Genomic DNA, 72,089 nt, shown 5'->3' on the forward strand with positions numbered 1-72,089 from the left:
GGTACCAAGTATATTTGCATGGTTACTTCACACCTTGTTTTGTGATCCTCGGCATCCCAGTCACAAAACCTGAAGGGCACACTCGAGATTGAAACATGCCATTGAAAAGTTCAATGAATCTCAAAAGAATCTAGGAGTTTCAAAACCAATTAAAACCTAATAATACATTTCATTTATCTTGGTGGAAATTGGTGAATCGTCATTCACCTACCTTCAAATATTTTATAGCTTGGATTACGGCATCCCTCTTCCAAGTTATAAAATAGTTTGTTGGGTCCTAGCCTTAATATATCATATTGGGTGTTATATTAAGGACTTAAATCAACTTTACGTGAATTTCTCCTATTGTTGATGTCTGGTTTAGACAACAATGATCTTCCCAAACCAAGCTTTCCTAATGAATATTACTTCCCGAGTTTGGCTCATGGAAGTCATACTTCTCTTCCTCCACCTCCTCCAATTATTCTCCCTAACCCACAAGTTCAAGGTCACTCAAGCCCTAATTACAAGCAAGGTCTATGTGTGATCACATCTTAGAGATGAAGTCACATATTGACAAGCCGGGAGAGTTGGGTGTCAAAGTCTTGAGAAAGTTGGATGTTCAATCACTTTCTAAGTCACATAGTGAGTTCCTTTGGGACTACTATGAAACAGACTATGACATGAACCTTAATGATCATATCTATTTGCTTGGTGCTGCTGAATCAGCAATGATTTGGAACGATAGTAAAGCAAATTTGATTAGAAGATCAACTTCCCAAAAACTTTATGGACAGTGACAATGGTGACACTGGAAATCCAGAAAAAGCATTCTCTTCCCAATGGAAAGGGATTGGCCATAGTCAACCCGGTTGACCAAATGGTAAAGAGAAAGGCTAAGTCTGAGATAGTCCCATTACCAAAGGGTCCATATGTTTATTTTGCCAAAGGAAGGGGCGTTGATTGCAAAGCTGCCAAATTTACCTAAGGATGTTAAAGTCAATAAGTTTGACTCTACATCAGGTAGAGCCCATTATCTAACTTTGTTAAGTTCTATTCTGAGATCATCATTACATGATGTGACTGGGTCACATGTTGATGTTTTAAGAATCAAAGAATAGAGAGAAATCTTAAAGGAAGTATATGCTGATTCTGATCGCGAAGGTGGATTTCGATCGCATCAAAATTTTGAGCAGTTGCTTAAGAAGTTATGATATATTGCTAAGGAATAGATAACAACAATTTTCCATGTGGATTGTAAGGATAAGTTTTTCCGCAAAGTTTTAAAATAAAAGAAAATTGTTTAATTTTATTTATTTGAAGTATCCTTACAATGGCATTTGTGTAAAATTGTTGCTTATATGATTCCACTGACAGCAATATTGGAAAATGGATTTGATTCTTTCATTTGTGGTAGTGTCTAAATTTACCAAATCAGGAAAGTTCCTCATCACCCAAGTTTCAATTGGATCGAAACTTGGAATCATGCAAGTTGAATAGTATGATGAATGAGAACTTTCAAGCATTGGAAAATCAAGACTAATTACTTGTTCACATGGATGTGTGAGTCAAGTGAAGGACTAAAGGGATCGAGTACACATTCTTGTGCACTGGTCATGTCCACCACAAAGCTCGTTAAGACTATTTGATTTACTAAAGTTTAGTAAATATGGTTATACTTACAAGTTTAAGTATAATTCTGAAACATTGGAAAAGTCTCAATGTATGGCAGAACGAATGGGAAGAATCAAATTAGGCAGAAAGATAAAAGTTTCTCAAATCTAAAAAGATGGGAGAGTACTTTATTATCATGTTTGTGGTCATCTTAATGATTTAGAAATCATATCACAATTAGTCCTCTAAAGGTCATCTTAGTGCATTCTTATGACTAAGAAGAGGAGTCATGAATTGTTGAAATGGTTAGATCAGGAAGATGAGTCATACTTCATTCCAAAACAATTCTTAGAGTCATACTCCAAGATTGTAACTTGAGTGACATATCTTAAAGAAAGGTTTAAAACACTTGTCAAATGTAAGAGTAAAAGTGTCCTACTCTTGTACATTTGAAATTGGTAAGTTGTGATGTTTTGGATAAAACAAAGACCAACTAAGGCCAATTGTGTGAAGTGTTTGTCTTGATAAAGAATCTGCACTATCTCTTGAATATTTGGCAAGATAGTCTTATATGTCAAGAGGATAGTGGGAGTCTTAAAGATCCTAAAAAGAATTTCAAGAACTAATCAAGAATAAAACCTGAGGTTCTTCACTAGCACACGACTTGAGGTTTATAACCTATCGTGTTGACATATTCTGTGCCCATTCCAGTTAAAGTTGGCTTTGCATAGGAGTTCTGAAAGTTCTCAATTGGATGCATAACAACTTGGAAGCAATGGCAGACCCTGTACTGCCAGGTGGCAAGAAGTTAAGATTGCATAAGTTCAGTCCATATGAGTTTGGATTTGTCATTATCCTTGTCTTGTGACTATGGTTTTGACGATTCACATGGATAAGAACACATACACCATAAAATCAAAGGGTCATAAGGGGTCTCTCCGATTCATGAAAATGATGGTGAGGAAACACTTCCACCAAGTAGATTTGAAGCAGATGGCAAAAGGTCTAAACAATTGAGACTATGATTACGGCATCCCTTTTCATAGTTCTGAAATTGTTTAGACACACATGCATGCTATCTAAGGAAAGGTGTATGATTTTGATAAAGTTTTATCAAAGCATCTCGTATCAGAAATCTGAACTTTGGTAAGAAAGTCAATAAAGTATTGATTTCTAGAAGTCCAGCTGATTTCTGAGTACATGTCAAAGCTAGTGGGAGCATAAGTGTTATGCTAATAATCATCATGTTAGTGGGAGCATGATAATTATTGTTAGTGTTGCAAGTTAGCAATGTTAATTATAGAAAACAAAAGTTTCAATTCGTGAGGCTGCAGGGATTGAAAAAGTTGTTTTGCTATAGTTAAGGGAGAGGATATACTTCATTTCAGTTCTAAAGGCTTAGATTGAGACCTTAATCATCTTTAGTCAAGAATATATATATGAATTTCATGTTGGATTGGTTCAACTTAAGGAAATTCTATATATTGCGTTCTCAAAATTCGATTATGATTATGGCATCCCTCTTCATAGTCAAATTTTGAAAACATGGCAAATAAAAATATTGTAGCAAAAGACTGGTCTAGAATCATGTCTTTATGTGAGACATCATGAATCGTGTACCATTTGCTTTGGGTACAGGATCGATTGCATGTGCTATAATATTTGTCATTTCTAAATTTTTTCAAATGCCCAGAGGCATTAAGAAGGGAAAAGGTCTAGAATTGGATATGACTAAAATGATTAAGCAATTGTCGAGGACAATCTGAGGTTTACCAAAGATTGGTTGCTCAGGGACAGTTGGAAGTATAGTGCTAATTTTGGAAGGACCATATTGACATATTCTGAAAAGAGACATCTCTTATTCAGAAGTGATAGTCAAAATGAGAATATGGAGTTGTCTCCATAGGTGGAAGTTATCCGTGTAAGATTAGAAAACTTAATGCAAGAAGCATGTCCAAAGCAATGTACTTTGAATATGAGACTTAGTTTCCATGGAGTTGATCTCTATTGGAATACCTTATAATGACTGTTGACAAGTCTTTGTGACTTTGTACATATTCATTACAGGAGGGTCAGTGCATATAAGTTTAAAATCTAAACAGATTTCGATAAATGATAGGAATTTGAAATTCTCACATTTTTCGATAAGGATTTGGGAGTGTGAAATTAGAATCATTGAAATTATGTTCAATTGGTTTATTTCACAAAGTAAGGATCATAGACAAACATAGAGTGCATACTTGGTGTATGGCAAAGCTATTGTTTAAGAAAAACATAGTGTACATGCTTGGAGCATGGGACAACTAGTGTTTTTAATTCAAGTATAAAGTTGATAAAACCGAAACAATGAATAATGAGTAATCAGTATGGTGATAAATAAAAGTGTTTATTTATATTCATAGGGTTTGATACCATATTTGATTCATTTATTCTTGTGTTTCACTTTGCATGTTTTGACTTCCAGAATAACTAAGTCGCTCTTCCTAAATGATTAAGTTATTCAAACCATCCACAGTCGGTCATATGTTGGAAGTAGATATGAATCAAGACTGTCATGGATTGGTTTGTAGAGGTCCAAGTTGGTGGACAAAGTGGTGCTACAACACTCATGAGTGCTCATAAGTTCTGAGTATTGGATTCAACCCGCGCTCATTTGAATCACTTCATGGATTTTATCACAAGTGATCATGAGACGATAATATCTTATATTCTTCAAACCTAGAGATATGAGTTGTTACTATGAGTTGGTTATACATTGATTGCACGAAAACGCATTTGGTAACTCGATGTTATAAAACGTGCCTTTGTGTATGATTCAACAAGTAGTAGAACAAGCCATATGAGTCGAAGTTTATCCATTCCTTTTACCTTCGGGATAAAAGCGATATCTGTGGGCCCCTTGATGATTTAGCGATGACACATGTGAGTGCTTGGCCAAGCCAAGACTGATTTGATTTGTTCAATCAGTCAGTCATCATAAATCGAAAATCGAGAAACAACAAATGGACAGAGAGAATGATTATAATCCATGTCTTAGTCCATATGATATCTAGAATGGAGGAATATATGATCCCTTATCTAATGGACAAGTCATTGACAAGGTCAGAGTTCGACAGCGGCTTTAAGAGCTACGATTGCCAGTTAGGTTTTGAAGTCATACTCAATAATAGTTTTAGACTTATCCAAGTGGGAGACTGTTGGATTAATGTCTAAGTCCATAACTATATTTGGTATGTACTTGACCCGACCCGTCATGGTCCATTTGGGTTGCACTTCACCGGCACAATTTATATGGATAGTCTTTTGAGAATAGTATATTTATGATTTATATTAATATATTATAAGTTCTAATATATTAATATGGAATCATATTATTTAATTAGTATTGATCAAGAATTAATTTAGAATTAATTAAGTGATCAAAAAGAACTAATTAAATATGGACTCTTATATCTATGGAATGGGTCAAGTTCATTTAGGTTGGGCTAAGCTTTCATGGATGGTCCATGGAGCTTTTAACCCATGGATCCTATGTAAATGAAAGGTCATGGGTATTAGGGTTTACATGGATGTAACCCTAATCCTCCATAATATATAAAGGGGTCCTTGGCTCACAAAATTGGCAGAAGTGTGTGAAAATAAGAGTGGGCCAATTTTAGTGTGCATACATATTCTCTCAAGTTCTTCCAAGGTGTTTTGGTGATTTGTGATTCCATTTGAGGCTTCCACATTATTGGGGCTAATCTCTTAAAGCTTGAAGACATCAAGCTACATCAAAAGGTATGTCATCTAACTAGAACTTTGTAGTATAGGTGCTTCATAATATGCTATTTAGGATGAAACCTTGGAATAGTTAATATTTGCATGTATAATAGAGAAAACATAGATCCAAGGTTTATAGGGTTGCATGTACACCATAGGAGTGTTAGAATGCTCAAAACCCAACAACCTTGAGGAGGGAGAGCATGTACGCCAAGGTCTCCAAGTGTGAGTTCTGGTAGCGCGCGATGCAGTTTCTTGGGCACCTTGTCAACCAGAACGGTATTTTGGTTGACCCGGCCAAAGTAGAGGTTGTGATGAGATGGGAGGTTCCGAAGTCTCCACCTGAGATTCGGAGTTTCCTGGGATTGGCGGGCTATTACCGGAGATTCATTCAAGATTTCTCCAAGATAGCCGTACCCCCAACCCAGCTGACGAAGAAAGTCGTTGTTTTTCGTTGGGGGCCTGAGCAGCAGACAGCGTTTGAGACATTGAGACAGAGACTATGCGAGGCACCGATCCTCGCCCTGTTAGAGGGCACGGAGGATTTTGTGGTATATTGTGATGTGTCCATCTCAGGTTTGGGCGCAGTATTGATGCAGAGAGGGCATGTTATCGCTTATGCTTCAAGACAGCTGAAGCCTCACGAGGCGAACTATCCGACGCACGACTTGGAGTTGGGGGCGGTTGTCTTCACCCTCAAGATATGGAGACATTACCTCTATAGGTCTCGTTGTACTATTTACACTGATCACAAGAGTCTGAGGTACCTCATGGATCAGTTGAATCTAAACATAAGGCAGCATCGGTGGCTAGATGTGGTGAAGGATTACGATTGTGAGATCCTCTACCACCCGGGGAAGGCCAATGTGGTGGTCGATGTTCTTAGCCGCAAGGCTGCCCCGATCAAAGACATTTTCTTGCGGATGACAGTGGTGACTCCGCTTCTGAAGCATATCAGAGAGGCCCAACAGGAGGCTATGAAGGAGGAACATCGGAAGAGCGAGCGTAATGTGGGGAAGTTTTCCTCCTTCGACTACGATAGTCGTGGGTTGTTAACACTACATCGTATGGTGTGGGTTCCCTACCATGGGGGTGTGCGTCGGGTTCTGATGGAGGAGGTGCACAAATCCAGGTTTTTTATTCATCATGGGACGACGAAGATGTATAGAGATCTTCGCCCCAATTACAGGTGGCCCTGCATGAAACGGGATGTAGCATGGTACGTTGAGCGGTGCTTGACCTACAGCAAGGTCAAGGCCGAGCACCAGAGGCCACACGGCAAGATGCAGTCACCCGATATTCCCATGTGGAAATGGGAAGATATTACCATGGATTTCATCACCAAACATCCCAGGACCGCGCGGGGAGTGGACTCCATATGAGTCATCGTGGATCGGTTGACCAAGAGTGCATATTTCATACCGATCCAGGAGAGCATTTCGGCCTAGAAGCTGGCCGATATCTACATCCGAGAGGTTGTAGCTCGACACGGAGTGCCAGTCTCTGTGATTTTCTGACAGAGATGTACGGTTCACTTCTAGATTCTAGAAGAAATTCCATGACGAGTTAGGTACTCGTCTGCACTTTAGTACCGCTTTTCACCCGCAGACGGATGGCCAGAGCGAGCGGACCATCCAGACTTTGGAGGTTATGATGCGGGCATGTGTCTTAGACTTCGGTGGTAGCTGGGATACCTACCTTCCATTAGTTGAGTTCTCCTACAACAACAACTACAACGTGAGTATCGATCGTCCTCCCTTCGAGATGTTATACGGGAGGAAGTGCAGGACCCCGATTTATTGGGGAGAGGTTGGGCGGAGAGTCATGGGGAGTACCAAAGTGGTACTCAAGACTACGGAGAGGATCCAGCAGGTCAGGAGCAGGCTTCAGACTTCTCAGAGTCGACAAAAAAGTTATGTCGACAAGCGTCGTTTGGACCTGGAGTTCCTGGTCGGGGATATGGTCCTCCTGAAGGTGTCACCTTGGAAAGGTGTCATCCGGTTCAGGAAGCGGTGCAAGTTGGGCCCCAGGTACATCGGTCCTTTCTGGGTTGCAGCCCAGGTGGGCAAGGTGGCGTACAGGCTGGATCTGCCAGCCGAGCTTAGCCAGATTCATATTACCTTTCACGTCTCCCAGCTGCGGAAGTGTCTGGTAGACGACTCTGCAGTGGTACCTTTGGAGGATATTCAGGTGGATGACCGCCTGAACTACATTGAGCGACCATTAGCTATCCTCGACAGGAAGTCGAAGGATCTGAGGAACAAGAGGGTCGAGCTGGTAAAGGTGCAATGGCAGCACCACAAGGATTCGGAATGGACTTGGGAGCTGGAGGACGAGATGAGAGAGCACTACCCCGAGCTTTTTCCAGGTTCAACTGCAGATTTCGTGGACGAAGTCTAAAATAAGTTGGGGAGATTTGTAGCATCTGGTTCTTGGTACATATTTAAATTCATGTAAATTTGTATTTTACTCTGGGACTCGGCGAGTTGGAGGACCATCTCGTCGAGTAGATTCGACATTATGTTGGGGTTAGTGATCTACTCGACGAGTCGGAGGACTAACTCGACGAGTAGAAGATGTCTGGATGAAACCCTAATATTTAGGGTTTGCACCCTATATAAACAACTTAACTCGTCCCAAACTAGCCTCCATCGTCCCTCCCAACTCAGAGAAACCCTAAATCGAAACCCTAACATTGTTTGAGTATTCGTGAGCCATTTTTGTGTGCTTATGGTAATTGTGAAGCTTGAGAAGGAAGAAGGAGCTTGGGAGATCAAGTGAGAGCAAGTAGATCTAGAAGTTTTGGCACATTTCCTGCTCATTTGAGGTGTAAAGCTGATACCTTGGCTATTCATTACTTAGATCTTGTTTTGGGGCTATTTTCTACCTTTTTCTAAACTTTAGTGAAGCAATACTCAGATTTGGGTGTATACTTGGAGTTGCACTTCAGATCTGGAACCATTGAGGGTTCCCATGGCATAAAGGTGCCAACTTTATGGCCATGGGAGACCCATACAACATATAAACCCCATTTTATAGCCTTTTGAGCCAAAAACCCCATGCATGGACATCAAGTTCGTAGCTTTACATATAAAATGGACCCTAGGATGTCAGATCTATGATTTGGATACATTAAGACCCACTGAAATCGACTGTATAGTTTTGGACAAATAAGGACTCGGCGAGTCGCTTGGGTGACTTGGCGAGTCGGGTCGCAGTTTCTCCCAAACATCTTATGGAAATGATCTTTCCTTGAGTTGAAGGAAAACTCAGCCTGTTGGGGTTTGTTATGGACATGATGATCGAAGGACTCGACGAGTGCAAAGAGGAACTCGGCGAGTTCAAGGCAATGTCCCAACCACATGAATACGGATTCGACGAGTTCAAGGAGAACTCGGCGAGTCATAGACTGGACACATTCATACGGATGAAGATGAACCCGACGAGTTCAAGGATAAACTCGGCGAGTTGGTTGAAGATGGTCCCAATGTTATGGTTGAAGGAGAACTCTTCGAGTTCTTGCTAGACTCGACGAATATAATTGGGATTGTAGCATTTTGTAAGGATAGGGACTCGACGAGTTGGTGGACCAAATCGGCGAGTCGAGTCAACTGGATGTCGACTTTGACCAAAGTTGACTTTGTCTAGGGTTTGACTTTGATTTTGACCTGGACTTGAGTTGACCCTTGTAAGGGAGGGTTGTAAGTATGAATTAGTAATCGATAGAGGTTGTTGTGTAGGTATTGAGGAGTTGAGATGAGTGGATTTCCGTACCGAGGACTGTGCAGACACTACACGACATCGAGGTGAGTTACCTTCCGACAAAAGTGGGTCTACGGCCACAATGTCGGCCCACTAGTAGGAGTTGGTTGATAGATGATTGTCTTTGTAATAATTATATAGGTTTGCTACTACCTGATATGTCTTATGTGTGACATCCCCAATTTCTCGGCCAGAAAAGACCGATTTGTTTATGCTTTGTTTTAAAATCAGAGTAATCTTTTAAAGAAAACAGTTGCGGAATTTGTTCCCAAACAAAATATGATAAAACTTTATCAAAACATTTCTCAAAGAGAATGTACTTTTCATTAAATAATAAAACCTCGGGATGTCATGTTCCGATACAGACCAAAAAGCATAAAAAGTACAATTTAACATTACAGCAGTTATTTACAACTACTGGTCATTAATCCAGAATCTCTCGTCAAGTCAACAAACTTATACTATTGTGCCTTTACCTGTAATGCAAAGAAAACTGAGTGGGTCAGGCTTGGGAGCCTGGTGAGCATATAGGGTTTTCGACCCACGATAATATATTTATTATATTCAATCATTAATCAATCCAAAACACTCATCCCCATTATCTCTTTTATTTATTAAGGATTTACCCTAAAAATCAACTATCCTTTTTTCATTTATTCCTAAGGATTGACCTAAGGAATTGACACAAAGTCCACCACTGCCCAGGTCCTCAAATTACAACCGGTAAACACTTAGTTCAACCTACTTAGTGAATACCTAGTTCTAACACTCCTAGTGAACACTTAATTCAAAACATCTGGTGAATACATCTAGTTCAAAAATACTTAATGAACACAATCCTCTAATGAACACATAGTTCAAAAACACCTGATAAACACATGGTTCAAAACATTCATTAAAGACTCGGTTCGAAAATACCTGATGAACACATAAGTTCAAAACATCTGGTGAACACTTAGTTCAAAATACTTAATGAACACCTATTTCAAAAACAGCTAGTGAACACTTAGTTCAAAATGCTTAATGAACACCTAGTTCAAAACAATGTGATAATAATATATATCTAAATCCAGCAAGACCACTATTACTAATTAACACACACACACACACACACACACATATATATATATATATATATATATATATATATATATATCATATTTTCTAAAACAATCTATCCCATCCTATCGATCCCCACATACTGATCCTACACAATGATCTTACGAGATCTAGTCTAAGGAATCGATAAGAACGACAAACTGATGAAGCTGCTTCGGAAATTCCCTGGCAGCAAACGAGGATCAATAAAGACATCAATGAGGGGAATGGAATAAGTTTCACCACGAACCTTCGTTCGTAAAAGAAAGAACCACAACACAATTAAGTCAGGGGTAGTTATCTAGATAAAAATGCCTAGCCGTGGTCCGAATATCGTGAGGTATTTTACCCCCAGACTCACCGATCATCGATCTCACCACGCACGTACTCTTAATAAGAGGCTACCCAATGTCCAAACTTAATTAAACTAAACATCCCTTTTTAAGTCTTAACCCATCACTAGGCAATCCTACGAAGTTTATAATCAATTTTCGATACTATCTCCGTTTAGGCAACACTAACTAGTGTATACTTATCACAGAGCTTTGAGTAATAATATCATATATTCACATCTTAACACATATTGAACCGTAACTGATTCGCACGTTGCATATCATAAAATATATCTAGCACGTATTTCGGGCAATAAAAAAAATACTTCACATACATATATATTTAATACTTTAATCAATACTTGTATTAAAATCATGTTCATGAAAGGGACTATGCACATGATACCTTATCAGATGAACGTATAGTTCAAAAAAATACATAATCCGTACTCCCGGATCTAAAACTAACCTTCTGATTTGATCCATACTCACGGATCTAAAACTAACCTCTTCACCCTTTTATCTCATTATCCAACTCATCTTTTATCACACACCAACAATCTCATCTACCTATGTTCTACCCAACATATTTGTAGATACAAAATACATATACAGTTTAACTCATTTAAAACCTATATAAAACATTCATTCCACACCATCTCAAATAAACAAACAATATATAAACACATAGCACGTATTTCATAGCAAATACTTCATATTTATGTGTTAGAAGAAAGTAACTACACACTCACTTGATAAAACGATGATCGGACAGCACTACGGCTCTTAAAGCAGTAATTCTTCGGTGAAACTGTGATCTCTTCACACACCGGGCTTCTCGCGGGCAGAGCTTCGGCTCGGAAACTCTTTTCTTCTCGGGATCTTCGGAGCTTCGGGACTCGCTTCGGGTCTCGGGATGATACCGGGGCTTCGGGGGTACTTCTTTGCACGTAAATCGATGTAATACGGGTGAGAGAGAGAAGAGATTTGGCAACCACAAACGGCTGCCCCTTCAAATCTATTTATAGGGTTGTTTTCTCGATTTTCACGTCGTGAACAGTGCTCCCACGTCGTGGGCATAAACGTCATTGCATGCGTCATCGGTCCACTTGCTCTGTCAGGCTACAGAAGGCGTCAGAAGTCAGTTCACGTCGTGAACACTGTTTTCACGTCGTGGTCCCTGACACAGTTTTGGGGTTCGCGCCCCGAACTTCAGAAATTCATAACTTTCGCATACGAGCTCCGTTTTCGACGTTCTTTATATCCACGCGTAGGTGAGATTATGCTCTACAACTCCAGTTTAGACTTCGTTGGATAATTTTGACTCTATTTTTAATATATTATTAATATATTATTTTTAGTAGGCCGAGACATGAAAACTCTGTTAGAAATTCACAACTCCTTCATCTGACGTCTGTTTTCGTCTGTCTTTTCACCGTTGGACTACTATCGACGAGATATTCAATTCTCATTTAGATTGTTTCGGCTAAATATCGCTCGATCTCATATTCGAACTTCGGGTTGTACACTGCTAAGCCGAAACTTCGAAAAATCATAACTTCCTCATACGAAGTCAGATTTGGGCGTTCTTTTCATGCACGCTCTCGGTTTAACGTATTCTACGACTTTCGTTTAGATCGCTAAATCCAAATATCGCTCTATCGTAAATTCACTATTTACGTCGCGTTGTGTCGTGCCGGTTCTGTCGCGAAACTTCGACAGGTCATAACTTCTTCGTTATAACTCGGATTTCGGCGTTCTTTATATTTTCGGAAACCTTGAGACATATACTACAACTTGGTTAAGATTAATCCTTCTAAATAATCTTCCATCAAAAAGTCATTTTTGATGCTTATCGTCTCTAAATTGACTAGCCCGGATCTACGGGCGTTACATTATGCGTTTAGCATGTTGTTATGTGGTAGTGGTTGGGGGTGAAATAGTCCCGAGTTACTGGTTGGAAGATACCGAATGGGAGGTTAGCTCCCGGTTACCGGTTGAAAGATACCGAATGGGGGGTTAGTTCCCGATTACCGGTTGAAAGATACCGAAGGGAAGTCCAGCTTCCGATTATCCCAGTCAGATACCGGTTGAAAGATACCGAGGGATAGATAATATATGTTTATGGTATGTGGTATGATTGGGGGAACTCACTAAGCTTTGTGCTTACGGTTTTCAGTTTTGGTTTCAGGTACCTTTTCGGCGAAGGGGAAGGAGCCGGCACGGTAGCTACGCATCGCACACACATGATTCCGCATTTGAGATCCACGGGATTGTACTCTGACATTATTATTATTATTCCATGACATGTTTTTATGACATTTTACCTATGGGTTATGAATTGATATGATATCGATGTTGCTTTCCAGTAAATGGTTTTAATAAACTACCTATTTTAAACAAATTTTTTGGGTCATGTTTTTGGGGTGTTACACTTATTGATGTATATCATGTTAAAATTTTCGTATTTCATTGATTGTAAATCTTTGAATCAAATTATTCGTTGATATGGAAATCCTGTCATATGATACTCATCTGCTTTTGTTGTTCTTTGTCCCTCTTTGCTTCTGTCATATATATATATATATATATATATATATATATATATATATATATATATATATATATATATATATATATAGCATAACGTTATATTGTAACTGTTATTGAACTCACTAAGTGTCACCCGCTTATCCCTCTCAGTGTTTAAGTGTTTAACTATTGCAGGTGATAAGCATCCAGAATAATAATATACTGTAAGAAGATGCAGAATAGTTAATATTATCACTTTTGTATTTAATGTATAAATTCCTGGGAAGTTATGTAATATATAAAACTTTGTAAAAACCTCGTTAGTCGGTTTGTATCCAGTCTTTTGTAATAAGACCATATATGTAAAATATTTTTATGAATATGCATGCTATTTGGATTAATATTGTAAATGTATTAGAGAAATGGGTTCTTTCACCTAGATCTGAGGTACATTCCGCCGGCGTAATACGAGCGGGAGATGGTTTTGTGTCGAATCAAACTTAACAAAGTTTCAACCTTGAAGAAATCGAGTCTACCATTGTTAACCTCTTTGGAAAAAATGAATCTACCACGACATGGAGTATAGATCTACGAGGAGGTGGTGATGGTTGGTGTTTCCGTCTCTCTTGCTCCGACTACAAGATCTGGAGGTCGACGATGGTGGCTTAAGGAACTCTGGGAAAAAAAAGGAGGGAATAAGTGGTCGTCGACAAAGTTTTTGAGAGACAAAGAGGTGGTGGACGACGGTGGTGTGTGGTGGTGCGCGGTGGTTGATAGTGGTGTGTGGTTGTCCTACGATGGTGATGATTTTGATTTAGGGGAAAGTATGTTTAGAAGGGAAGGGGTTAGATAAGGTGGGTGAGTTGGGAGTTTTATTTTATTTTGTAAACTGTTATTAATTGTAAGAAAAATAAAATAAATCAAAAATAAAATAAAAAAACATAATAGTCATTGCATGTCACGTAAGGGATAAAACATGTAAATTTAAACTAACGAAGGATGACATGTACAACTTTTAACCAAACAAAAGGTTCAAATTAATTTTTAGAAATAAAAAGTGAACGTGCTTTTTGACGGATAGACGAAAAAACGATTAATGTGATTTACTTAAAATAAAAACTCCCTTGTTTGGAAAACTTTTCCAAAATAACTTTAACCAAATGCAAACTAACTATGGGACAAATATTTCTCAGTAGTCACGACTAGAGGACGGTATATTCATTAATTTTCATTTTGCACCCTTCAAAATTCATTTTGTTCTAAAATAGCAAAGCAAACCTCAACAAATTTGATTATATCCGGCGGGAAATTTCCAAATTCTCACCAGGAAATCTGGGTTTCTTCCAGATCCAGCGAAAGAGAAGAGATAGTGGAGATGGAGGGCAGCGAAAGCGAGGTGATTTTTGATTCTTTAAACCTCAACCCGCAGCTATTCATCAACGCCGCCCTAAACATCGTCGACGAATTGATCGCGAGCGCCTTCGAGCATCTTCATCAGTCCGTTTCTATCATCATTTCCTGATAGTAACTATTCACTATGCAAAAGACTAACTGTGTTCTTACAGGGAGGCTTCAATTCAACTCAAGGTCGATGGTTCAGATAGGGCTGAAGATTTAACCAAGGTTTACCACCTGTTTCTGTTTTTCACATCTCTTTTATTTCAGATGTTGTTCAAATCGCCTTAACTGTTTGCTATCTGCTTTTCTAGTTGGTTCAGTTGTTGTGCCCTAAATTGTGGATTATTTGGTTAACAGGTTTTATTTTTCCATTCTAACTGTCATTTAGGGCTTGGATTACATTCGAAAAACAATTCAATCTGCCTTGGACAAGCGATTGACTATGTGGGAGAAGTACTGTTTTCTTCGCTTATTTGTTGTTCCAGAAGGATTTTCACTTCCCAAAGATGTACATCCCTTTACTTCTAATTTATCACCATCTTATGTGGTGTGATTCAACATATATATGAACTTCTAAATCTCCAATGTTTGTGTATATACAATCTTCAGGATGAGGCATCTGTTGGTGATATAATGGATGTTGATGTTGTTGGACTTGGTATCTCTGATCTTGACTCTCAGTTGGTTTCCTTGAGAACAAAACTTACTTTGGTAATAAAATTCTGATTCTACTCAATAAATTATTCTTGGTTTATATTGTTCCCTGTTATGTTAGATAAATAACAAGTTTTCTGTTTTGTACAAAGGCTGAACATGAGTCTGGTCAATTGAAGAGAGAGATTCAAGCATTGGAAAGACAATCTGCCATTAACATCCATCAAGCAACTGCAATAAGTGAATTAACAAAGCTATCTGACCAAATTTCTGAAAATGGTGCATTTCAAGGTCCTTACTTCTGTATATAACCTGCCATTTTTTCTTGGAAAAATAGTCTTTAAAACTTTGCTTAAATGAACAATGCACTGAAGATTTTGGATGCTACATTTCTGAGGAGGCCATTGTTTGTTGCAGACTTGCAAAAACTTGCAGCAGAATTATGCACAAAAGTGGAGAAGTTAAAGACAGAAAGAGAGGATGAAACTCAAAGTGCTAGGTTCCAGAAATTGCATTTATGGAATGAAGATTTCTTGAAGATAATTGGTGGAAATGGTAAGTTTACATTGCAAGTTAATAGTATGTATGCTTAAGTAGTTATTATATGTATAGTGAAATAGTTTTTTTTTTAATATATAATAATGCAGGCCTTTCCAATGCAAAGCCAGAAGACGTTGAAGGATTTCTTGCAGGTTTCAACACTCGATGAACTTCTACAAACCTGTTCAAGCCAAATAAGAATTTATCTTTTTGCTTATATGTGTATTAAATGGATCAAATATTTAAAAAAAATCAAGAACTGCATATGAATTTGGTGCTTTTAGAATGACCATGATTCAGTTATAATGTTTCTTCCTTACTCCCCAACACCATCATTATGTCTGTTTCATGTTGTAGTAAATCATAACATATTATACATTGTATTAATTTCGACTCCTATGATAACCCGAAAATACCCCTAGTGATTACTTTAGGCATAGAGCTAACTTGGTATAGCCATTGTTTATAAAGTAGTATTATTAAAAATTTCATACAGAAATGGATAGAACTATAAAATTTTATAAAAAGGAAATCAACCTTTATACTAGGTTGCCCTTTTATTTTAACATCATTTCACCTTTTATTTCATAGTACAACACACACATGTCTAATTAGAGTAGACACCGATGAAATTAGTGAAACGAGACCCCACATACAGTTTTCCATCTTGTTCTTGAACCAAACTAATCGTCTTGTTGACAAACTCTTTAGCAAACGACACTGTTTGTAGCACAAGCCCATTTGAATCGAACCGCACCCCTTGAGGTGTAATGAGAGGCGCCGGTGGAATGAATCCATCTGAAACCGCCACCCAAAACTCTCCATATCCACTTGCGCGCTTTATTTTATTCGGATTCGTGACATTTAGCAAATGTTCCGCCGTATTTGCTTTGGGCCCCGCAAGCCAATATTTTGAAATCCGATTGCCAGTAAGCTCCGGTACAAGAACAAATGTCCCATCGCTGCTGACAGCAGGTCCACCACCGCCGTTGAGACCACTCAGCAAAAGTGACACCTGTCTGGTACGTGGGTTGTAACGCAAGAACCTTCCAGTTGAATCAGGCCTAAATCCTGGTTGTGTAGTATCTCTACATAATATATGAAATATTTGTAAATTTGTAATATTGTATGTTATAACCGGTGTATCGGATGAAGTCAAAGTGGTTACCTGATAGTATAATTCAAACTAGCATCACTGAAGTAAACATTTCCTGTTAACAAGTCAACGTCAACGCCAGTAGCAAACTTGAGCCCTCTGGCTATTTGAGTTGCAAGCCCGCCGAGGGGACCCACAACTAGAAGTCCAAAATATGCATCGGCTATGTATAGACGGTTGGTTGCGGGGTGAAAGCTAAGAGCCATTGGTCGTCCGCATATTGGTCCCATATTAGGATCTGTCGTACCATCACATAGTCTCTTTGTTCTGAAAACGTATTTTTAAGAAATTAAGAAAAGTGCATAAGTATATTACAACTTTGGGGGCATAAATATATATAGTTATACATAATAAATTGAAAAATAACCTTGTTGGCGATGTAAATGCGAAATCCACAAAACCGATTCTAGGTCCTCTCCATCTCATAATCCTACCATCGGTCACGGTGGTAAAGGGCCCGTTGACTGGAAGTCCTGTAAATGCAGCTGATTCAGGACCGGTGACGCCCGAAGGCAATACTAACGTACTAAAATTGGTGAATTGGCTAGAAACAAAAGTTTCAAAAACGAAAAGAAATGTAATATAAATCAAAAGTAGTTGTGGAGAAGGCATATTTGGATATGTGAAGGGAGCCATGAAAGAGCATTGATTGATGCTTGTCTTTATATAGAAATGTATGCATCATTAGCCGTCATATTTATTGGGAATGAGTGTCATAACAACAACCATGATGTGATGTTCTTACCCATTCGGCACCATATTGGGAATAAGCGTCTTTCTAATTTTAGAAAATCACAACAAATTGTTTTATAAAATTTAGTTATAGTTTAATATTAAAACATAAGTTTTATATAAAAAAAATTTAAAGGTGGTAGAATGGTTTGGAAGGTCGGGGTGGAATAAAGATTAAGGCATGTTAATGTAGAGATGCACAATCCTAACTATTTTAATTTATCATTGGCCCAATAAAACCGACCCGGTTTTTTATAACTTGTTTAGTTAAAACCGAACTGTCCGTTTGATATAGATTTTTTAAAAAAAATTGAAACTGGTTTTTTCTAAAAAACCGACCCGGACCGATTTTTAAACGAAAAAAATTGATTTTTTAATAAAATTTCACTTCCGAAAACACCGGACCAATTACACCTGTTTTCCTAACCCGAACCAATTTAAAACCCGTGTTTGTGCACCTTTATGTTAGTGTTACAGCTTAGCTCTAACTGGGCCAGGCCCAAATTATCCAAGCCTAATCCTCAAATGCTGGGCCAAATTGGCTTGAGCGTGGTCTATTTTTTCTTGTAGGGATTTGATATAAAATTCCATATTTTGTTATGTCTATAAAATTGATCTTAACTTAATAATGTATAAGAATAATAGAATTAATACATTAAATTATAACTTGGATTCTGACATTATTTGCATTTACTAAATAGCATAAGCTATTAACGACAACACAAATATTTTTCAAAAATAAACAAAAAAATATATCATCGAATTTATAAAGTTCTTTTGTTTCGATGTTTACATAGGTTCCTTAATGATTTTTCTTTTTCATTTTTTCTTTCAATAATTTTTATATGGGTTTCACGTTCAATGTGATTGGTCAGAAATGATGTTGATGGTTTTTTACTATTAATATAAATATGAATAATTTGATAGAATTGTCCTTGTGGTATATTGGATTTTATGTATAAGGTTTATTGTTTTTTATTTTTATTTTTAGTTTTATTTTTTATATTTTTTGGTTTTGAAACTGAACCGCCATTCTTTCGGTTTTGAAACTGAACTAAACCGTGAAAATGAACCACTACACACAATCTAACTTTTGTTTATTTTCCATTACTGAATTTCATTTTAAAGTTTTTTTTCTTACTGTATAATTTATAAAGTTAAATCCAAAACTTACATATTTGTTCGTATTACATCTTTAGAAAAAAAAAATATAACATTATATAATTTCATCCAAAAAATATTTTTTGTCTTGATAAAAAAATAATAGTTGAACATGGTAGCACATTGCTATTCTGATCAATAAAAAGTGCACAAACATAAAAAAAAAATAGTAGATTGTTGTTCTTGCATTTATCACAAAAAAGGTAAATGCTAGAAATAACTGAATAGTGTGATATAATTGGGTAGTTTGATTCAAAGTTCAATACTCTAATAAGCAAAAGATCAAATGTACAATATCATTAAGAGACCATATACACTCTGTAAACTGTAAAGTCATGATCCTTCCATTGCCACCCGATTCAAATGCATACAAATGTAAACTTAAACCCTATATAGGAAGCTACGAACATGTTAGTACCCAATATGCTGGTTTATCCAATAAAATTGTAAAGTTATACATTATTGTTGCTGGTTATTCTCCTCATTTCCATGCTTAATTTTCCCTCATGTGTAACACCCAATAATTTAACATAAAATACACCCAATTATTATTTTTTAAACAAAACAAGGTGTACGTTTATATTAAATAACAAGTACAAGTGGTCATAAAAATATCCATACATACAAAAGACACACAAGGATCGAGCCGGGTTTACAAAGTTTACAACAAAAACATAAAACTAATATCTATTGATTCAAGTCTTTATTACTCCATAACATTCTTTCCTTTCTCGACATTGCTAGGTCTTGTAACACATATCACAAAATAAGTGTAAGTTTAAAGCTTAGTGAGTATCAATTTTAAGTAATTCCATATGAACTCGAATTCTACAAAACATACAACACCAAGATAAATCAATTTATGAGCAACATATTTACACAAAATGAGTATTGTCTCATGACATCATATGAGACTCACCAATGTCACCAATGTTATTTTACACTAATGGTTATTTCCTTATTACACCTTAAAAGGCTTAACATTAATAGCCAATGATAATTAAGGTCATTGATCATTATAGCATTCTACAAGGTCATGATCATTTTTTCCATTATAGCATCTTACTTTTTTTTTCATACTTTCAATTATAGCGTTGTACTTTACAAATTAAGGTCATGATGATTATAGCATTCTACTTTTTTTGTTTCATTTTCTCCATTATAGCATTTTTTTTCCAAATTGCATACAAATACACAAAATACATACATAATTTTCTATACATACAAATACACATACATACATAATACACATACAAAAACACATACACATACATGATACACATACAAACACACATATATGATACAAATACAAATACATGATATAAATACAACAAATACGGAGGTTTCACGAGAACTACACATAAAAATACATATATACAAACACGATAACCGTACAAATACACATATTGTAGGGTGTAAAACTGCAACCTTTTTTTTTACTGCACAAATATGAAGACAAAAGAATAATAAAATAAGAACTACAAAGAAGAAGGTAAATACTCAATCTCTGCACACCACTTTATTCATATAAACAAAGACTATATATATAGCCTTTGAAATAACGTGCAAGCTGGAAAGTAGGCCTTAATTAAACTATGCTACACCTAAAGACCCGTTACATCTAATGACCCATTCTTCTAACCTATAGATTTGGTCAAACTACCATTTCTAAATAATAAAACTATTAACCAGTACATAAAATATAACTCATAAATATTTTATTAATCTCATTCTTCCAGCATCAAAGATTATACCAAACACATATAAGTATACAAAATATACATTCTACATACAAAATTAAAATTAAACAGATTCTATCTGTGGTGGTGTAATCTGACGGAGAAGAGCGGTGGTGGTTGTACTTCGGCAACAGACCCGTTTTTCCGGGCAAATTCCGACAGCAGCTAGAAATTCTGACAGAAAGCAACAAATCCGACAGAGGACTGAAATTATCCAAAAAAATCGACGAGTATGTCACTGGGAGTATCTTATGACAAAGAGGTATCTTGTAAAGTTTAAACATTTGAATTGGGAGTATCTTGTAAGTTGTTACATAAAAAAGGAAATCATTCTTTTTATTCTAATATACCTTTATTTGGTAGTACAAGGCAAGCAAGGTAGAGGTGTGGTGGGTGTCTATCTATTTAGAGTAGACACCTATGAAATTGGTGAAATAAGAGCCCACATAAAGTTTTCCATCCTTTTCTTGAACCACACTAGTTATATTATCGGCGAATTCAATAAAAGATTTTCTTTCCAGAACTATTCCGTCTGAATTGAAGCGCTCCGCAAAACTAAAGTTGCTGCCTTCCTTTCTTGAAACTACCACCCAAAACTCTCCTCGCTTTTCCGCCCGCTTTATGCTGTGCGGTGATCCAAATACGTTTAGCAAAAGTTCCGATGTGTTTGCTTTGGGCCCCATCAGCCAATATTTTATAATTCCGGTTCCATCAAAATCAGGTACAAGAACAAATGTACCATCGCTGCTGACTGCTGGACCACTCACACCCCTGAGATCACTCATCAAAACTGATACGATTGTGGTAACTGGATCGTAACGCAAAAGCCTCCCTGTTGAATCGGGTAAAAATACTGTTTGAGCAGCATCTCTGCACAATATATACTCTATTATATATATATATATATATATATATATATATATATATATATATATATATATATATATATATATATATTTCAGTGTCATACTTTCATTCTTTTGTATCACATCATTGTACTTGTACGAAATGTACTTAAATACAATGCGGTAATAAGGAGCGGGACATAATAAAAAAAAGCACATGATTGGTTACCTAATAGTATAAGTCAAACTAGTGAAATAAACATTGCCACTTAACAAGTCAACGTCAACGCCATTAGCATACTTAAACCCTTCCGTAAGTAAATCTGCAGGCCCACCATCCGAGTCCACAACCCGAAGTCCTTCATTGGCATCAATAATGTACAAAAGGTCTTCCTTTGGATAATAGCTAAGAGCTACTGGCCGTCCGCATTCTCACCACTTGCTATCATCTGTTGTACCATCACAATCATCCTTTTCCCTGAAGAAAAAAAAAAGTGCATGGAATTATTTCTACCATACATGAATTTATTATTTATAGATAACAAATTGAAAAATCACCTTGCCATTGAAGTATAAGAAAAGTCCTCAAAACCGAGGGCAGGACCTTTCCATTCCATAATCCTTCCATCGGTCATAGTTGTGTAGGGCCCTGAGGCTGCATCTCCTCCAAATGTGACTGATCCAGGGCCAATCGCACCCGCAGGCAGTACTAATTTCTCAAACTTGGTATATTCACCACAAACAAAGCTTCCAGAAATGCAAAGATATGTTACCACAATTGAAAGAATGGATGGTTTCATTTGTGAACAACCCATAATCGATATGTGAATATGTTGTGAAGGCTACAACACACCATGTTTCTATTTATATACAATGGTACTGATCACTATTTTGTACCATTCATATATCATGAATATAATTGTTTTGATTAATTATTCTTTCACCAATGTAATCTTTATTATATATATATATATATATATATATATATATATATATATATATATATATATAGAGTTAGGTTCAAATGTTTTTAGCAACTATTGTGTGCATGAATGCACCAATAGGAATTTAGGAAGAGTTAAATAATTAAAAATTATAATAAGGGTAATTATGTAACTTTAGCATGATAATTAAAATAAAATCCCTTAATTCATGGAAATTACCATAAAAAACTGTTTGACCAATTATTTAACCCTAGCCTCTCATATATACGTATTCTATTTCTGCCTCCTATCATTTTCTTATTACATTGTCGACAATATGAATTGGGGGAAAAGGACTTCGATCCTCGCCTGATTGAGAAGGAGAAGATGAACGAAGGCAACAAGGCTGCTCAGGCAGGTCTACGCTTCTTCTTCCTCAAAAGGGATATGCGAAATCTGTTCCTCTTCTACTCCAGCCGTGAGGTGCGAATCAGAGGAGATTAGCGACTTCAGGTTAGTGTTTTGTTTATTGAGTTCGACTGGAAGAAAAGAAAACAAAAAAGAACTCGATCAAAATAAGGGAAAAATGAACGAAATGCAATAATATGGGTGGGTCGATGATGGATGCCCACTGCGAACAGGGAGTAGGAAAGGAACTGACGGCAGTAGCAGCTCACATCGGGCGTTTTCATTGCTCGATCGAATGGGAGAAAGGAAGGTTATCCCGGGTTCTTGATTGATTGAAGAGGGAAGACATTGGAGCCAAAGTAGAAAGAATGAAGGCAGCAGGACAGTCATCAACCATGGCAGTCGTTTGGGTGGCTCCTCTTCATTTTTTTGTGATTCTTGACAGAATCGATATACCTAAGTGGTTGTTTGGGCTTTGGTGTTTGACAGGGGTAAATGGAGCAGCCTATCTCTTGTGAACCATCTTGAGTTTTTATCTCCTGTGAACCATCTTGAGTTTCATCTCTTAGGTATTACACTTTTATCTATTCTTTATTTCTTTACTTGTTGAATTGAATAATTACTTATATTGTTGTTGTTGTTCCTTTTTAGTTGTTGCATAGAAAGTACAGTGGGAATTTCTTGGTTAATATGTTGGGAAAATGGAAGGAAATTGGTGGTCTTGCTTATTATGTTACTGCACCTTCTCAAGGTAATGACTGACTCCATTCCATGTTTCCATTCCATTGCATTCACATTCCTTGATTTGTGATGATTTATTGTTTGTTTGCATGTGAATATCATCATCAGCTTGACTGATATGGCAGCAAATCCCTTCCATGCTCTCTTCTTTTTTTTTTCTTTTTTTTAATATTTTAATTAATTGAGTAATACTTAAAGGTTTGCAAACTTTAGCTTTAAATGGTTTCAAACTTTATAATTTTTGATTTTCACCTACAATAATATAACCTGTTTGCTTTACCAAATGAATGTTAACCAGAAAATTCTTTCAGAATGCGGGCAATATTCTTTTAGAATAAAGAGGGATTTAGTTTGAAGAAAGCTACTATTCTTTCGGAATGAAAAAGGGAAATATTCTTCACATGTAATCCTACAAATTGATCAGACATAGACAACCAAAAAAGGCAGGGAAGCTTTAATTTTATTCTTTTACAATGATTGTTCTTTAAGAATGAACTCGAATTTTATTCTTTATTTTTTTTTCATATCAGAATGCAAACACAAGTGTATCACTACAAACTACTTGGCAATGAATTTCTGATAGAAATGGCTTGAAGACCTGATAGGAAAGGCTTGAAGAATGAATTAAAGAATGATCACACTCATTCTTTAAGAATGTTGTTATTTTTTAAGAATTATACTTGTTATTCTTCCAGAATGTTTGTTATTATTCAATAAATCACAATCATACAATGTAATTATTTGGTATATTATTAGTTCAAGAATCGATTTTGTGTATTCTTTCAGAATGTATTTACTAGTTTATGGTTGACATTCTGTCATTCTAACAGAATAAAATCGAAAAATATATTAACTAGTTTATGGTTAAAATTTTATCATTCTGACAGAATAAAATCGGATTTTTAATTTTAAATTAATTTAAAATATTCAGATTTTTAAAAATAAAAGATTTAATTATCCCTAAAAATCCGAAAATTTCCTTTTTTAATATATGTTAATTGACTAAAATGCCCTTATGCTCAAATTTGTGTGATTATATGGTACATGTTATCCTATTCTACTATCATAGACCCTCAGATCATGATCTTTGATTATATTTCATCCAATGGTCCAGATGTGTGCATTCTGGCACACAATAGTTACTAGAAACAAAATAACCTAACCCTATATATATATATATATATATATATATATATATATATATATATATATATATATATATATAAAGTTCCATATTGCCTCCAATATTTTACATTTTATCTTATGTCGTGGTGATATATAATTACAACTGGCCTTAACACCCGTGTTGCTATACCAATTAGTTATTTGTAAAATATATACACATGCATCATGTAGCTCTTTAAAATATTTACGCATGCATCATGTGCATGTCTATATCCAATTATTTATTTTTGGTCATTATTGCTTATGTTTGATGTTTGATAAATAACGTTTCTGTTTTGCACACCGTCAGAACCGGAGTCTCGTCAATTAGAGAGAGAGAGAGAGAGAGAGAGACTCTCACTTCTTCTGGAAGATTTAAAATGAAGTAAAACAAACATGCATGATTATAACTTTCTTTCTTTTTCCTATGTAAAAGCTAGTTTGCATAATTGAACAATGTACTTTCTTTTTCCTATGTAAAAACTAGTTTGCATAATTGAACAATGTACTCAACTGATACTGCCCATTTGTATCAAGATTTTGGGTGCCACATTTTGATAGCATAAATCATGTGTTAAGATGCTGAAGTGTATGAATAAGTTTTTTTAGTGTACGACATAGCTGAAAAAAACTTCCAAGAGAATTAGTCACAAAAGTGGAAGGTGGAACGTGCGGGGTTCGGGAAACTGCGCTTATGGAATGAAGAATTTTTTATGATAGTATTTTGATGTTTTCGTTGATTGGGAAATGGTTTGTGTCTCTGTCTGAGGAAGAGAGAGGAGATGTATTTGAACTCACCTTATTGCTTCCACGGTTGTCTTCATCTGTGCTCACCGATAAAAAGAACTAAATAAAAAAGAGAGGTCGCCAGGTCATTGAAAAACAGAAACATCAAAGGAGATCTTCGTAAGTCTTGGAGTTTTGTTTCACAATATTCCATCAGCAACAACAACGATACTAGACATGGCAGGCAGAGATCGAAGGGTGCAAATGAGAAAAAGAGATCGAGATCGAGAGGATGAGTATCTCACCTATGTTGAAGTCATAGAAAGAAAAAAAACTACATGCTAAACATCCAAGGTGATGAAGATAGTCTGTTATAGTTATTTGCAAATATAAGATCTCTTCGTAATATATGTAATGTTGTTATGCGCTCTTTCAGATACGTGATAGCCAGTTGATAGAAATATCTTCTAATGTTTAATCGGGAAGACACGCTACACAAGGTGAACAAAAGCTAGGTTGGGAAGCTATACAAAAGGATGGACCCTGATATTGTTTTCTGATGCCTAAGTTAGATATTGTTTAGGATTGTAAGTAAAATTGCTTGGGTCGAGAAAGTTCTACCTCTTCAATGGTTTCTCGGAGGTTCTTTTATACACACGAGTTGGTCCGAATTGTTGTCTTTCTAATTGGATATTGCAAACGTCCAAAAGTTGCAAGGGTAATACCTTTCAATATAATAATGTCGTCTTTTCCATGTTTCCCGAGATATTGTCTGGGAATCCATACAAATGATTTTATTGATATATTTTTTTGTTGCCCGACTTGCTGAGTCAATTTGATTTGTTACAGATTTATGGCCTACTACATGATTAGGCTAATTGTCTTTGGCTGGGTGCTTTTATCTGTGATGGTCCATCTCTATGTATGGACAGATCCTCATACACCATTAAGCCACCCCCCAACCTGATTGTTAAAGACGATTGTCAAATCGTTTTTAATTATTAGGCTTAAGTATGGCGTTTAAGTAGCAAGGGTATAGAACCATCCGTAGTGGCGACACACATTTAGGTATGCGCGTAGCCTTCTATTCCTCTGATTTGTCAGTAGTTGCTTGTTCCCGCATTCTTCCCCTTATAAACGCTTGTCACATCGTTTCTTCTTCCTTCCCTTGTCTATTAGTTCTTCCTTCTGTTCTTACAGTTTTTAGTTTCTTTTGAGAATATGTCTCATCCCATGATGTTTGCTTTTACATCAAGTGTTTCTAGCGATCGCTTGCTCCAAATCTTTGAGAAATATCATCTTCTCGAAGAAGATGGTGCTTCTATCCCTGGCGCAGTTGATGTTATCGATTGTCCTCTGACTAGTAAGATTGGGTTTTATGTTTATTATTCGAGGTTTGTTTGAGAGTTCTTTTGTCTCCTTTTTTTGGCCAAATTATTGAAGCGTATAAGATTCACAATTGCCAACCGAAACCTAACTCTATATCCAAAATCGTTTGTTTCAATTTGTTATAAAAAAAGTCAATAGGAACGACCAATGATGTGTGACACAACAAATATGTATTGACTTTTTTTGAACTTGTAGTAACGGTGCTTGGTTTACTTTCGTTATCGTGGGAAGAGTTTTATTAAGGGTCATCCTGAGTCCATCAAAAAGTGCAATAACGAGTTTAGTTGGCTGAATCTTTCTTGCTTTCTATATCGTAACATATTCCATCTTCCCGGGACCATTGTTGATCAGAAACCTACTAAGACTTCTGAACTAGGGTAGGATATAGAAAAAATCTCTCATCTAAATATGTCGATGAAGAAGTTTCACTACAAGAAATAGGGGCCTTTACCGACACACATTATATGTTGGTAAAATCCTTGTATTTATTGGTAGTCAGCTTTACCTATACATAAGTTAAGTGTAACTATATGTTGGCTCATGCCTGTTAAAATAGATCATTATCGACACTAACTTCTGTGTAGCTAAAGATTAATATATACCTACACATATGGGTGTGCATAAAATCGAACAAACCGCATAAACCGCCCGCACCACACCGCACTACATAATATGGTTTTGAACGTTCGCGGTGCGGTTTGGGTTTGCATTTTTTATAAACCGCACTATGCGGTTTTCAGTTACAAAACTGCGGTTCAAACCGCACCACACCACATAGTCAATATTATATATATATATATATATATATATATATATATATATATATATATATTAATGATCAAAATATCAAAAATCTACCATTGTCTAACAATTATATGTATTATAAATATGTTTGTGAAACTCCTTAACTTAATTTTCTTAATACTATCTAGATATGTAAATGTCAAAACTCAAACAGTAGCTATTTGCTGATATGCACAAAAGGCAAATATCCAAAAGGAACTAAATCTAAAGGGGTAAAATACGTATTCATCAATCTGAAATAATTTGACTAGTATAAAAATTTACATTTTAAGATCTTAACACATATAGTCTAATGTATCTAAAAGTAAAACATGGAATATTAAAAGATTATTATCAAACCACATCAAAACCCCCCGCACTGCATCAAAGCGCACCGCACCACACAATGCGGCTTAGAACCTTCGCGATGCGGTTTGCGATTTTCAAAAATCTCAAACCGCACATGCGGTGCAGTTTGCGGTTTTGACTCTAAAACGCACCAAACCGCACCGTGCACACCCCTACGTACATAAGTATGTGTAGGTGAAAATAGAAATTATTTGTGGGTAGAGGTATATAATTTGTTTGGGATGTCGATGACATGATTGTTGACATGGCAACTGGCATGGCCGTTGACGTGGTCTGAATGGATGATGTTGTCAATGAAGTGGACTACATGGATCATAAAGGTATGTGTGGGTAATAGTATTTTTTTGTGTAGGTAATATTAGTATATGTGTAGTATTGTCTTTGATATGTGTTGGTAAAAATATATTTATACGTGGGTATTAAAAAGGATGTATGAGGTAGTAATATTCAAATATGTACAAAATAAGTAGAAAAATGTGAATAATAGAAACATATGCACTCAAGATATCATTATAAATGAAAAATTGTCTAGCATAACAACTCAAACCACAAAAAATTTACAAGTCACAAAATTTGCACTACTTAAACTAGCAAAAGATCAACTAGTCATAAGTAGCTACTTGAAAATACTAAAAACTCTTGAATGTTTATTCCATATCATCATATCTATGAATATTTTCATCACAAGATTGTCTCGACTTAGTGTGGATAGATGTACCACACTCAAATGTATCATCATGACATCGTCCTAATGATACTTAGAAGATGAGGGATGATCTTTTTCTCAATCAAAATTTGATATATAGCTGCATATTTTCCTTTTAATGTTTCAGGTTCATCCACCAATTTGTCATAACTACGATGCTTAAAGTTCTTAGAAGAACCCGCGATGTTACCAACGACAGTAGGATCACATCCCTACACGAACAAACGAATATAGCTTCGTCCAAGTACCTTCTTTAGAATCAACTTGTAGCACACTGATTCTACGGAATGCTCACTTCTCATCTTTTCATTTATTACTGTTGGCACAAAAAATAGGACGAGTACAATAAATAAATTCGTTACCAAATAATCCATATTCGAAATTAAACTTACATATTTTGCAGCCAAAATTATAGATATATTACTATTTTCTTCATACGAACGTGTGTAAGCCTCCAAGTCTCAATATGACCCGATGAAGAATCCACATCATGTCCAAGCTCAATATGATAGTGTATTGTACTCTTCAATCTGTTTCTTGTCTATTTTTCGCTTTCCACAAGCAACAACCTTCTTTTCTACAATTACTTTGGAGGACATAAAAGAAAATAAAACTAACAAATATTAAACCGAATTCAATAATGATAAATAATACAATAGCTAAAATATATTTAAAATTTTACCAAATATTTTGGCTCATATCACATGTCACATAGACACTCTCAGTCTTCCTTGCTAACCTATAAGTGTCAATTAAATCATGAAAAAAAATCATCATCATCATCACTGTATAGATCAGAATCATGAAAAATTTGGCTTTTAAGAAAAACATATTCCAAAGTTATAAGATATAGACCAAACTAAATTAAAAATATGGATTTTAATTTTAAACCGAATATTTAATTCGAGTAGTGCGTCAAGCATAGTACAGAGTCTGTTATCTGTTTGGTGCAAAAGATTTCATATTTATCTATTCCTAGTAGATTGCTAGCTTATTTTAGGCTCCAAGTATATTGTTGTGTGTTCCTTTTTTGATTTCCATAAGGTCTTTTATATATATATATATATATATATATATATATATATATATTCAAACGAGAACAATTATAAATTTGAGAACAAATAAGAATAATTTCCGACCACACACTGAAATGCTAAAAAATTAAAAACTTTATTAAAAATATCATATCCCACCTACCCCAAACCCCAACCCACCCACTCGACCATCGTAGAAGGTGTCTAGACCACCGACAACCGCCGGAACCACCATATCGTCAGCGGATCTTCGCCACTCCGTAGTCGGATCACCGCCGCTTTGCCGCCAGAGAGCTGGAAACGCCGGAAACCACCACATAGTCGCTTTTTAGTCTCCAGATCCGCTACATCCGCCTCTACAGTCCTTTTACCGTCAGATACAACCTCTATCCAACTCTTCTCTCCCTGAACCAAGTTCCTCCAGCTCTCTTTCCAACTGAAAAGCATTCTCGATATCATTTTTCTGATCACCAGAGCTATTTTCTACCAGATCTAGAGCAGAAGGCCATCATTTCCAGATCTCTTTTCACCGGATCTAAAGAATACTACAGGTTCTTCTGGTTACACCGGCCACCGGCTCCATCGATACCGTTGCCGCCACTATAAGGTTTCTTCGACGCTCATTGTTTCAGCGGCCATCAGATTTGGTTTTGTCGGCCTCCGCTAACAATGAAGACGAAACATGATTGAGGAAAATGGAACAACATCAGTGTGGATTGGAGTTCGACTGGTCTATAATCAACGGAGGAAATGGTAGTAAGTGCGGCTGAAGTCTGAGATACGAGATGATCTGTAAATGAAAACAATGGTGTGTAGAAAATAAAAAATGAAGCAATAAGAGTGTAAGGACCACTATTGTCGGAGAGGAAGCCTCATCGGAAGAGGTATATTACTTGAACAAAAAGGACCTGTATATCTAAAAAGATGAGGTAACACTAAACTTTTTTGACTTTTCAAAAATTAGGTTATACTTTTGAAATTGACTTAAAACGGAACATGATTGTGTGGGCTCATATATTTGGTATCAGTTTCATTTAAATTGGATAATGACTTGAAAAGTAACAAACTTTCGATTTTGTTCACATTTAGTCACTAAACTTTTTTTCGTTATCTATTTGCCACTGAACTATTGAAACTGTTCACATTTTACCCTTATGACCGGTTATTACCGGTCATAAGGGTAAAATGTGAACAATTTCAATAGTTTAGTGGCAAATAGATAATGAAAAAAAGTTTAGTGACTAAATGTGAACAAAATCAAAAGTTCGTTTCCCTCTAGAAAAGTTCAATGACTAAATGTGAACAAACTTCCTATTGTATTATGTTTTAGCAAATTATTTATTTTTGTTAAATTCTACCAACATTTGTTGATGAAGAAATCTATAAAATAAAAAAAACAAAACCCCGAAAATATATTAAAAAAAAACGAAAAACCGAAACCGAAATAAAAAACCAATGGTTTGACATTTTCCAAAATAAAAAATCAAAATTTCCAATCTGATTTTGGTTTTACAAAAAATAAAAAAAAAAGAACCATTCTCACTTATGTGAATTATATATAAGTGTTTACATGTCACTCTCTCATGTCACAAGGAGGAGTTTTGGATAGAAAAATTTCGAATTGAGCGCTTTCTCATTCCCTTTTTGGTTTTATAATCATTTTTCGATTATAAAAATGGTGAGAGATTTAGATATGAAAATCCGAAAATTGAATTTTTATAAAACCAAAATCAGATTGGAAAATTGTGATTTTTTATTTTGGACAAACCATTGTTTTTTATTTCGGTTTCGGTTTTTCATTTTTTTTTAATATATTTTTCGGGATTCTGTTTTTTCTTATTTCATAGATTTCTTCATCAACAAATGTTGCTACAATTTAACAAAAATACATAATTTGCTAAAACATAATACAAGAGGAAGTTTGTTCACATTTAGTCATTGAACTTTTTTAAAGGGAAACGAACTTTCGATTTTGTTCACATTTAGTCATTAAACTTTTTTTCGTTATCTATTTGTCACTGAACTATTGAAAGTAAAATGTGAACAGTTTCAATAGTTCAGTGGCAAATACATAACAAAAAAATGTTTACTGACTAAATGTGAACAAAGTCGAAAGTTCATTACCCTTTCAAGTCATTATCCCCATTTAAATTAATGGATATATTTGGGCTATAATATATGGACTTAGCTATAATATATGGAGGCTGATTCTTCCACTGAGTTTTACCCTTATCTAATTAACCATTTTAATAGGGGCTGATTCTTACTTACCATTTTTAATTATTATATATATATATATTAAAGTTGTGGAAGAAAGGAATAGTAAACTTGTGATACTTTGTCCAAGTTTGGTCCCTTGATTTACATATCCGGTCCCTGTACTTCTTTAATTAATTTATTCATATCCTTTTGTTTGTGTTCCATTCAACTTCCCATTTTTTTGGCAGAATTGGTCCCTGTATTATTGTTGGAAGTTAGGAATACTAAATTTAGATGTTTTTTGGCAACTTTGGTCATTATTCTTTACCCATTTTGACACTTTTGGTCCTTGCAATCAATATTTTTACACTTTTTTGGAACCTTTTAATATTTCAAGTTTGGCCACAAAACTTTAACGGTTTGACAACTTTGATCCCTTTTCTAAAAAGTTGCTAATTCCTACCCCTTTAATTTTTTAGCCATTTTCACACTTCTGGTCCTTGCAGTCAAAACTTTTACATTTTTTGTCCGGGGCAAAGCCTGGACTTTTCATCCTTGCACTTTCTATGTCTGTCATATTTATCAATTCGGAAACAACATTGAAAGCTTCTGGCCCCCGCGTAACGGGGGTAACCTTTCTAGTTAACATTAAAACTTGTAAACTATTTTTTCCCTATATTTGCGACTCATTTAAACGACGTGAACTAACTTTTTTTTTTATTTCTTCTTTGTTATTCTTTACATCGCAGAGTCATTTTATATTTTATTTTTCTAGTACCTAATTCCTTTTAAGAAGTAAAGATCCACCCTCATTTGAATAAAAAGATTTTGTAATCATTTTTTGATAAATATATTAATTAGATAAATTATTACATGTCCAATCACTTAACAAAATAAATAAAACTTCAAATTAATATATATCAAATCACAAATAAAATATTGTCTAATAAAATATTTAAATTACTAGTCTGATATATAATTGATTTCTTACGGTTGGAGAGTATGTTGAAGATGAATGATTGACGAAGAAAAATTGATATGCAATCAGTCTGAATATTTTTATTGGACAATATTATATTTGTGATTTTATATCCGTTAGTTTGAAGTTATAATTTTTTGTTAAAAGAGATAATGACTTAAAAAACTAATATATTTTTTAATTTTTAAAAAAGAGATAATATTAGTGTAAATAACGACAAAATTAAAAAAAAATATTTCAATTTTATACATTTGTTTGAAGTTGTAATATGTTGCTTTTTTTTTTTTTTTTTTTTTTGTAGAATGCTCGTTAGAAAAATAATATTTTTTGATTTTATAACCCCTCTTAAAAAGTAAAGATGATAGTATAAAAATAATCAAAAAAATAAAAGATAATTATGTATTAAAATAAATATAGATCTTTTAATATTGGTGTAAATAATGACAAAGATGAAAAAATAAATTAGGCTATATCATTTAAGGGGCGCTATGTGTTGAAAAAAAAAAACAAAAAAAAAAACAAAAAAGACAATTTATCAGATATTAACTTAATCCGTGTAGAAACATAACTTTTATCTTTTAATATCACTAGGAAAGACATATGTTATCGGGAAAGACTCTTTTTTTGTGCAAATCAAACAGTCTTTCCGGGTCCATTCAGCCAGAAAGATCTATTTAGACCTGGAAAGATACGTATCAAACGGGGCCTTACTATATTTAATATAAAATGTAGATGAAATAAAGTTTTATTTTCGTATCTTTTTTTTGGGTCCATTTTTTATTACAATTCATGTATTTAGTCTTGTGGGTTCATTATATCATTTTTTAATTAATATATCTTTAATTAAATATAATATGAACCTATTAATAGATATAACAAAGTATCGATATGTTAGTAAAAAATTTGATAAAATTGGAAGGAACTTTTGGCTAAAACTTTTATTTATAAAAATATGATATTTAAATAAAAAAAAAACTAAATATAAGTTACAAGTTATACTATTATATTTTTTCCAGATTAATCATATATATATATATATATATATATATATATATATATATATATATATATATAATCATATATGACTATATACACGATAAACAACTGTTAAATCAAGAATGCAAAATTTTATCTTGTCTACATAAATCATATGTGATTAAATACATATAATCAAATATGATTAAATACATGAGAACAATTATTAAATCGAAAACGTGAAAATGAATATTAGAATATTATCCATATAAATTATATGTGATTAAATACATAAATCACATGTGATTATATGTATCTAATCACATATGATTTATGCAGACAAGATTCATTTTCACGTTCTCGATTCAATATTTGTTCTCTTTTATTTAATCATGTGTGATTATATGTGGTAATCACTTATGATTTACATGGACAATATTCGTTTTCACGTTCCCTTTTCAATAATTTATCTCTTGTATCTGATCACATGTAATTATATGTATTTAATCACATATGATTTATGTGCACAAAATTCATTTTTGCGTTCTTGATCCAATAGTTGTTACTTGTCCACATTACTCATATGTAATTAAGTACATATAATCACATGTGATTAAGTACATGTGAAAACTATTGAATTGACGCAAAAATGAATATTGTCTATATTAATCATATGTGATGAAATACTTATAATCACATGTGATTGAAGACATGAGAAAAATATTGAATCGAGAATGCGAAATGAATCTTGTCCATATAAATAATATGTGATTAGATACACATAATCACATGTGATGAAATACATGAGACAACTATTAAAACGAGAATGCAAAAACGAATTTTGCCGATATAAATAATATGTGGTTATATACATATAGTCACATGTGATTACATGTATCAAATCACATATGATTTATATGGATAAAATTCGCCTTCGCGCTTTCAATTCAATAAATTTTCTCATGTATTTAATCACAAGTGATTATATTTATCTAATCACATATGATTTTCATGGACAAAAAGAATATTTTCCATATAAATCATATGTGATTAGATACATATAATCACATGTGATTATATACACGAGAACAAATATTGAATCATATGTGATTAAATACATATAATCATATATTAATAAATAAATGAGAAAAATTATTGAATAGAAAATACGAAAACGAATCTTGTCTATATAAATCATTTGTGATTAGATACTTATAATCATATATGATTAAGTACACGAGCGCAGATATAGAATTGAGTACACAAATTTTGTCCACATAAATCATATCTGATTATATACATATAATCATATGTGATTATATGTATCTAATCACATATGATTTATGCAGACAAGTTTCATTTTCGTATTCTGGATTTAATAATCGTTGTATTTAATCATATGTGATTATACATATCTAATCACATATGATTTATGTGGACAAGTTTCATTTTCACATTCTGGATTCATAGTTGTATTTAATCACATGTGACTATATGTATAATGAATCTAATCATAAATAATTTTATGGACAAGATACGTTTTGTCTTTCTCAATTCAATATTTGTTTTCGTGCATTTAATGACATGTGATTTATATACACATGATTTATTTTTGTATTCTGGTTTTCTATTCATCCCGAAGCGACGAAGATGTACACGGATCTTCGTCTTGATTATTGGTGGCCCTACATGAAGAGGGACGTAGCCTGGTTTGTTGAGAGATGTCTGACCTGCAGGAAGGTCAAGGCCGAGCACCAGAGGCCGCAAGGCAAGACGCAACCGTTGGAAATTCCCATGTGGAAATTGGTAGATATTACTATGGATATTATCATGAAGCTTCCCAGGACCGCGCGAGGGGTGCATTCGATTTGGGTCATCGTTGATCGATTGACCAAGAGCGCCCATTTTATTCCGATTCAGGAGAGCATTTCGGCCGAAAGGTTGTCCGATATCTATATCAGGGAGGTAGTGGCGTGGCACAGGATGCCGGTCTCGGTGATTTCCGACAGGGACGTGCGGTTTACTTCCAGATTCTGGAAGAAGTTTCACGACGAGTTGGGTACTCGACTGCATTTCAGCACTGCTTTTTACCCGCAGACGGATGGTCAGAGTGACCAGACCATCCAGACTCTGGAGGACATGCTGCGGGCATGTGTTTTAGACTTCGGAGGTAGTTGGGATACTTACCTTCCTTTGGTCGAGTTCTCCTACAATAACAACTATCATGCGAGTATTGACTGTTCTCCATCTTCTTCTTTGGTGCTTGTTTTCTTTCCAAACTTTGCAATATGATCCTTTGTGGGTTTAACTTGGTTATGTTATTAAAAAATGATCAAGTCTTCCTTTGCCAAATATTGTGTTTTTGAAACTAGTTTTTGAATAAAAACCCAACAATTGGTATCAAGAGCCACCTTGCAAGTTTGGTTAGATTTTTTTGATTTTTGGAAATCTTAGTTTTTTGAGAATATGGATAACTTGGTTTTGTATAAAAACAAGTTCATAGATATTTTCTATGACAACTTTATTGTCAAAAACAAGTTCATACATATGGATAACTTGATTTTCTAACGACCCAAAAACAGTAATAAAAAAATTCTTTTAAAAGATTATCAAATCATTCATTCATTGTTCAAATAAACACCAAGTGATAATATCCAAAACATCAGAGTACAAATATATCAAATGTAGAAATCATGAGGGGAGGATGATGTGTCATCACGTTGGGCCCTTCCCTTTTGAACTGAAAGTACCTTAAACCATAAATATAAACTGTAAGCATAAAGCTTAGTGAGTTCCCCAAAATACCACATACACAAAACATACTTATGTCATGGGCTACCCCCATGGTCTTTCCTTGTAATGTCGAGGGTTAAATCCCGGTTTTACATACGAGTTTCAGGGGCTAGATCATGATTTTCATTCAATTTCCAGGGATCAGATCCTGGTCTTTCATATAATTGTCAGGGGCTTGATCCTGGCCTTCCATACAATTGTCAAGGGCTAGATCATGGTCTTTCATATAAGCATCACAGAGATAACTAGCATTCCACATAACAAGTAATGGGTCGGCATTGGTGCCATTGACCCATGGAAAAATCCTTGTGCTAACTAAACAAATAAAGCCCCAATTAATAATTGGGACATAAACCATAGCTGAAAATCTACTTTACATGTCCAATATCAAAGGTAAAAGGGCCAATTTACCCTTTTTCATTTAGCCTATACATCCTAGGCCCAAACCCCATAGGTTATCCAAAGTCCAACATGGGCCCAAATCCAGAAGTGACCCAATACCATAAAAGTTTATGGTCCCAGCCTAACAAGCAAAGCCCAACGATTTAAGGCCCAAAAAAATACCCATTGCTGGAAATGGGCCGTACACCCCGCGTACAATCTTGTACGCCCTGTGTACAAGTCCGAAGTGAAAAGGAACGGGTTCATGGTGCATTACCTGCGACGTACTGGGTTTTACGCCCAGCGTACGCATCCAGAAGCAAAACCCTCATTAAGGTCTTAATGACTTAATACTTTCTGTCCAAACTTCAGATCCAAGCTTAATAAGACCTCTAAGGCCATAAAGATGCAAACTTTATGCCTTTGCATGGCTAAAAAGTGCCCAACACTAAAAACCTAAGTTGCTCCATCCTTTTCAACACCAATACTCATGCATGGGGACAAACCAAGATCCAATCTTGTAGTTTTATGACTTAGAATACCCTAGATAGTCTGAAAGGACAGCTTAAAGGCTTTAGAGTACCTCATACTCACAAAGCTCTTGGTTTTGGGAGAAAAGGGATGAAAATCAAGGCTTAACTAAGATCTAAAGAAACATAATCCAAGTTTGGAGCTTTATAACTCTAAATGGTGCATAAAGGAGAGAAAGTGTTGGATCCAAAGTCTTGAGAGAAAACTCACCTCCTTAATGATCCTCCTTCACAAGCAAGAAATCTCACAACTCGCTCAAAATATTCGAAAGAAGCTAGGGTTAACAAGGTAGGTCGATTCTAGGAGTGGAGGCTGATAAGAAGAAAGGTTTTAGGGCTATAATGGTGCTTAAATAGTGCACAAACACTAAATATTAGGGTTTGGTTCAATACTGCATACTCCCTACGTACCAACGTACGCCCAACTGCATGCGCGAGGCCAGGTACGCCCAGCATACCCATGTTGCGCCCAAATTTTACGAAATGCCATTAGGGACCAATTGTACAAACCAATGACAAACCAAGGGTAAAAAATGAATACCTGAAAATTTTAGATGTTACATTTATAATTGTTATTTTATGTGTCGTAGGTTTTCATGCATCTTTTGTCATTTTAAAGTTGTCTTAAAAAAACAAAGGTTGTTTAATGTGTATGTTGATATGTAAGATGTGCATAAACTAGTCAAAGACCATTGTGTTTGTTGTGGTGTTGTGTTGGTTGTTTTATAAAAATGATTATAATAATTTATTTATTCGTATGGTATGTGATATATTAAATAGATTAGTTTTCTTGGTTTATTTTTGTAAGTAATAGATTAGTTGTTAGAAATAATTTATTTGTACAAAAATGTAACAAGAAATGAAATTAGAACCATTTTTTGACGACCAAAGAGCAATTTTCGAGTTTAAAAGGTGTGCATGATTTTCAGTGACAGTTTCTAAAAAGTGTCACTAATGTTGTTTACAAAGGGTTGTTGGACTTTTAGTGACAGTTGCTGAATTTTGCTTTCAAGAATCCCTTCCAATCTTTTGCAAGCAAATGATGTTTACTCAATTGGGAGCTTCTACAACAACATTACAAGAAGCTTTTTGGTCCCTTAAAATGCCCCTTTAAGAATGGACTTGACATTTTGTGTGTTGGCTCACAAAAAATATCACTAGTTGGTTATGTTTATGCACATATAGTTTTATGCATGTTTGTGTTGTTTATTTTATGCAATTATTATGTGTGGTTGATAAATTAGTTTTTCACATGCTAAAATAATTTTAGACAAAATAAACATCACATGGAGTTTGGTTTTCAAAATTTATAATGTGGACATAAGATGTAACAAGTTATTGGTTTAAAATATAATCTGGTTTTCTAAAACGTTAATAACGTCAAATTTTGAAATACTCAAATATAAGTTTTAAAATGGTGATTTTTATAACATATACAAACTCCAAATATATAAGTAATAAAATGAAGTTTTATTAAAGATATAAAAAGGTTCAATTGCACTAAAAAATAATACCGGTTATTAAAATTGAATCGCGTCAAATTATATAAAAACTAGCTTTTTATATAGAACCTTTAAAAGTAATTTTCTTTTGAAAATTGGTACCATGGTTTATTATATGCACGTAATATCCATGATATCATATGTTTTTAAAACTAGAATTATAAAACATATAAAAAACCCTTTTTTCAAACCTCAAATCTATGCAATCCTTTTTGAAGAGCACTCGCACATCTATTGTATGCACTAGTGGGATAAAGGATACCTAACCGCTTAGTATTATCTTTTGATGGTCGGGGTGTCTTCGTGATTTCTATAACCAAGTTATAGGCCGATTACACATTGATCGGAAATCTTTTGTGATAAAGGATACCTAAGCAAGAGAGTTCCAAGGCATAGATGTGATCAAACATGTCTAATTAAATTTGTTATTTGCGATCCCATAAATGTAGGAATTATATAGTAAGATATAATTGATAATCGATATCTTCCGGGTTGAATTCAAATGGATGGGATAAAGGATACCTAACCATTTATTTGTTTTGCAACTTGGATCCTAGACTTTGATAATTAATGTTTTTGGAAACTAAAAGGGTAATAATTATTAAAGAATTTAAATACTGAAAATACTAAATGAATTTTGTTAAAATTTTGTGGTTATATAAACCATTCTCATTACCATGAATTTGTCATTTTCTTTAATGACTTAATGAAACAATAACATTCAATAGATACAACTTCAATGAATAGGTTCATGTCTTAAGAGACAATCTCGTGAGAGATATTAAATTGTATACACTTAAAGGTTCATGTCCTAAACTATTTGATTTGAGAAATAAGCCTGAACATGATACATAGTAAAGACATCACTGTGATTCTAATGATGTTTCTAACATCAAACTAGGAATAGTTCAAGGCCCAAAAGAGTCATCTTGTGTAATCTAGGAGGCCCATGTTTTATGGACTGAACACCTTTAAGCCCAAGAAATCCAATAAGGCCCACATGGATGGATCTTATTCCTTTTGTGGAGAAATCGGACACTGGAAGAGGATCTGCTCCTCTTATCTGGAAGGAAAGTCTGGAAGAGACTAGTACTTCATGTATCTATATACTAGATAGAACTCATACTTTTCATATAACACTTAGGTACTTGGTACTTAAATGTTAATCTAATATTTGTAATTGGCTTGTAGATATTTACAGAAGAGTAACCAGTTGAGCACAATCAAGTTGGAACTACACTCTCGGAGTTTAGTTTATTTATTATGCTAGGAACATAATGCACATGTAATATAAAACAATGTTTGTTTTGGAGCAATGTATGCTTTAATTTAGCTTGTCTAAATATATGTCTCAGTTTAATTTGTGAATGATTAACTATTTACTTAAAACATTTTTCATAACGATCACCTTAATATTCGGAAATGATTAAAATTCTATTTATGAGACTACATCTATTAATAAGAATTATAAAGTAAATATCAATGTTTTATAAATAACGAGTTCTATATGCAAAATAATTTTGACTTAAAGTTGTTTTAAATCAAACTCATCTTTCATATTGTTATCTTTATTATATAAATGACATTCACATATTCCAACTTCAAGAAATGGATCTTTGAAGGAAAATAATGTAGTTTATTTGACATATGTAAATCTTATTTATATATAAAGGATTCCTAATGATATTTTCACTAAGTAGTAGAGAAAATAAATTATTAAGGAATTATACATGGTTACACATGACTTCCTTTCTATTAAATGTCTAAGATTTAGAACAAAATACCAAATCAACTTTATTAATAACTATAGTAGTCCAATTATATTTTACATTGTAAAGCATAATTGTGAAATCTTGGTTTAAGTTTTCAAGTATAAAGTTGAGATACAAACCGGTAAAGACTATCTAAGGCCTTAATGATAATAAAGGATGAATTAAATCTTACTTGGTATGATTTTCTTTCTAATCGGTAGAAATATCCTCCTTTTATTTCCTTGGGATAATACCTAGAACACTATCAATTGTACCTTGAGTATAAACACCAACTAACTATTAGATATAACATTTTCTTCATAAGATTTCGTATGGAAAGGCTCCATCCCTATCTTCTTAAATGTTTTATGGATTTGAAGTCTATGTTGGACTAAAGCTTCTAAACCCAAAATCTACTAAATACATATTTGTACAATACTCTAAATGTGGCTTAGATTATTATATTCAAACCCATCAAGAATAAGTTCTCTTATTCCTCTGATAGCTGAGTTATCAGAAAACAAGCTTCTAATGACAAAGTAAGTGGGACGTACATAGAACTTGAAGCAACTCAAGAACCATTACTTGATGTAGTTATAGTTGACACTAGTTTTAACAAGGATTGTTAAACTTCAATAATAACTATTCACAAACACAATGTAACATCCGGACTTTCAGGTATTTTATTGTGTGATTAATCTTGAGATTTATGGTGTGGCTCGGCGAGTTGTGATTCCAACTCGTCGAGTAGAGTCGAGTGTCCACGTGGGATTAATGAATGGACTCGACGAGTCAGAAAGTCGACTCGCCGAGGAGGTGCTGGGCAGAGAAACCCTAATTTCCCGGGGTTGGGGCCTATATAAGGGAACTTATAGCCCCATTTGCGCCTCACCAGTCACCCTACTTCCTTGAGAGAAACACTAATCGTCCATTTGAGCTAGAGAGTGAGAAAGAGGCTAATCTTATGGATTTTAGTGCATTGTTGAAGGAGAAGTGGAGAGCATCAAATCTTGGTTCAAGAGGAGGCATCGGATCTAGAGGTTTTTCAGAGTTTTGCTTCAGTTGGAGGTAAAAGATGCTAACTTGGTCATTTCCTTATGAAGATTTTGGTTTAGGGAGTTTCTAGGGTTTCTACCATTCTTTTTGGTATCATTGTGATCTTTGAACATGATTGAGGTTGAAACCTCAGATCTGAGTTGTAGGAGGCTTTGTGAGCCCAAAGACCCGAACTTTATTCAGTTAGAGACAAGACCTTGAGCATGTAACCTTTGTTAGAACTTGTATTGGCATTATGGAGCAAGTATGCCATGCATGAACGTAAAGATCGAAGCTTTACGTGACAGTCGAGCCTTGGGAGGCTAGATCTAGAGCTTAGGGTAGTAGATCTGCCTTAAAACGTTTGAATGAGAAAACAGACTGAAGGGACTCGCCGAGTCCATGAACTGACTCGACGAGTTGGTTAGGGTTTGTCCCGATGAGTTTGATCATGCGATAACTCGGCAAGTTGGGGGTCAACTCGACGAGCTGAGCTGGACTTTCTTGAGACTTCTGAGGAAAAGAGGGAACTCGACGAGTTGCATGAGTGCACTCGACGATTCGGGTCAAACAAGGACTGTTGACTCGAGTTTGACTTCTAGTTGGTCAAACCTGAGTAATGGAGACCATTGAAGGGTAAAATGGTCTTTTACCCACTTCCGGAGTTAGTGAGAGAAAGAGTAACCTTTGGTTTACTTAGAGTTGAGAATCGAGTATTAATTAGAGAATATTTACCCTATGTGTTAGGCGGTGGCTAGTTTGAGATTCGAGTACAGGGATAATTGCTTGCGTGCCTCGAGGTGAGTCTTCTCACTATACTTTACCATGAGTGGTATTTGTGTGTGTGACTGAGATGTCTCTTGTGTTTATCTGTGTATTGTGATATCCTGCATTAATTCTTTGTGATATATGATGTGTATTACTTAGAGCCTACATAGTTAGGACCGGAGGGTGCATCAGAGTTGTGGGACTAGAGGGTCCCACAAAGACACATTGATCGGAGGGTCTTACAGAGTTATAGCCTCGAGTGGCGAATGTGTTGAATGCGGTATTTTGGGGAACTCACTAAGCTTCGTGCTTACCGTGTTATGTGTTATGTGTTTCAGGTTTCTCTGGATCGCGGGAAGGCACCGGCTTGATTGTACACACCAGTAAAGGAGTTATGTTTTGAGGATCCTGGATTTGAATCAAACAATTATGGAGTTGCGATTTGTAAATTAAATAAATGATATTTTTGTGAAATGTGTTATGAGAATTATGCAATTTTAAATAAAAATTTTATTTGAAAATTTACGGTGTTACAGTTGGTATCAGAGCCTTGGTTTGAGGGATTCGGATACACCTTCGGGTATGTCTGGAATCAAACTGAGGATTTGAGAAAGATTTTCAAAAGAGATAAATTTTTATAAAATGAGAAAGAGTTTAAGAGAAAACGAGTTGGAGCGGTGTGTACAATCAGCCAGAGCCCGAACGGTGATTTCCCAAAATACCCTTACTTTTGTGCTATGAGATATTTATGAGATGTTATGCATGTTAGAGATAGGCTAAGTATTTCATATTTTAGGACTAGAGTTTCCTGATTTGTGATGCCTTAGCCTAGGAGTTGCTGCTATCTGTGATGTGCTTTTGAGTATGTGCTGAGTAAGAGTATCTAGCAGGAATCGCCTAGAGAGAGAGTTCTGAGTCGAGAGATAATCTAGGAGAGATACCTAGATGAGCATTTAAGGAGTCTACTGAGAAGAGTATTTAGATACCTCGAGAGGTAGGATTGCCTGGGTCGGCGATGTCTTTTGAGTTGTGAATAGAGCAAAAGGAATTATATGCCAGAGTGGCCTTATGTTTTAGTGGAGGTTATTCGATGCCTGAATGCCACTTGCTTCGTGCTTTGTGGAACTCTTGATGATGGGAGTCAGCTACTAAGTGGATATGACGATATTCAGGAGGTAGATGGTTGGTGATATTTGCATATTTAGCCATATATTTAGTATAGATTTTTATCAATTATTAGCTAATTATTTGCATATTATGGACAAAAGGTACTTAATATTGTTCAAATTATATTTTCAGTCCAAAAAAGAAGCTCGGAAGCAAAAGGAAGCAGGAGACATGAACGAAAGCTCGGGAACGAAAGAAAGAAGGAAAAGGCTTAATTCTGAAGCTACTCGGCGAGTAGGGTCGTCTACTCGATGAGTAGACACTAAGGTTCGCGAAGAAATACGAGAAGTCCTTGCCGCATACGGATTCAACAAAGGGACTCGTCGAGTCAGTTATCTACTCGACGAGCAGCCCTTGTTTTGAGAAAACTATAAATAGACTTCACAAACCCGAATTGAGGACTCTCTGGCTTTTTGGAGAACTTACTTGGCGACTAAGGAACTTGATGGAGATCAGAAGAACGTGTGAAGAACCCTAATCCTTCATTCTTAAGAGATTAGGGCACTTTAGGTTTAATTTTCCACTCTACCTTTGAGTAGAATTATGTTAGGTTTATTTGAATTCGTTTTTAACCTTCCATACACTGAAATCATGAACTAATTTCGTTAGTTTCTGTTTGGGGAAGACAATTTTGTTATGGTTTAATTTACTCTTTTGATTAATTGTTAGTTGGTGATATTGTTAAATTAAGCTTGTTAAAGACCCTTATGCATTAACCATAACTATTTTCTGTTAATTGCTAAGTGATTAAGCTGCATGAACATCTCTTAATTGCTTATCTCATATAATTTATGTGAACACAATACTATATGCCTAGGAATAATAAACATGAAACTAGGATTAATTAGAGAATGGGTAAATTAATGTGTGAGCTTGTATGATACACCATCAACAAGCGGTTAATTGAATCACCAAACTTAATTAGCTAGCTACAAATCTTATTTAACCCGAATAATCAACCTAGGAAATCTATTAGTTTAATCAACTGGCCGTTGTTTGAATTGGTATGTTTTCTAAGGATTAGTAATAGCGAACGCGAATCTAATCACTAGAGTCGGTAACCAATAACAATCAATCTATTATATTATCATAAAAATTAACCATAGGAGTAAATAAGTTGAACCTAAACAGAAACCCTTTTTGATCATTGAATTTAGTTTGTTTTTACGTGTTTTCGGCTTTTAATTGAGTAGTTAAGTTTTAGTTAAGTTTCTAGTCTTGCAAAACTAGAGAAACCCCTATTTTCTATTACTTGTTTTTAGTTAATTCTAGTTTTTAGTGTTAATTTTCCGTTCCCTGAGTTCGATACCCTATTTATTTAACTACACCACAATTGATAGGTCCACTGCCTTTGTGTGTCAATTTTATAATTAAAAGTAGGATTAAAATTAGTTGAGTTTACACACATCAAGTTTTTGGCGCCGTTGCCGTGGAACGGTTCAAAAAATTAGCACTAATTTCTAGTTTTATCGATCCTTTGTGTGAGATTTATCTTGCACAAAGTTATTTTTAGGTAATTTAGTTATTAGGATTAGTTTTCATAGTTTTCTATTTTAGAAATTTAATTAGAATTTTTTCTGTTTCTACGTTGAACTCGCTGAGTTCAGTCGACGCTACTCGGCAAGCCCAGCGCTGTTTCACAGTTTTTATTTTTATTTTCTTTTTGTTCTTTTTACGCGTTTTTCTTACTTTGGTTGCAGTTGTTACATGACCTGAGGATCCAATACGTCTTTGGTTCCTCCACTTGAAGACCCGGAGTCCGCTATAAAGAAGAACAAAGGAAAAGCCGTTGGAGAATCTGCTTCTTCAAAGAACTCACCTTTGAAGAATCTCAAATCCGTTTTTAGCAAGAAAAAGAGCAGCAAATCAGGAGCATCCAGCACCTCTTCCTTGGCAAACGAAGACCCAATCAAGGAAGACATCGTGAACAAGTCCGAAAGAGAAGAAAGCGAATTTAAAGAAGGTAGCGATCTAGAAGGTGACTTTGACAACACCATGGCGAACATCGATGAAGTTCCCATGGGCGAATGGAAGAAGAGGATACGGGATGATACCGGCTCGGGACTTGTGTAACCCGTAATTCCCGCGACTGCCACTTTTGAGCTTAAGGGTCACATACTTGCTCAACTCAAGGAGATCCCCTTCTACGGAAAAGACCACGAAGATGCCTATAAAAACTTGGATGAAGTCAATGATGTAACTGATTATTCTAATGTTCCAAATGTGCCTCGCGAAACCCAGCTGCTTCGTATGCTTCCAGTTACATTCAAAGGTGCTGCAAAGGATTGACTCAAGTCACTCCCTCCCGGATCCATCACTACATGGGCTAAGATGAAGGAAGAATTTATTGACCAGTTTTTCCCACCTTCGAAAATAGCCAAGTTGAAGAAAGCTATTAACAACTTTGAACAACAAGCTGGAGAGTCCCTTTATGAGGCATGGGAGAGATACAAAAGTCTACTAAGGAATTGCCCACATCATGATCTTAATAGCCAACAAGAAGTCTCCATTTTCTATGATGGAGTCAATGTAACAACTAGGCAGCTCCTTGACTCGCAAGGACCCCTCACAAAGAAGGCACCCCCGGTGATCAAAGAACTAATTGAAGAATTCTCTAAGCATTCTAGAGAATACCACAATCCAAGGAATGATATGACCAAGGGATCAACTTATGCAGCTTCTGAAGATTTGTCGGCAGTTATGGCAATGTTGAAAACCATGGATAGGAGGATGGATAAAATGGATCAAACAATCCATGCTATTCGGGTAGGATGTGAGAATTGCAATGGGCCTCATCTAACTAGAGATTGTGATTTGGACGAGAACGGGAATAAGAAAGTGCAAGTATGCTATTCTAGTGGTGATAGATTTGATGACGATTGGCGAAAACCTAAGAAAGAATGACTTTCTTATGATGAGTACAAGAAAGCGAGGGAGGAGAAATATAGACAAAAGGCAAGGGGTTTTTACCAAAAGGAGGAGCCGGTACAAGAAAAGAAACCAAATCTAGAAGAAATGTTCAATAAATTTGTGGCTGCATCCGAGAAAAGACACAATGACCACGATGCTGCAATACAAGATACAAGAACAATATTAAGGAATCAGCAAGCATCTATTCACAACATTGAGAAGCAGCTGGGCAACTTGCCTAACAAATGAATCAAAGAACACTTGGTGAACTTCCGAGCAATACCGAACAAAATCCAAAAATGGCGCATCTAAATGTGATAACCACTAATTCTGACAAAATTTTCACTCCTTTGACTTCTATTCAGAAGAACCCAAGTAAGGTGCAAACAGAAGAGGAATTTGAAAGGAATTCGAGCAAACCTGACTCGACTCGCCGAGTCGGTATAATGGACTCGACGAGTCCGAGAGCTGATGAGAAAAATTGTTCTCTTTTGAAAACTTACATGCCCCCTCTGCCATTTCCAATCCGAGCCATACCAGATGAGCAAATTCAACTGTATAGAAGATTTATGGAGCAAGTGAGGACCCTTCAAGTGAACATTCCATTTGTTGAAACAATACTTCAAACGCCAAAGTATGCAACTTTGATTAAGAACCTCTTCACCACTAGACAAAATATGGAAAAAGTTGCTGAAGTCTTGTTAAATGAGCTGCCAGAAAAGAGGGGTGATCCGGGAAGCATCTCCATACCTTGTCAATTTGGGAACATAATCTCTACTCATGCGTTGACCGATTCGGGTGCAAGTATTAATCTAATGCCATATTCTTTATTCAAAAAGCTAAATTTTCCGGAGCCAAAGCCGATTCGTATGAAAATCCATTTAGCCGATAAGACAATAATAAATCCACGCGGAGTATGCGAAGATCTTCTCGTCAAAGTCGATAAATTTGTGTTTCCCGTGGACTTTGTAGTGCTGAACATGGAAGAAGACCCTAAAGTTCCAATCATTCTTGGAAGACCATTTTTGAATACCGCTTGTGCAATAGTCAATGTGTGCGAATCTACACTAACACTAAGGGTAGGGAATGATTCAGTGGTGTTTAAAGCGGAACAAGAAAAAAAGAATGAAGGGATGAAAAACAGGGAATTTTCCTTAGTGGATTTGGATGATGAAGTGTTAGAAAGAGAGCTTGCACTTTTACAAGAAGAAAATCCAAACAAATTTATACTATCTTCTGAAGGGAATTTCGATGCTGGAGAAGATTTAAAGGAAATAGAAAGGTTGTTAGAGGAAGCTGAGTCAAAAGAAACAACAAAAATTGTGGAAACATCACAGACTCGCCGAGTCACATCGACTGACTCGACGAGTCCGATCAAGAACCTCAAGAATCATGAAGATCTTAACTTGCTTCTTACAATTTCCCTTTCTGATCTTAACATGTGCACTTCTCCTGATCCTATGGGAAGTCCAATAGAAGAGGTTGAGATTGTGGAAAGCTTTAACTTCCAACACGCACAATTGGCTTACCTTGACACGATGATAAAAGAAAAAGCGATTCAACTTGACGAGAGGGTAAGTTTGGGAGAAAAGGAGAATGTAAGGGCTTGGAATAATGATGAGAATAACTCATCCATTGAGTCACTCATGGCTAATTGAGAGATCGAGTCAAATACAATCAAGAGAACCAAACCTAGAGCCCGAGTTTCTACTAATTATGAAGTATGTGCATTTGAACCACCAGATTATTTAGAAGATAAGTAAGAATCCTTAATATCAAGTGAAGATAAGGTGGCGACTATACGGGAAGTCAAGATTGACAAAGAAGGAGTACAAAAGATGGGTCCAAGGAACGGGGTGAAGAAGAAACAGGTTGGGAAGCGGATCAGTTATGCTATACAAGAGGATGCTGCGAGGAAAAGGAGAGACGAATTGAGACGAGCGTATAAAAGAAAGATATATGCTTAAAAGACAAAGTTTAAACAACAAAAGATTAAGTGTGAATCCCGATGGAGGAAAACGAAGAAACGTAGAGCGGGAAGGAGTCCAGCTAACGACTCTTGAAAAAGAAGCGCTTAATGGGAGGCAACCCGTTGCTAGAGTTTGCTTTCTTTTACTTTTCTTCGTTTTTAGGATTTATTTTCATTTTGCTTAGGATTTGTTTTTATCAATCTTCTTCTATGTTCAAAATGATTGCTTGAGGGCAAGCAATGCTCAAGTGTGGGGTGGCATACATTTCATTTTACAAACTCAAATTTTTCACAGAATGAAAAACTCGACGAGTCGCTAAGGCTACTCGACGAGCCCATTTCAGAAATCCTGAAAAATCGTTGAATCAGGCATCTACTCGCCGAGTAGGTCCGCCTACTCGACGAGTACATATATTTACCCGAAAAAAAAATTATTTTTATTACATTCTGTAAAAGAGGGGTTTTTACCCTAATTTGCAAACACTCAGCCATTCATACGAGCCGCCTCCCCATACTCGACGTGCAAACACTCTCAAGCATCCATCTTGATTCTTCTCTTCTTCTGCGAATTCAACTAACAAGGTAACAACTTTAGCTCTTAATCCTTTACAAGTTTCGAACTTTGGTGTAATAACACCTTTAATTTCTGGAAAATCCCGATTTTGGGAAAACTTGGATTTTAGGGTTTTGATTTTTGACAAATTAGGACGTTTTAGACGTAAATTTTTACAATCATATGCTCCTGGAACATTCCGAAGCAAACCCCTGCAATAATTTATGGATTTGGCTGATTAATTTCATCATAACAGATTTGGACTCCCGCAGTTCGTCCTACTCGCCGAGTAGTTCGTGGACTCGGCGAGTCCATGCTGCTGAAGCCCAGTATTTTGCCATTTTTAATACTTTAGGTATTTTGTTTGTGGTTTTCTTGTTTCTTTGATGTGCAGGAACCATGTCTAGGAGAGGTCAAAGCTCACGAGGAGGCAGTTATGGGGACATCCCATGGTTGACTTTTCCAAGCATCACCAACAAGTCTTCACTCACACGAACAAAAAGCAAGCTGGAGGCTTTGAGGCGGAAGGAAATATATGTTCCTAATGATTTGGGCTGGTCCTGGATAGGGAAAACTGGGTTGTAAGAAGCGCTGAACCATTATTTGGTCAAGTCTTGTGAAGTTAATGGGGTACAAATAATCTGTGACGGGTGGAGTCGGTTGTTTAAGCTGCAAGAGCCGGTATATCAAGAGCTTTGCTGGGAATTCTTTGCTACCATCTCTTTCCATGGTGGTGATGACTACTATAGTCCAAACATCATTTCATTCTGCCTTGGAGGATGTCACACCCCCAAACCAAGGATGGCGTAAACGTCCGGGGGTGGAGGACTTCATGTATAGTATCATAACAACAATTGTAATAGTAATTGAAGCAAACACAACCAACATATATATAATTGAAAAAGTGACATCATTGTATGAATTACATGTTTACGAATCAATTACAATATGTTGACAAAATATGAAATAGTAGACGCCTTAGCGCCCCATCCTCAAAAGCACTTGGTTACCTGTTTAATGATTTCCTGAGAATACAAGTTGTTTGAAAAAGTGTCAACACAAAGGTTGGTGAGTTCATAAGCTTTTGTTTGGTATTATTAAAAGCCTTTCGTTTGTAAAAGTAGTATTTGTGTTAGAAAATCCAATATTTTCCTTAATGTGTAAATGTAGTCTTAAAACCCAAAGACCGAAATGTACAAGTAATTTGTCATATTTATAGTAAAACAATGCAAGTTTAAATCGACATAAACTCGTTAAATTTTAATGAAGTTCCCGTAAATTCCAATGTTTATTAATACTTTATGTGAGTTTATTATAACCATACTATGACCAAGGTTGCCTAAAACGACGTTCTTCAGGCGTCGGAAATGTTATGACATTTGTCACCCCAGACCTATCGGTCTAACTGTTGCATGCAGTTTAGGTGTGGGTTTGTCAAACCCAATATAGATCTATACACAAGTATCACGCTCTCCCTCAAGGAGACTCTGGTTACAATACAGGACTTAATGGTAATTTGAAGTAAATGTCTCACAAAGTCATTAACGGAATTACGTGTTATGAAAACTTGGTACCGTATGGCCGTACCTTGCTTAATGAAAATATCCTTTGTATAAATGTACCCTTTTTAAATGTATGTGTTATGTAATGTATCATAAACTATACCTATTATAGTTTATCAACCAAGGGTAGTACGTAGTAATGTATGCAAACTATATTCAAAATAGTTTATTAAATGTTTGAATGTATCGGTTGTACTTTGATTATAATCACTTGTTATTCTTTATATTTTATATGTCCAAATCCATTTGTAAATTGATGTGTGTCTAAATATTAAGATAAAATGTCATATATTGCAATAACATATAATCACATAAAGATATACACTTTGCTTAACATGTTACAAGGTGAAATGAAATTGACAACAACTTTTCGTTGAATACAGTTTCTGTTACTGTTCTTAGAAAATTTATAGAAAAATCATCAAAGCTCTAAATCCAAATCCGCAAATTTTGAGAGTTTGGAATATGAGTCTAGTTTGTTCGCAAATTTTATCATGATTTTTAGTGATCTCTAACAGAGGTGAAAATGTTCATAATCACAGACTGGTCCGGGTTTGCCTCTGAAATGACAGGCAGTTTTGTAAAAATCACCATAAGTTGTAGAAAAATCATATGGAGATGTGCAAGTAGCCATTTTAAAGATAAGAGTTTGAACGACTTGCACCTAGAACAGTTTTGAAAACTAAAATATTTAAGTTGACCAAAACAGTCCGTGATTAAAGTCCATCTTTTCTGATGTAATCTGTTAGAAAAAGTTTAATTGTGTTCTTGATGATTTTACTTGTATTCCCCCCTTAAAACTTAATAAAAACATGTAAATGTAGGGGTATGAACTCACCTTATGTGGTTTCAGTAGATGAAAGTGAGAGAGAGGAAGTATTCAACCCAAGAACACTAAGAAGATGTCTTGATGATTCGAGAATCTAACACCGAATAAGATGGAATTTGTGTAAGATATCAATGATTTGAGTAGAATGGAGTGTAATAATTATATGAATGATGAAGATACTTTCTAATTGAAGAAAGAAATCCCTGAAGAAAGCCTTGAAGTTCTTGAAGTTGAGAGAAAAGATGAGAGAATTTTGGATAGTGTCCTTTGGTTGCTAAGTGTAGAATGAAAGAACTTTATGGAGAATGAGGAGAGAGGATCAATCCTCCAGCTCTTAGAACGTGGGAAGAGCTGGAGATTGGGTGTAAAGGTCCACTAAGGTGACAAGGAGTAGTGGAAAGAGTGGCTAATCATAGAGTGAGGTGGTGGTGGTTTGCTTTTGCCATAAATTAAGGAAAAGCAAATATTCCCTCAATAATTAGTTCAACCACTAATTCTTTTTATATATTTTTATAAAAACCCTGGAGATTTATATATTTTGGGGCCTTAGTTTATAAAATAAAGTTTTGGGTGAAAATCCCACGTTAAAATAATGAAAAACGGAGTTAAAACGAAGTCGTAGTCGAAAACCGGGAAAAAAAGCTGAATCTGCGAAGTTGCTCGGTCCTGGGCCGAGGTTCGGACCTGAGGCTTCGGACCTGAGGCTTCGGTCCTGAGGCTTCGGTCCGAGGCTTTGGTCCTGAGCATTTCAGTCCGAGGCTTCGGTCCTGAGCACTTCGGATGCGAGGCTTCGGTCCTGAAGCTTCGGTTTTGGGTCCTTAAGGCTATTTTACCCGTTTTTACCCCGTTTCAAGTGGTTTTTGACCCGGTTAAGGGTCGTGATGACCCGAATGATTACAAAAAGTTAAAGGAACTTTTGAGAGAGATTTGGGAGAGATTTCTAATAGAGAGAGATTGAGTGAAAGAGATTGAGAGAGAGTTCTTTTGAGACCTTTTTGAGTGTTTGGCTTTGAAACGCAAGGTCCGTAAACCCCGTTAAGCCATGATTTAGTGTCCTACACAATCCCGATGATTGTGCAATAGTGTTTTATCGCTTTGGTTCGTTGTTTAGCACTGTTAAGGCTAAGGAAAATCAAACACATGAATTTTCCAAATGATGTTTTCTCATTAAAATAGCGAATTGTACAGTGATTACATAACGTAAACCCTAACATACAAGGGTTATTGGAGTTGACCGGTTTGACTTGTTGACTTTGTTTGACTTTGACTTGACCGAAATTTGACGGTTGTCACATCATCCCCCCGTTAGAAGGAATTTCGTCCCGAAATTTTCATTTTGACTGGGATTTCAAGAGTTTGGGAAGAGATGTGGATACTTTTGTTTCATCTGATCCTCGCGTTCCCAGGTGAATTCGGGTTCTCGTTTAGCGTTCCAACGGACCTTCACGATGGGAATACGACTTTGTTTCGTTCGTTTGATTTCCCGATCCATGATTTCGACTGGTTCCTCCACGAAGTGGAGATTTTCGTTAACTTCGATTTCGTCGAGTGGTATTACGAGTGTCTCATCAGACAAACACTTCTTTAGGTTCGACACGTGAAATGTGGGATGTACTTTGTCGAGTTCCTGAGGTAATCGAAGTTTGTATGCTACTGGCCCAATCCTAGCAAGGATTTCGAATGACCCGATGTACCTTGGATTTAGTTTCCCGCGTTTGCCGAATCGTATCATTCCTTTCCAAGGGGAAACTTTTAGTAGTACTCGATCACCCACCTGGAATTCCAAGGGTTTGCGTCGTTTGTCTGCGTAACTCTTTTGCCGATCGCGAGACGCTTTCAGTCTTTCTCGAATTTGAACGATCTTTTCTGTGGTTTCCCTTATGATTTCAGGGCCAGTGAGGGTGCTATTAGAGACTTGCCCTCTAGCTAGCTGTGTATCCCCCACCTCAGCCCAACACATGGGTGATCTGCATTTGCGACCGTAAAGAGCTTCGAATGGAGCGACTTTGATGCTAGTATGATAGCTGTTATTGTAGGAGAATTCGATAAGCGGTAGATGGGTATCCCATGCTTTACCGAAGTCTATCACACAAGCTCTTAACATGTCTTCCAACGTTTGAATGGTTCGTTCGCTCTGTCCGTCGGTTTGTGGGTGGTAGACCGTACTCATGTCAAGCCTAGTTCCCAATGATTTTTGTAGAGACTGCCAAAACCGTGAGGTAAATCTACTATCTCTATCGGAGATAATGGATATCGGCACACCATGGAGTCGTACAATCTCTCGGATGTACGTTCTAGTCAGCTTCTCCATCTTGTCGGTTTCTTTTATCGGTAGGAAGTGTGCTGATTTGGTCAATCTGTCTACGATTACCCGGATGGTTTCTGGTATTCGATTTTGACCTTGGCGCAAGTCAGACACTTGCTCACATAGGTAGCAATCTCAGCTTTCATGTTCGGCCACCAGTATAATTTCTTGAGGTCCAGATACATCTTATCTGACCCGGGATGGATGGAATATCGAGTCTTGTGTGCTTCATTCATGATGACGTCTCGGAGTCCACCGAACTTCGGTGTCCAGATTCGATTCATGAGATAACGTACTCCATCATCCTTGACTTCTAAGTTTTTATCCATTCCCCTTAATGTCTCTCCTGCCACCTTTTCTGGTTTCAAAGCTTCTAGTTGAGCTTCCTTGATTTGTATGGTCGTGTGGGAATGGATCGTCATTGTTAAGGATTTTACTCGGCGGCCCGAGTACTCCTTCCTGCTTAGAGCATCAGCCACTACATTGGCCTTACCCGGATGATAACGAATTTCACACTCGTAGTCATTCAGCAACTCTACCCATCTCCTCTGTCGCATGTTGAGCTCTTTCTGATTGAGGATATGCTGAAGACTTTTGTGATCAGTGAAGATAGTGCATTTCGTGCCGTAGAGGTAGTGTCTCCAGATCTTCAAAGCGAATACCACTGCTCCTAATTCCAGGTCGTGCGTAGTATAATTAACCTCGTGCGTCTTAAGCTGTCTTGATGCATACGCGATAACCTTCCCTCTCTGCATGAGCACACATCTGAGGCCTTGATTCGAAGCATCACAGTACACTACGAAGTCCTCGGTTCCCTCTGGGAGAGACAAGATCGGTGCACTGCATAGGGCTTGTTTTAACGTTTGGAAAGCAGTTTCTTGTTTATTTTCCCACTTGAATATCACACCTTTCTGCGTCAAGGTGGTGAGTGGTTTCGCAATCTTGGAGAAGTTTTGTATAAATCTTCGGTAGTAGCCAGCAAGCCCAAGGAATTGTCGAATTTCGGTTGGCGTCTTGGGTGCTGACCAATTCTCGATTGCCTTGATCTTGGAGGGATCCACATGTATGCCTTTCTCACTTACCACATGTCCAAGGAAATCCGCTTCTCTAATCCAGAATTCACACTTGGAGAACTTAGCATAAAGCTTCTCCGCTCTTAGTGTCTCTAGCACTTGGCGTAGATGTAGGCGATGCTCTTCTTCGCTTCGCGAGTAAATCAAGATATCGTCGATGAATACGATTACAAACTTGTCTAGGTAGGGTCGACACACTCTATTCATTAGGTCCATGAATACCGCAGGTGCGTTTGTTAAACCGAAGGACATCACCACAAACTCGTAGTGCCCATAGCGAGTTCTGAATGCAGTTTTGGGAATATCTTCTTCTTGAACTCGTAGCTGATGGTAACCTGACCTTAGGTCGATCTTTGAGAACAAATTTGCTCCTTGGAGTTGGTCGAAAAGGTCGTCGATTTGGGGTAGAGGATATCGGTTCTTGATGGTGAGTTTGTTTAGTTCCCGATAGTCGATGCACATGCGAAAGGATCCGTCCTTCTTCTTTACAAAAAGGACTGGTGCTCCCCAAGGTGAGAAGCTTGGTCTGATGAACCCTTTGCTCAAAAGCTCGTTCAACTGACTGGACAACTCTTGCATTTCTGTTGGTGCGAGGCGGTATGGAGCTCTGGCTACGGGGGTAGCTCCGGGTATTAATTCAATTCTGAAATCGACTTGTCGTGCGAGTGGTACACCAGGAAGATCTTCTGGGAACACATCCGGGAAGTTACACACTTCGGGGATGTCTTTGATGTCTTTCACGTCTTGTTTCTTGTCTACTACGTGGGCCAAGAAGGCGTTGTACTCCTTCCAGAGATACTTTTGGGCTTTGATGCATGAGATGATTTGTAAATTCGCACTAGGTTTGTCACCATAGATGAGAAGGGTTTCGTCATTTGGTAGATTGAGGCGAACGGCCCTTTCGTAACATAGAATGTCGGCACGGTGAGGAACTAACCAATCCATCCCGATGATTACGTCGAAGCTTTTTATGGTGACCGGCATCAGGTCAATTTTAAATGTATGGTTGTCTATAGTGAGAGTACACTCTGAGTATATATCGCTAGTGCGTTCTACTTTCCCATTTTCCATTTCTACTACATAAGTATCCTTTAGTGATTGGGGATTTTGTTCAAGTAATTGTTTATATTGGTGGCTCACGAAACTCCTCTCCGCTCCACTATCGAATAGTACGCATGCATAAGAGTTATTGAGGAGAAACGTACCCGTAACCACCGTGGGATCCTCGACTGCTTCCCCATGTCCTATTGCCAGGACTCTTCCTACTCTACCAGCATTAGGGGCTTGTGCTTTGGGGCAGTTTCTTTTGAAGTGACCTGCGTCTCCACAGTTGTAGCAGGTTCGGGTTGCCCCCGTACTGGCGACTTGGTTGATTGGTCGAGCCGGCGCTTTACAGAAACGAGCAGTGTGCCCCTTCCTGTCGCAGTTGTTACAGTGCATCTCCCTACAAGCACCATTGTGGTGAAAGTTGCACTTGTTGCACTTGGGTAGGGTTCCAGCATATGGCTTCGGTGGTGCAGTAGTGGCAGCATTAGTGGCAGCATGGACAGCAACAGTTTGTTGCTTCTTAGGGGGGTCCTGTGCTGGTTGGCTCTTCTTTTGGTTCCAGAACTTCCTTTTGTTGTTTCCTCCTTTTGATTGATCATTGGTGGTGGTTGTAGTATTATGACCGGCTCGGTGGTCAACAAGTTGTTGTGCCAGCTCCCTGGCACTGTCAAAAGTAGTTGGCCTTGAAGCCAGGACACTACTTTTCACTTGGGGAGACAGTCCCCAAAGGTATCGCTCCACCTGTGCAAGTAGCCATTTTAAAGCTAAGATTTTGAACTACTTGCACCTGGAACAGTTTTGAAAACTAAAATATTTAAGTTGACCAAAACAGTCCGTGATTAAAGTCCATCTTTTCTGATGTAATCTGTTAGAAAAAGTTTAATTGTGTTCTTGATGATTTTACTTGTATTCCCCCCTTAAAACTTAAGAAAAACATGTAAATGTAGGGGTATGAACTCACCTTATGTGGTTTCAGTAGATGAAAGTGAGAGAGAGGAATTATTCAACCCAAGAACACTAAGAAGATGTCTTGATGATTCGAGAATCTAACACCAAATAAGATGGAATTTGTGTAAGATATCAATGATTTGAGTAGAATGGAGTGTAATAATTATATGAATGATGAAGATACTTACTAATTGAAGAAAGAAATCCCTGAAGAAAGCTTTGAAGTTCTTGAAGTTGAGAGAAAAGATGAGAGAATTTTGGATAGTGTCCTTTGGTTGCTAAGTGTAGAATGAAAGAACTTTATGGAGAATGAGGAGAGAGGATCAATCCTCCAGCTCTTAGAACGTGGGAAGAGCTGGAGATTGGGTGTAAAGGTCCACTAAGGTGACAAGGAGTAGTGGAAAGAGTGGCTAATCGTAGAGTGAGGTGGTGGTGGTTTGCTTTTGCCATAAATTAAGGAAAAGCAAATATTCCCTCAATAATTAGTTCAACCACTAATTCTTTTAATATATTTTTATAAAAACCCTGGAGATTTATATATTTTGGGGCCTTAGTTTATAAAATAAAGTTTTGGGTGAAAATCCCACGTTAAAATAATGAAAAACGGAGTTAAAACGAAGTCGTAGTAGAAAACCGGAAAAAAAAGCTGAATCTGCGAAGTTGCTCGGTCCTGGGCCGAGGTTCGGACCTGAGGCTTCGGTCCTGAGGCTTCGGTCCGAGGGTTTGGTCCTGAGCATTTCAGTCCGAGGCTTCGGTCCTGAGCACTTCGGATGCGAGGCTTCGGTCCTGAAGCTTCGGTTTTGGGTCCTTAAGGCCATTTTACCCGTTTTTACCCCGTTTCAAGTGGTTTTTGACCCGGTTAAGGGTCGTGATGACCCGAATGATTACAAAAAGTTAAAGGAACTTTTGAGAGAGATTTGGGAGAGATTTCTAATAGAGAGAGATTGAGTGAAAGAGATTGAGAGAGAGTTCTTTTGAGACCTTTTTGAGTGTTTGGCTTTGAAACGCAAGGTTCGTAAACCCCGTTAAGCCATGATTTAGTGTCCTACACAATCCCGATGATTGTGCAATAGTGTTTTATCGCTTTGGTTCGTTGTTTAGCACTGTTAAGGCTAAGGAAAATCAAACACATGAATTTTCCAAATGATGTTTTCTCATTAAAATAGCGAATTGTACAGTGATTACATAACGTAAACCCTAACATACAAGGGTTATTGGAGTTGACTGGTTTGACTTGTTGACTTTGTTTGACTTTGACTTGACCGAAATTTGACGGTTGTCACAGAGGAGAGTTTCGACAGTGTAGTATGGCAGAGCTGGCGTGGAGGCTGGGAATTTATGATCAGAATGAGATCATGTCCGAGACTTTTGAGTCATTTTTGGAGCAGTGCCACAAAGACTTGCCCGAGGGTGTGGTTGCCTCTACTTGGTGGAGCACCATTGCCAACCAAGTCTACATCCCTTCATCCGCTCAAGAGGGGATGATCCGATCCCCGATTCATCGCCTAATACATCGTCTGATCGCGAGCTCTATAAACATGCGAAAGGATGACGATAAAGTCCCCACTCTCGACATCTTCTACATGTGGAGTATTATTACTCCTAATGTATTTTGCAATTTGCCATATTGCATGGCAAAATACTTGGCAGAGGGCGCAGTGAAAGAGCGGGTGACTTCAAAAATCAATGGTGGCATGTTTGTGACAAGGCTTGCGAGAACTTATGGCATTTTGGACCGACCAGAGGCACGAGCATTGACTATGATTCCTAGTCCTCCCTTCACCACAACTTTATTTAGGAGGGCTAGGATCATTGAGGATTATGGATGGGGCCATGTTAGCATTCCAAATGATGATGAACCGTTAGTGTCGGCAGAACCGGGAAGGAGGGTAAGGCGAAGGAGAGAGCGGGTACCACAAGACTCACCAGTTATTCCGGTGGATGAGGAGCTACCTATGGATTGGTATAATGTTGAGCTGCGAAGGTACCAAGACGACCTCGGGCGGGGAGTGAACTATGTCAATGAGTCATTTACTTATTTATTTGAGCAAATGCATTTTGCACCAAGGCCCGGGCCCGGATTCCCGTATGTATCCAGTTGGGATGAAAGGGTGCAAGCGAGAAGAAACCAAGCGGGCGGAAGTGGAGCCGGAGGAGATGAAGACGAGGAGGGAGATTGATGATTTATTGTGTTTTTGATGTTTAAGACTATTTATTTTTCTTTGTTTTGGGTGTTGAACTTGTAGGATGTTTAAGTAGGAATTTGTTTTCTTTTACCACTTGTGGTTGTTTTCTTTTCAGATTGAAGGATTGGATGCATGCAAGAGTCTCAATTGTCAAGGTTAGAGTGAGGATCGGGTCTAGATGAGAATGTACATGAGTTTAGGGAATATTCCGTTCTCAAGGAAGGTCTTAGAGTGTTATTTGTTGAAGAAAAATGAAGAAAACACACTGAGTTATCATACCCAGCCATATCAGAAACGGAACCCAAAAGCAGAATATTTATATTTCTCACTCAGCGATGGACTCGCCGAGTGCACATTACCTACTCGACGAGTCCGAGTTCAATTCCATGATTTTTCTGCTTGATACGTTGCTACTCGACGAGTTTCTGTATAGACTCGACGAGTCTATCACTTTTTCATTCTCAAGGCTTATATTCTGCTCATATTCACTACGGGTCGCGCTCATATTCCTTAGAGTTTGATTTCTGAAGATTTCCGAGTATCTTTCCTGCATTTTTGGAAGCTTTCCCACACGAGATAATGACGCCCAAGACATGGATGAGCTGTTCCCATGTCTAAAGTCAGCTAAATATGGAGCTTTAAATGAAGAAGATCAACCTCGCGACTTCTATCCCAGGGGAGTTTGTTCCAATTCTCTCTTTATGATCTTATTATATTTATCATGCATAATATGCAATGGGGACATTGCATAAATTAAGTGTGGGGTAGGGGGTTGGTTACATTAGTTAGAATTTTAGTTAAATTTTGAAAATTTTGAAATTTTTGCATTAAAATTGCTAGGATTAGTTTAGGAAATTTTGGTAAAGCAATTAGGAATCATGCTAGTGTTATGTTTGATGATTGCATGAAGACCCAAATGTTTAGTTGAGCCTATACACGTTATAATGCATTTGTGGCCTCCTTTATTCTAGTGAAATCATGGGACAAAAACACAACCTCGCTTAGTTTGAGGGATGCAATATGTTTAGCATCGTGTACCAGAAATGTATCCAGAAATTTTTTTATCTTTAATCAATAAAGGTTGAAGTTGAGCGCTCTTGCTTAAGCATGTAGGATTTGAGTGAAAGAAAAAAAAGTGAGTTACATGTTAAAAAAAGAGAGAGAATTACAAGAAAAATTTGAAGAAATTTTGGAGCACTTAAAGTGAAGATCAAAAGAAAAATTCCAAAAGTTCAAAAGTTGAAGATACCCAAAAATCAAAGAAAATCAAAAAGGTGGCAAATTTGAAGAATTCAAAGAAATCAAAGTTCAAATTATCAAGAAAGTGAAGAATTCCAAAATGCTCCATAGTGGTATCGAAGAATTGTAATTTTTAGATTATGTATGCTTGGGTTGCTCAACCAAAAACACTTTGAGACTAGGAGGTTTTCAACGGATGGATTCGGAGGGATGCATAAAATGAGCATTGTTCAAAAGAAGTGGGCGAGTGTTTATGAGGATTGTGAGTATTTAGGATGAGGGGGTCGTTTAGGAAAAATTTAGACACAAATGCATGCGTTGCGGTCTTGGCATAATGGTTGGGTTCGATTGGGATTGTCTTATGTGATATTAGTGTGCTTAATTTCAGTTTTGCTTGAGGGCAAGCAAAAGTCAAGTGTGGGCTATTTTGATATTTGCATATTTAGCCATATATTTAGTATAGATTTTATCAATTATTAGCTAATTATTTGCATATTATGGACAAAAGGTACTTAATATTGTTCAAATTATATTTTCAGTCCAAAAAAGAAGCTCGGAAGCAAAAGGAAGCAGGAGACATGAACGAAAGCTCGGGAACGAAAGAAAGAAGGAAAAGGCTTAATTCTAAAGCTACTCGGCTAGTAGGGTCATCTACTCGACGAGTAGACACGAAGGTTCGCGAAGAAATACGAGAAGTCCTTGCCGCATACGGATTCAACAAAGGGACGCGTCGAGTCAGTTATCTACTCGACGAGTAGCCCCTGTTTTGAGAAAACTATAAATAGACTTCACAAACCCGAATTGAGGACTCTCTGCCTTTTTGGAGAACTTACTTGGCGACTAAGGAACTTGCTGGAGATCAGAATAACATATGAAGAACCCTAATCCTTCATTCTTAAGAGATTAGGGCACTTTAGGTTTAATTTTCCACTCTACCTTTGAATAGAATTATGTTAGGTTTATTTGAATTCGTTTTTAAGCTTGCATACACTGAAATCATGAACTAATTTCGTTAGTTTCTGTTTAGGGAAGACAATTTTGCTCCTACGGTTTAATTTACTCTTTTAATTAATTGTTAGTTGGTGATATTGTTAAATTAAGCTTGTTAAAGACCCTTATGCATTAACCATAACTATTTTCTGTTAATTGCTAAGTGATTAAGCTGCATGGACATCTCTTAATTGCTTATCTCATATAATTTATGTGAACACAATACTATATGCCTAGGAATAATGAACATGAAACTAGGATTAATTAGAGAATGGGTAAATTAATGTGTGAGCTTGTATGATACACCATCAACAAGAGGTTAATTGAATCACCAAACTTAATTAGCTAGCTACAAGTCTTATTTAACCCGAATAATCAACCTATGAAATCTATTAGTTTAATTAACTGGCCATTGTTTGAATTGGTATGTTTTCTAAGGATTAGTAAAAGCGAACGCGAATCTAATCACTAGAGTCGGTAACCAATAACAATCAATCTATTATATTATCATAAAAATTAACCATAGGAGTAAATAAGTTGAACCTAAACAGAAACCCTTTTTGATCATTGAATTTAGTTTGTTTTTACGTGTTTTCAGCTTTTAATTGAGTAGTTAAGTTTTAGTTAAGTTTCTAGTCTTGCAAAACTAGAGAAACCCCTATTTTCTATTACTTGTTTTTAGTTAATTCTAGTTTTTAGTTTTAATTTTTCGTTCCCTGAGTTCGATACCCTATTTATTTAACTACACCACAATTGATAGGTCCACTGCCTTTGTGTGTCAATTTTATAATTAAAAGTAGGATTAAAACTAGTTGGTTTACACACATCAGTTGGCATCATGAGGAGTTCCTCAGCAGCTGATGGCAGAGGAGTGTGAGAACCTAGGAAGAGCCTAGGGAGTGACTTTAGTCAGATGAGTACGCTGATAAGAGGGGATTTTTCGTTGCAGAGCGACCATGTATAATGGGATTGGTGGTCGGGAAGGTTGAGCAGCTACTTAGGAAATCTGGGACGATCCGTGTGGAAAGTATGGGTAGATGTGGCAGGTAGTATGGGCCCGTACTACTGAAAGCAGAGGACCCATACTCGAAACAGGGAGAATTCCAGAGGTTCTAAGTAGCAGATTGAGAATAGAGATAACATGGTTCGAGTACCATGATTCGTAGCAGATTGAGAAGAGAGATAACATGGTTCAAGTACCATGATTCGTAGCAGATTGAGAAGAGAGATAACATGGTTCGAGTACCATGATTCATAGCAGATTGGGAAGAGAGATAACATGGTTCGAGTACCATGATTCGTAGCAGATTGAGAGGAGATAACATGGTTCGGTTACCATGATTCGTAGCAGATTGAGAGTTGATCACATGGTTCGAGTACCATGATTTGTGGCGGTTAGTGCTTCTGGTTTTACCAGTTATCCCGTTGTGATTGATTAGACCGAGATTAGATGTGATAGCGTGTGGGGCCCGAGGGCCATGTCGAGCGAGTTTTTAATGAAGCCTACCTTGAGAGGGAAATCGAGTTAGTTTCTAGGAGATTTATTTGGTGAGATGCTAGTTGCAGTCGAAAAATTCAGGGATGAGTAGAGGTGATGCTTATTGGAGGATCGCGAGTTGAGCAATCGACCGATAGATGAGACATCACCTTCTGTGACAAGAGTTGCGCTGTCCCCATTTCTGGGAGAAGCGAAGGAGATAAGAGTTCCTGGTTTCACAGTTGGAGGTAAACCCCGTGGGGTAGCATAGGGTTGCAACCTTTCACCAGAGTATTTGGGTAGTATGTTTGCTGCGAGGTAGTCCTTAGGTCACGAGAGAGCTATTGGTGGCAACCAAGATGAAGACAAATAGATGCCTTAGTCGAGTCAAGTATGTTTTTAGTAGTGGTTCCAAATGATCAAGAGGAGTATATTGGGGCAGTGGCCCTCGTCGTTATGATGTATAACGGCCGTGAGAGTGAGGTCTCGTGCTTTGGTGATGATTCCCGTATTGGGAGTCTGGTCGAGGAGTCAGAGACGAGGTGGGTAATAGTGCATTATTTCCGGACCGAGAGTCAGGATTATTTCAGAACATTTTGGGTATTCGGTGGTGTGTCGGTCTGAGGCTTCGAGATGACTAGAGACAGTCACGTCAAGAACATTCTGAGATTTTTGTCTGAGTTACGGGATATTTGGAGTTGCTTGGTTTCCATCGGGAAGATCATTGATGTGACTATGTGGTACGTTCCAAGAGTTAAGTATGATGTACCTGGTGAGACAGTCTGTGGAATAGACTTTTGGTATGTCAATTGGTGATGGTTCGAACCCTGAGTAGGGGAGAACTGAATACTTTTTTTGAGAGTATCAGAGATGTTGAGAGAAAAACTTGAGACACTTGAACAAACGTTAGAACAAGTACAGTTGCGGAATAGTTTATCTCAAAGGATCTAAAAGCTCAACAATAATAAAGAGTTAACGAGTTAGATAGTTAGAGTGTTAGTTGCAGAAATGTAAGGAATATAAATGACAGCAGGTGATATATCAAGTATACATATAAGTTGATTCATAACATGGAATGCATTCAGACCAAGTTAGTAAGTGAGATCGAACTTAGTGATTAAGTCACGAATGACTTGCTCCGAAGAGTAATAATATTCAGTAATGTTCTAGTGAACTTTGAGAGTAAGAAGAGATTTTTAAGGTGCGTAATCAGATAGAGATGAGAGATATATAGCATAGAAGTTGCGATAGATTGTAGAAGATGTGAAAGATTATCTTGAATCAAGAGATTGAGTCCTTTATATAGACTCAGGAGTTAGATGGTTCAAATCTCTAAGAGTAGCCATGCAAGGCGTACTGGACAATAGAGAGTATTACAATAAAAGTAAAGTAATCTAGTAAGTAAGAGTGACTGCGGTTGATGATGACTTCGGGTGTGGTTGCTGAAGAAGATCTGACTGCGGATTCTCGAGGGCTGCGGTAGCTGAAGTTCAAGAGGGTCACTTTTATGATTCAACAATTTCCCTCTAAGTGACCTCTTTAACTTATCTTTGGTTATCAAGTTTTAGGAACTTGATCAGAATCCACCAAAACTTTCTGATATTCTCCAACCATGTGATCCTTCTTAAAATTTCGAACTTGACTTCGGCAGTCGTGTACTTTGATCTTTCAACTGCGGTTCGACAAATTTCAAGATGCTTCCTTATGAGGCGATTCATGGCAGTCATAGGAATGAAGTATTTGATTTTATCAACCTTCCTTTTGAAAATGACTCCAAGCTCAGGGAAGTTTGTTGCACCTAGGGATCTTTCTTGATAACCTTCGGTAGGCATCGGTGCAGGATCGAGTGGTGGTAGATCGAACTTTTTAGAAATTGTGGGGTAGATGTCTGCATCAATTTTTGCAAAGTCACAGACGGTTTCCCTCAGAAATGTGCTCACCCTTTCAAGTGTTATCTTCATCTTTGGATACTTCTTGCTTTTGTTTTTGAACACCTTTGCTATCAGGAAGATTTCTTCTGGATTCATACATGGGAAGTCAGCTTGGGTGCGGACATAGTCCCGATTCCTTCTTGTAAGCGTGTATTGAATGAAGTCAGCTTTCATGAATTTCCGGGGCTTAAAGTTCTTGACTGCGGATGGTCTATCATTAGACCAGATTTTCTCTATGGAAGAGGCATGTTTGGCATAGAAACGGTTGAGTCTTTCGATTTCCATAGGCAGTCTCTTGTGATCAGGCAGGCTACGGTCAAACTGCTAAATACAGTGAAGTACTTAGCATTTGGGGATATTGGAACATCCCAGTAGCCATCAGAAGGGGGTTCAGCATAGGTAAGGTAGGGTTTGTAGTCATCATCCAGTAGTCTTCGGTGGGGATTGATCCAAGAATTGATTAAGGATTCATCCATAGTAATGTCGAATCCGTTTTCTCTCCAGATGAGTTCAGCAAACTTGGCTGCTTTCCAATCTGCTTTCTTCTGTTTCGTAGTGGGAGAGTCGTCGGAGTGTTCGGATGACATATTGGATGCAAGATTCTTGAAGTGGGGAGGAGTCTCCGGTCGCTCAGAAGAACTTTCTTGAACGATTTTGTGTTGCGTTGGAGACTGATGAGGTGGTGATTGATGAGGTGGTGTTTGATGCGGTGGTGTTTGATGCGGTGATAGTTGCGGTGAGGGAATTTTTTCAGTTATGATGGTGGGGCTTTGATGATGAGAGACGCTATTTGAGTGATGGTCTTCATCACTTCCCCCTCTTGAGGAATGCAACACCGGAGCATCCTCAAGCCATTGTTTCAGACCATCAACTTTGGCACATACCTCCTAGAATTGAGCTTTAAGAACGTCAGCCAGTTGCTGATTGTTTGGGATGACAGTGTTGAAAAGGAGTCGATGAATATCCTTTGTCAGTTGAAGAATTTTCGGGCCATGAAAATTTGACGATAAAGATCGTTGAAGTCTGTTGATTGTGGATTGAAGGACTGATATGGTGGACTCATAAGCAGTGTGAGTCTCTGCTATAAGCTTTTGGGATTGAGTAAAGTGGTCCGCAATGGCTGCTTGGAGGTCTGCCTTGATTGCGGATACCTCAGAGATGAGGCGCTCCCCAGCAGCCATGAATTGCTTGTGATCAACTTGTCGACTTGTATCCAGGGATCAGATTCCCATTTCAACTTTCAGGGAAATGCGCTCAGTAGCCAATCTTTCACGGGTTTCCAATCTTTCAATTCTTTCAATTAAGGATTGCGGTCCTGGAGTGTCTTCAGGTTGCGGTTGAGTGGGTTTGACCGCAGCGAGGATCTGGTCTACTTTGGCTTGTAGACTCAGAAACTCTTTTCTGGACACAACCATCTTCTTTTTCTTCTTCTTCTCTTTGGGCTTGGAGGTTGAGTGGTGAGAGCCACTAGATTCTTCTTCTTCATCAAACATCATTAAGTCATCATCAGAAGGGTTAGGTTGGTTTACCTCATTGAGATCGACATCGTCGAAACCGAAGGTAGGAGCAGAGCTAACATCGATTGCGGTTCCCTCTTCTTGAGAATCTCTGACAGTTGAAGTTGGAGTTGGGGGAAGCTTAGATGTACCTTCACCACCATGAGTGGACTGAGCCTTGAGGATCGTCTCAGCCATTTCAGTCATCCACTTTTGAACTTTGAGAATGGTTGCTACGGTATTAGCATTGTTGATTGCGTCCGCCCAATACTTGGCTACGAATTGGATCTCCTGTTGTTTCTGTTGAAGTTGTTTGATTTGCTGATCCTTTCTAACTTGAAATGCCCTACGGAAAGCGGCATATTTCTTGACATCGGAGTCAGATACTGGAGTGTAATGTAACCAGTAGTCATTCGACTCATCACCGTCAAATCCTTGGAAACGCGCCGAGGTGTCCCTCGGGTCCACGGATCCTTGCACATTAGTGCTCACCGTGCCTAAACCACCTGTAACAGATGTAAGCAGAGTAGGATTTTCTGAGCTTCCTCGGTCTCCTTGACCAGTGGTCAAGTCTGGCTTCGGCTCAGTTCTGGAAAAAGCAGAAGAATCGCCTTGCGGTTGGGAAGGTGTTTGTAGTGTTGGGGTGACAGACAAAAGTATGGAGTTCAACTCCTCAGGGGAAAAGAAGTGTAGACGGGAAGCCCTTGAGACCTTAGGGCGAGAACCAGTTCCATCCCCTTGGGAGTGAGCTGGGGGCGAGTCTCCACGTTGAGATGAAACAAACTCACTTTCTGAGTCTGAGTGGAATTCGATTGTGCTATTGAATGGGTCTGCGGCCACCCCAAGGACAACCGAAGCCTTTTGAGAGGCTTCAGTCTCAGTCCGGTCACGCATTTGGTCTGTGGGATTGGTCTTTCTTTTCTTAAGGATGGAGATGGGTTGTGCATCCTCATCAGAATCACTCACAGAGGGAGAGTGAGGTTGACGTTCGGATGATTCGTCATCTGAGGGCACAGTTGGTATGATCTTTCTTTTCTTTGAGGGTTCAGCTTGTTTGGGAGTATCTTTCTTCTTTGGAGTTCTTTGTTTCTTGGAGACGTTGCGAGGGCCTTGATGGGCTGAGCCTAACTTCTTTCTTCTTTGAGACAGATTGGAAAGAGTGGTGGAGGATGGGACTGCGGTACTACTAGGAGTGGTGAGTGCGGTTGTGGCTTGTAGAGGCGGGGTAGAAAGATATGGGCTAATACCTTCCGTAGCCTCGATATGGTATGTGACTTCAGGGGTTTCAAGACCAAGGGTAGACAGAATATGGACTGGTAGTCATCGGATGGGTCCAAAATAGATTGATCAGTAGAGGGATTGTACCTTTTCAGATCTTTGGTGATGAAGAGATTGGTGTCGTTGCCCATGCTAAGTCCTGCATCCGCATGAAGATCAGAGATGCATAGTGACCAGAACCTAGCAAAATTGAGTTCGGTAGGGCTTTCTCTTGGAATTTCTTTGGGAATGTAGTGCAGGAAATCATCCCATAGTATCTGACCGTAGTTAACGTCGTGGCCAGTGAAAATACTCCATACCAGCTCCAAAAGTTTGAGACCCATATTATCAGTGCCTCCGGTTCGGCCTGATAGACTACGGATGACAAAGTGACAAACGAATTGCCACACCGCAGGCAACTGATTTTTCTTGAACTCGCCTATTCCTTTGATTTTCTTCTGGTAACCCATTTGGTACAGAGTAGAGAGAATGTCCGCCATGCTTGGAGTAAAAACCTTGGTGGAAGGATAAACAAGCAGATTGATGGCATTGAGAAATTTTTCTTTGTTCAGAATGACCAAAGAATCATTCACCAAATTGAGATGCACCTCTTGAAGATTTTCGAGGGGTCTATATGCAGAAAAGGCACATTTGAATAGATTTGAGAGAGGAACCACATCTGTGAATGAATCGAAGGGGCCAAACAGGGGGTGATTGTTTAGAAACTTGATCATTAGCTTGATCGGAGCATTGTACGAGGAATGCTCTTCAAACACAGCCCTAAAATTGCTTGAAGCAATCGTAGGCATTCAGTTTCTTGTTGCAGAATCAGAGACAGTTGGGTTTGCAGACGCAAAGGCCTTGGAGAGTTTCTTCGAAATGTTGGATTTCACAATTGTTGAAAGGTTGAAGAAAGTTACAGAAACAGAGTGCAAGAAAAATGGAGAAGTTCGATATTCAGAAAGCGTAAACCTTTCTTGGGGAAAAAGATGGGGTTTTATAGTGGGGGTTTTGGAACGGTAAATGATTTTTACCCTAGGTGAAATAAGATAAGGTAAAAATGTTTGGGTGTTTTTCTTCGATTGGGAGATGAAATCTCAGCCACAGATTAATAAGAGGTTTAATCTATTTTTCGAGATTTACCAAAAAGGGTTGGCATTTAATGAAGTTTCAGTCAAAAAATGTCACGTCTGAAGAACGTGTGGTGAGGGTGGGTTTTAATCCGTTGTGTAAAGGGGAAGGTGTAACGGATTGGACGTGTTAGGGGTATTGGAAGGGACAGCTTAAAAAGATTTGTTTATGGAAAAACGTTCTTTTTGTCATCATACCTAAAATAGGTCTGACACAAGGTTTATTCAAAAAGGGAAATGAGACAGTTACACAAAGAATGTTTTTTTTAATGATTTTCTTATTTAATGAAGGATCATTAAATAACACACCATGAATCAAGAATTAATGAAACAGTTTAGAAAAACAATCAATGTGGTTGCGGATTGAGATTTCATTGCAGATGGATCATTTTTCATTGCGGATGATTGGATGACTGCAGTAGAAGAACTGAGGAGAACACTTGAACAAAAAATAGTAACAACAAACAATAAGGACCATTGAGAGATAAATATGATATATGGTTGTGGTACATAGACTGCGGTACACAGGATATACCAAAACCATCTATCATAAGTAACTTCAGTTAGGACCGCAATCATAGACCAAGGATGGTCTGCGGTATCTATCAATTCAAAAAGAATTGTGGGTCCGGATTCATCATTCCTAACATTTGTAAGAAATTGTTGAGTTTTGTAGAGTTAAGTGCCTTTGTGAATACATCAGCAATATCTTCATGAGTATGGACAAAAATAAGTTCAATGTTACCCTTCAGAATGTGGTCTTTGATGAAGTGATACCGTAGTTCAATATGCTTTGTCTTGGAGTGCTGAATTGGATTGTGAGAAATTGCTATAGCACTTTTAGAGTCACAGTAAATTGGTATCCACAACATTCTGTATCCGTAGTCCATAAGTTGTGTTTTCATCCATAAGACTTGTGAACAATAGCTGGCTGCGGCCACATATTCAGCTTTTGAAGTAGACAATGATACACAACTTTGTTTCCTTGATGACTAGCTGACGAGTCTTCCACCCATAAATTCACATCCACCGGAGGTGCTTTTTCGATCTAGTCTTCATCCGGCATGATCAGCATCAGTGAATGCCTGTAGGCTGAAATCATTCCCTGCGGGGTACCATAAGCCAAGAGTCTTGCTTCCCTTTAAGTATCTTAAAATCTGCTTGTATTCTCATTGATACAGAAATGCAACTTTCAAAGCATTCGGGTCTTGGTAGAAGACTACTTTTTATACTAGTAGGAAATATGAGATTATCTAGCGTTTTCACACTTATACTAAATGTTTCATCAAATATTTACAAGTCCTTCATAACAGCTTTTCCAATCAATGGCACCATAACACTTATGAATTCACCAGCTTTATGCTGATCTACACTTTCAAAATAACTTGTATTCTCAGGTCACCAGTAGACAGGTACGATGACCAGGTTTTGAGAAGACGGAGCACAGACAAGACTCGTCTTTTATTTTGATTACATATTTTGGTGTCTTATTACTATGAAAGAACACTCATGTATTGAAACTTTACTTTTAATGCAATGGATGATGTTGTTGCTTGTTTACTAATTTGCACTGTTATGATACTTTACATGACGTCCTCCACCCCTGAACGTTTCCGCCGTTCTTGGTTTTGGGGTGTGCCAGATTGGTATCAGAGCTTTGTTTATAGTGAATTGAGTATATCAACCCATAAAAGATATGCAGACTATAAATACATTGGGATTAAAATACTCTGACCAAGAGTTTATACTTTTAAATAATAAAATATTTAACTAAGTATACATGCCTGCATTCATACTAAAATCAGTGTCACAATGACAAGAACAAAAGTATTACGATTGTTGAATATCACAAGTAAGCTCGGGGATGTATGGTCAGTCCTGGGAGTGGCATAGCCTGATCAACTATGCTGGTCCGAGGAGTGATTAGCACATGCCCAAGAATGGTTGTGATATGGGAACAAGTCTAAAAACTTACCAACATTACCACAATGAAATACCATAGGGGTATTTGGTGTTACTATAATTACTTATTTGAGAACTAAAAGGTCTTTATCAGAAGGTCAATAGTTGCTGAGTGGATACACTAGGATTATATGTATCTAGGACGTCATAGACTTAGAATATGTGAATCTTTGCTTTACTTCTTGTCCTTGTTTGGTTGTAGGCTTAGAGTTAGGGTCACTTATTCGAAGGTCTATCCTGTCCTGAGTACATATAAATGGTATGCACTAAACAAGTATTGAAGTAACTGATAAAGATCATCTTATAATTATCTTAGTTAGTACGTATATTAATTTCTTCTTATATCCCTTTTCTCGCGTAGATATCATGGCTGGATTCCATCCCCACGGCGACCCGTACTACCCTAACCACGACAATGCTGGATGGCTCGGAGAAGAGCCAGAGAATGATCACCCAATTCCTTTGGATGATCACGAAGCTGAAGGCTTTTCTGATAATTCTGACTCAGAACCAGAAGTCAACAATCTACCCCCAGCTGCTCATGACCCAAACCCTCGTCCAACATTTCAAGGACCCACACCTCTGTGGGCCACAAAATTGAATAGATGGAGTTAGGAACAGAGTCAACCCATCCCCTACAATGGAGACAGAAGCTTCTACAACCTCACTGAGGGAGGTTCAGCTGACAGGGTCCTGCCCATCATGGTTCGTAAGATTTCCCGGAACACCGAACAGGGTCGAGCTGCTATCGACCGAGTCATGGAGATTGACACCAACTCTGGCGTTAACACGGTCCGCATTCCCCAACTAGAGTCTGCTCATGAAAGGACTCTGGTCCACAATGCAGCTGTGCAGAGAGAACTTGCTGGAACCCAAGCTGAAGTCAGGGAACTTCGAGCTCAGCAAGTAAGATCTAACAGGCGTGTGAGGGACATAGAACGCCTTTTGTCGGAATCAAGAACTCACTCTAGTAGTTCTCGTCGCCGATAGAATCTCATCGACTTACCTTTTGGATATAACCTAGTTATGTAAAACTCTGGTCTAATTTCCTATCTTTGTAAATCTTAGACCTGTTAGGTCTTGATTTGGTCGTAGTCCTGTCAAAATTTTCCATCTTGGTTGATGTAAGGCCTCCTACTAGGCCATTTTTCCCGAACTTGTTACATCTGTAATTCCAATAATATTGACAGGTACCTAATCTCAAGGAAGTTATTATCCAAATGCTATCATCTGTTAGTTCTAGAGCTACATTTAATCATGCTGTTGGACTATGAAGAGTTAGTCCATGAGTCATTTTCATCAACTTTCCTATTGAATTCTTATCGATTTCTTCATCTTTCTAAACTTATAGTTAAAAGATTCCTCCTCGCAGAAATCCGAGGCGTAACAATAATAACGAAACACCGATACCACCACCACCTCCTCAGTTCGAGGCTGCTATGTTCCAAGCAGCTGTCATGGCGGCCGTAGCGGCTGCCATGTCCCACATCAATACTCCTGTCCCTAGTGGATCGGGAACAGGTGCACCTCATTCCAACCATGGCGAGAGCCATGGGCGCTCCCGGGAATGCACCTACAAGGATTTTACGAATGCCAAA

The 72,089-nt window shown here is 37.3% G+C and overlaps 2 protein-coding genes, 2 long non-coding RNA genes, 1 other non-coding gene and 1 pseudogene across 8 annotated transcripts; 2 read left to right on the plus strand and 4 right to left on the minus strand.

The window, feature by feature from the left end:
* Positions 1-14,346: 14,346 nt before the first annotated feature.
* MIS12 (minichromosome instability 12 (mis12)-like protein) lies at positions 14,347-15,957 on the plus strand. Of its 2 annotated transcripts, none has more exons than XM_079087518.1 (7): positions 14,347-14,576; positions 14,645-14,702; positions 14,866-14,985; positions 15,087-15,188; positions 15,284-15,410; positions 15,549-15,686; positions 15,779-15,957. In XM_079087518.1, the coding sequence occupies exons 1-7, from the start codon at positions 14,455-14,457 to the stop codon at positions 15,838-15,840; spliced, it is 729 nt and encodes a 242-aa protein (XP_078943644.1). In that variant the 5' UTR covers positions 14,347-14,454; the 3' UTR covers positions 15,841-15,957. The 2 variants fall into 2 exon arrangements, with proteins under 2 accessions (XP_078943644.1, XP_078943643.1); XM_079087517.1 differs by having other exon boundaries at positions 14,349-14,576; positions 15,284-15,422.
* A 173-nt stretch (positions 15,958-16,130) lies between these two features.
* LOC145168843 (strictosidine synthase-like) lies at positions 16,131-17,476 on the minus strand. Its single transcript, XM_079087519.1, has 3 exons — positions 17,195-17,476; positions 16,840-17,094; positions 16,131-16,759 (listed from the first exon to the last, which is right to left on the minus strand). Exons 1-3 carry the CDS (start codon positions 17,461-17,463, stop codon positions 16,279-16,281), a joined length of 1,005 nt encoding a protein of 334 aa, XP_078943645.1. The 5' UTR covers positions 17,464-17,476; the 3' UTR covers positions 16,131-16,278.
* Positions 17,477-20,860: 3,384 nt separating this feature from the next.
* On the minus strand, positions 20,861-22,119 carry LOC145105900 (protein STRICTOSIDINE SYNTHASE-LIKE 11-like; annotated as a pseudogene).
* A 6,169-nt stretch (positions 22,120-28,288) lies between these two features.
* LOC145108295 (uncharacterized) lies at positions 28,289-29,816 on the minus strand. Of its 3 annotated transcripts, none has more exons than XR_013708171.1 (4): positions 29,707-29,816; positions 29,196-29,252; positions 28,906-29,099; positions 28,289-28,829 (listed from the first exon to the last, which is right to left on the minus strand). It is a non-coding gene; the product is annotated as an uncharacterized LOC145108295 (long non-coding RNA). The 3 variants fall into 3 exon arrangements; XR_013708170.1 differs by having other exon boundaries at positions 29,711-29,785; XR_013708169.1 differs by lacking the exon at positions 29,707-29,816 and having other exon boundaries at positions 29,196-29,648.
* Positions 29,817-30,366: 550 nt separating this feature from the next.
* Positions 30,367-36,052, plus strand: LOC145108296 (uncharacterized). Its single transcript, XR_013708172.1, has 2 exons — positions 30,367-30,476; positions 35,343-36,052. It is a non-coding gene; the product is annotated as an uncharacterized LOC145108296 (long non-coding RNA).
* A 9,954-nt stretch (positions 36,053-46,006) lies between these two features.
* LOC145110324 (small nucleolar RNA R71) lies at positions 46,007-46,113 on the minus strand. Its single transcript, XR_013709707.1, has one exon. It is a non-coding gene; the product is annotated as a small nucleolar RNA R71 (small nucleolar RNA).
* Between the last annotated feature and the right edge of the window lie 25,976 nt (positions 46,114-72,089).

Source organism: Lactuca virosa, chromosome 4 (genome assembly GCF_052849685.1).
Source record: "Lactuca virosa cultivar CGN04683 chromosome 4, Lactuca_virosa_CGN04683_v6, whole genome shotgun sequence".
Classification (NCBI taxonomy): Eukaryota; Viridiplantae; Streptophyta; class Magnoliopsida; order Asterales; family Asteraceae; genus Lactuca; species Lactuca virosa.

Excerpts from the sequence above, each read along its gene's own strand:
- MIS12 (XM_079087517.1), top strand. The coding sequence starts at position 14,455 with ATGGAGGGCAGCGAAAGCGAGGTGATTTTTGATTCTTTAAACCTCAAC. Across the intron at positions 14,703-14,865 it reads GGGCTGAAGATTTAACCAAG|GGCTTGGATTACATTCGAAA; the intron begins GTTTACCACCTG and ends ACTGTCATTTAG. Across the intron at positions 15,189-15,283 it reads TGAGAACAAAACTTACTTTG|GCTGAACATGAGTCTGGTCA; the intron begins GTAATAAAATTC and ends TTTTGTACAAAG.
- LOC145168843 (XM_079087519.1), bottom strand. The coding sequence starts at position 17,463 with ATGGCTCCCTTCACATATCCAAATATGCCTTCTCCACAACTACTTTTG. Across the intron at positions 17,095-17,194 it reads GCATTTACATCGCCAACAAG|AACAAAGAGACTATGTGATG; the intron begins GTTATTTTTCAA and ends ATACGTTTTCAG. Across the intron at positions 16,760-16,839 it reads AGTTTGAATTATACTATCAG|AGATACTACACAACCAGGAT; the intron begins GTAACCACTTTG and ends TATATTATGTAG.